This window comes from Megalobrama amblycephala, linkage group LG14 (genome assembly GCF_018812025.1).
Source record: "Megalobrama amblycephala isolate DHTTF-2021 linkage group LG14, ASM1881202v1, whole genome shotgun sequence".
Classification (NCBI taxonomy): Eukaryota; Metazoa; Chordata; class Actinopteri; order Cypriniformes; family Xenocyprididae; genus Megalobrama; species Megalobrama amblycephala.
The window spans coordinates 46,662,924-46,735,012 of NC_063057.1; the positions used below are offsets into that span (position 1 = coordinate 46,662,924).

The 72,089-nt window shown below is 38.0% G+C and overlaps 3 protein-coding genes and 1 long non-coding RNA gene across 6 annotated transcripts; 2 read left to right on the forward strand and 2 right to left on the reverse strand.

Annotated features, from left to right (window-relative positions):
* Nucleotides 1-14,425: 14,425 nt before the first annotated feature.
* Nucleotides 14,426-48,980, forward strand: LOC125245935. 3 transcript variants are annotated; one of them, XR_007179625.1, is made up of 9 exons: nucleotides 14,426-15,363; nucleotides 16,038-16,278; nucleotides 16,669-16,796; nucleotides 46,868-47,198; nucleotides 47,533-47,682; nucleotides 47,869-47,971; nucleotides 48,262-48,513; nucleotides 48,623-48,794; nucleotides 48,908-48,980. It is a non-coding gene; the product is annotated as an uncharacterized LOC125245935 (long non-coding RNA). The 3 variants fall into 3 exon arrangements; XR_007179624.1 differs by having other exon boundaries at nucleotides 14,430-15,363; nucleotides 16,138-16,278; XR_007179626.1 differs by having other exon boundaries at nucleotides 14,430-15,363; nucleotides 16,138-16,278; nucleotides 48,623-48,775.
* On the reverse strand, nucleotides 17,114-18,345 carry LOC125245931 (gastrula zinc finger protein XlCGF7.1-like). Its single transcript, XM_048156758.1, has one exon. The coding sequence runs from the start codon at nucleotides 17,893-17,895 to the stop codon at nucleotides 17,458-17,460; it is 438 nt and encodes a 145-aa protein (XP_048012715.1). The 5' UTR covers nucleotides 17,896-18,345; the 3' UTR covers nucleotides 17,114-17,457.
* A 9,117-nt stretch (nucleotides 48,981-58,097) lies between the features above and the next one.
* On the reverse strand, nucleotides 58,098-62,788 carry LOC125245864 (gastrula zinc finger protein XlCGF8.2DB-like). Its single transcript, XM_048156674.1, has 2 exons — nucleotides 62,643-62,788; nucleotides 58,098-59,188 (listed from the first exon to the last, which is right to left on the reverse strand). Exons 1-2 carry the CDS (start codon nucleotides 62,725-62,727, stop codon nucleotides 58,275-58,277), a joined length of 999 nt encoding a protein of 332 aa, XP_048012631.1. The 5' UTR covers nucleotides 62,728-62,788; the 3' UTR covers nucleotides 58,098-58,274.
* Nucleotides 62,789-67,140: 4,352 nt separating this feature from the next.
* LOC125245810 (gastrula zinc finger protein XlCGF26.1-like) lies at nucleotides 67,141-71,101 on the forward strand. Its single transcript, XM_048156578.1, has 2 exons — nucleotides 67,141-67,198; nucleotides 69,111-71,101. The coding sequence occupies exon 2, from the start codon at nucleotides 69,116-69,118 to the stop codon at nucleotides 70,679-70,681; it is 1,566 nt and encodes a 521-aa protein (XP_048012535.1). The 5' UTR covers nucleotides 67,141-67,198; nucleotides 69,111-69,115; the 3' UTR covers nucleotides 70,682-71,101.
* The last annotated feature ends 988 nt before the right edge of the window (nucleotides 71,102-72,089 follow it).

Here is a 72,089-nt window from a genome sequence, read left to right on the forward strand (position 1 = left end):
TCTATCTAGACCTTACATGGGAGTAGCACCACAGCCATGCATATTTGAGGGCTTGGGAGTATAATAATATATAACAGTATAATATAATACTATAAAAATTATTAAAATATACTGTTAATTTACTTTTGCACTACACTATAAAATGTTTTAAATTGAGCCAATGTCCTATTGGTCACATACTTTCATGTTATCAATATTTACAGGAATTTCAAATACTTGAATTTTTGGAATGGAAGTGAAGCAAGCTGTCACAGAGACGAACTCCGTGATTCCCTCCTCTGGCCATCAGAGGGCACCTTCACCAGAATACTGACACACAGACACAAACACATACACTACATTTCCCATCAGCCCCGTACTTTGGCACTGATCACCACACCCAGCTGCAGCTCATTATCTGGACTATTTAAGCTGCTCTCAGCCTTGCACTCATTGTGAGGTCTTGTATTACTACGGTTTGCATTTCTGAGCGTACTTTATTGTGTTTGCCTACCTGTTGTTGACCCTGTTTGATCCCTGTTCACGATTCTCCGCTGCCTGCCCTTTGGACTCTTTGCTTTGTATCTGACCTGTGATTGATATCTGCCTGCGCTGACCCACCGCCTGTATTACAACCACGATTCTGTCTGTTCTCTCTGCTGTGCCCGTCTACTGTTGTTTGACCATTGCCTGTCTAACTACGAACACTGTTTAATAAAGCCTGCTTATGGATCCCACTTTGTGTGACGACTTGTTACAGAAGACCTCAACACTACTAGATCCAGCGGCTTTTTCTTATCTGTGTGCAACGATGTCAGCCCAGGCCAGCCAACTCGCTGCCCATCAACACCAGCTCAACCGACTCACCTCCCTCACGAAGAACTGGTGAAGGCGCTTCAAAATCTCCATACAACCACTCCCACAGCGTCTCCAACACCTGTTGCATCCGCCATTACCCACGCGGCAGAAACGACACCGCAAGTTAACCCCCGACTATCGCTTCCTGAGAGATTTTACGGCTATCCAACGAAATGTAAGGGGTTTATTCTACAATGCTCACTCTTTGTCAACCAACAACCCACGTTATATTCCACTGAGGCTGGGAAGATCGCTTTCGTCTGTTCATTATTCACCGGTAAAGCATTGGAGTGGATTACTGCTGTATGGAGAGAAGATGGCTCCGCCTTCCCCTCTTTCGAGTCCTTCATGTGGAGATTCCGCGAGGTTTTCGACCATCCCAGCGAGGGTAAAGGGGCAGGCGACCGTTTGCTTGAGCTCACCCAGGGGAGAAGAACGGCCGCAGAGTATGCCCTCACATTCCGCACACTTGATGCTCAGAAGACATGGGTGAGTGACACACTGAAAGTACTGTTTCGGAGGGGTTTGTCCCAGGAATTACAAGCTGAACTGGCCTGTCGTGATGAGGGAAGGGATCTAGACCAATTCAATGAGCTTGCCATACAGATTGATAACCTCATTAGATCTAGAAAACCCAGCCACCAAAGTACTGCTCGCACTCCCTCATACGCTGTTTCAGATGAGACTGAACCCATGCAAGTCGATTCATACCACCGACGGCTTGCTCAGCGTCTCTGTCTATACTGTGGACAGCCCGGTCACCTGAGAAATTTTTGCCCATCACGTCCCAGTCCTGAGAATCAAAGACCGGTGAGTGTCATTACTCAGACTAGAAGTTGAGTTGTCTCTTTTGGTCTTCTTGCTTCCCTTTCTGTACTTTTTTCTTTTCTGCTAGTACATGGTCCTCATCAGAAGAATCTGTGATCACTGTGCAGGTAAACCACTGCTCACTGACGACTGCTAGAGAATGCGGTGCTTAGCGTCATTGATAGTGCATTTGCCTCACGCGCAAACAGCAATAGGGCCGGGGTTCAAGACCAACTTGGAGCAGGGTGGTTAGGAATGGAGTGTGAGTTTTGGAAGCGAAGCAATGAAAAGAGGGGTGGGTTTGTTTGGGTTGATTTCAAATATCAACAATGTCCAACAGCATAGTTCAAATTCTACTTACAGCACCTTTAATATTTTGCAAATTCTTCAAGGTGTATGTAAACATTTGACCAACAACATCTGTAGTTATTTCATATAAAATGCCACTGTTTTGTTTATTTTTTTTTAGATACTTAGCAACAGGAGATTCATACAAAACAATTTACCTGAACTATCTTCTTGGAAAATTCACTGTAGCCACAATAATCCTGGAGGTGTGTGACATAATTTGGAAAAAAACTGTAGCCTCAGTACATGTCCATTCCAAATACAGATGATTGGATGAATATTACACATGGATTTCAGGAGAAGTGGCAGTTCCCAAACTGAATTGGAGCTCTGGATGGTGAGCTCCTGAACGCTTGCAAAAGGAGGAAGTGGCGCGGCAGCACTTTCCACACGTTTTTATACTAAGACTTTCTTCCTGAAGAAAACACTGCACTTGTTATTAAAGAAAGAAAAAAAGTAAAAAATAATAATGCTATTAACCAGTATGTTTTCTAATTAAACCAGTTTAAGCCCCGCTTAAAACTACTTACCTCAAGCTCCATTTGCAAAGTTGGCATGCTAAGTTGGCCTCTATTCCCTAGCCATGACCATGTCCATATTCTCATCCTCCTCTTTTTTTCAGCGCACATAAAAACCACAATCGCCAAAATGCAATTCATCTTGATCTATTTGTTTACCACTAGTGCACACTGATGTTTTATTCTTCTAAACTTGTGAGATGTCATCATCATACAGTCTACATAGATTTAAAGGTGCCCTAGAACCCTTTTTCACAAGATGTAATATAAGTCTAAGGTGTCCCCTGAATGTGTCTGTGAAGTTTTCAGCTCAAAATTCCCCATAGAGTTTTTATTATTATAGGCATAATTAAAAATGCGCCGATTCTGTGCGTGTCCCCTTTAAATGCTTGTGTTCCCCACCCTCTCCGAGCTCGCGACTGCCTTAAACAGCATAAACAAAGTTCACACAGCTAATATAACCCTCAAAATGGATCTTTACAAAGTGTTTGTCTTACAGCATATCAGATCATGTAAGTATGGTATTTATTTGGATGTTTACATTTGATTCTTAATGAGTTTGATAGTATGCTGCAGCTAAAGGGGCTAAAGCTAACATTACACACTGTTGGAGAGATTTATAAAGAATGAAGATGCATGATCATGGATCATGTCAGTTATTATTGCTCCATCTGCCATTTTTCGCTATTATCCTTGCTTGCTTATTTGCATAAAGTCTGTTGATTCGGCTGTGCTGCTCCAGACGTTAATACTGGCTTGTCTAATGCCTTGAACATGGGTTGGCATATGCAAAACTTGGGGGTGTACATATTAATGATCCTGACTGTTGCGACACTGTCAGTCTTATGTTGAGATTCGCCTGTTCTTCAGTGGTCTTTTGCACAAATCAAATTTACATAAGAAGGAGGAAACAATGGTGTTTGAGACTCACTGTATGTCATTTTCATGTACAGAACTATAATTATTTAACTATGCCAAGGTAAATTCAATTTTCAATTCTAGGGCACCTTTAATAGAAGTTACAAGTTTATTAGAGCCATGTTGTACAGTGTGATTTGTAATGATCTTATAGGATCACTGCAATGCACAGTCTGTAGCAGGCATAATTCAATTACCACATAACACTCATTATTGGAGTCAGGTGGTAATTACTCTGCAGGGAGGGAGAGAGAGAGAGAGAGAGAAAAAGCAAGAGATAGAGCACAGTTGGGCACCATAACAAACCCTTTACAGCTCTGGGGTCTCATTTATAAAGCGTGCGTATACGCACAAAACGGGGCTGGAAACCTGCATACGCCAGTTCCCAAGCGAAGGTTGTGATCTATAAAAACAAACTTGACGGGAGAATGTGCGCACCTTTAAGTGTAGCAGGGATATGTTGTTACACCAGATTATAAATCATTTTTGTTATTTTTTTATATATATATTATTTGTTTTTATTAATTGTTTTGGTGCATTTTATTTTGAAAATGTTGCGTGCTTTTATTAAATGTGGTGTGTACGTCGGCTGACGTCATACGTAATTAAGGCGTTCAAAACGCAGCGCAATCGGAAGTTCGTCCTCTTTGCTTCAATGCCATCAGAGAGGAGAGGTACGATTTTCATGAGCTCCGTTCATTAACTGTTAAAATGTGTTATAAGTGTTCATGTCATGTTTATATGCTCAAATACAAGAAAGTAGTCTGTGTAATGTTATATTTGTCCATTAGTTCGTGTTATCAACTTGTTAAATGTAGTTTATTTGAGTGCTCTTTACTGGTGAATAGTGCATTGCGTGAGATGGCGGCAAAGTGTGTGCGTCGCGTGTGTGAAGGATATGTTAGCGGCTATGCGGCTAACATTTCAATTAAGGAATATTTATATATAGATAAATAGAAATTGATAAATAATAGATTGATATGTTTAATTAAAAAGACGTGTATGTATAATTATATTTTGTAAACTAAATATATATTTTAGACTTAATATATTTTGTATTTTGTACACCTTAGGAGATATATTTTATATATATTGTATATTGCATTCATTGTGTGTTATGTGGTTAACTACCTGGGGTACTTAACATGTAATTTGTGGTTAACAGGCAAAATAAGAGCAGATGCAGGTAACAGTGCCTGTCTGTTTGTGCGTTTCACCACACAGGTATGTTAAATGGTATACAAGAAACACTGTAATGCTGTTTTGAATTATTGGTATATAAGAATGATATGTTTGTGAATTTATTATTATATTATATGACTTATATTATTAATATTTTTATTACTCATACTATTATTATATGTTATATTATTATATATATTATGTGTATGTTTGTTGTAAAGTGTGTGTATGTTACTCTTTGCTTCAATGCCATCAGAGAGGAGAGGCAAAATAAGAGCAGATGCAGATAACAGTGCCTGTCTGTTTGTGTGTTTCACCACACAGGCACTACAATTAAATCCTCATCAGTTAAAAACCAGCTTTGTGTGGACAATTCTTTTATTTAACATCCATAAAACACAACGCAGAGGAACAACCGCTACAAAACTGGTGCCGTGACCCGTCGACTGGTTGATCGTTGTCGACCGCCGGGATTGCTGACGTGGTGTGTGACTACCGATGAGGGGGGCTGGAGGTGCTTCTGTCATCTGTTGCTGTTTCTTCGGTGGAGTTCGGACGTCTGACGGATTGAACTGTGTCTAGGAGGAGACTGCTGACGTACTGTGTTGCAGAAATTCAACGCTGAAGACGCAGGTGTGCGAAGTACAGACTGTTGAACTGGTGATTTGTGTCTAAGGTGGATCGAGTGAGCAGCGTGCTGGATCATCGTGGAGTGTCGCCACTAACTTGTTTTGACTGAACTGTGTAAATGAAGGTACTTTGCAGCACCAATTGACTTTTTTTTTGACAGGAGGACTTTGAAAGAAAAAAAGTGAACTGCACCTTTTATATATATATTTTTTTTTTTCCCTTCACTTTTCTGAATTTAAACCGTTTCTTTTACATTGATTTATTTTGTTTTATTAATATTTTTGTGTTTTGAGACAGTACTCTGATGCGTGAGCAGAATGGCTGCTAAACGAAGTGATTTGGGGTGGGACAACACGTTTACAGCTGGTAGAGGGCGTGGCAGTCTTTTGAATACGCCTGACAGAGCAAAGCTGTTTGAAGATCCTGAGTACTGTAGTACAGGTCGGGGTAGAGCAATTGGTCTTTCCCCCGATGACAGAGTCCAAATGTGTGGTAGTCCAATCGCTGCAGCCAGTAACTATGAATTCGCTCCTCAAGAGTCAGAAATATCTGGTCAAATGAGTAACCTCATAAAACAAATTGGTATTGAGATTGGGCAATCAATTAGAGAGAGTATGATGAGGCCTGACTTTTCTAATCATCCATCTGCAGGGAAGTTCCGAGAAGGTGTCAGTGGTCATGTGACTGACCCCTCTAATACTACTGTCATTGACGCGTCAAAAATGAACTTGATCCTGAAAGCTGAGGTGTCCGCACCACCACACTTTCGAGGAGACGGTTCGGACAAATGCTCAGTCATGGAATGGGAAGACATGATGAAAGGTGTATTTGAACAAACTTGAGGAGACAGAGTCTGAACTGGTTGATGAGATAATGAACAGAGTTATGGGGCGGGCCAGAGATGTAATGAGAGTATGGCTGCGCAATGGTTCTACAACTCCAACTGTTGATTCTGTATTTTCTGTTTTGAAGCAGCACTTCGGGGACCAGAGCAGTTCAGGTATTCCATTAGCTGACTTCTATTCTGTGAGACCATATCCCAGAGAGAGCGCTTGGGATTTTTGGATAAGACTAAACAAGGCAGCGGATGTTGCAGAGCAAAGTTTAAGATGGGAAGGCAGATCTCTGGATAACAGGAGTAAAGAGGTGGCTGTTATGTTCATTCGTAACTGCCCTGACAAAGAGTTAGCCTTCGTTTTCAAGAGTAAGCCTGTACAGTCATGGAATGCATCTGAGGTGCAGGAGCAGCTTGACAAGTTGTTAAGGGAACGCAAGTTGACGAATCACACTGTCAAACAATTCACCACGGTTGTCTCAGAGCCAGACGTGGATGTGCCTGTCTCTTCGTCTAAGTCTGAACAGGGTGGGGGCGTAGCTGACGAGAATGCATTGGACAAAGTCTTGTCTTTGCTTGAAAAAGCGTTAGTGTGCAACAGTCAGTCTGTGCGAGGCCCCTGGCCTAAACGAACGGGCAATAAGATTCGAGAATGCAGAGTGTGTCAAAGCAGTGAGCACAGCACGACTGCTCATTGTAAAATGTATAATTTGTGTTTCAAGTGTTTTGCGGCTGGACATGCGAGCTACAACTGCGACAGTCATAGAGTAACGTCCAGAGTGGGCTCCGGTCAGCATGACAAAGTTGCGTCTCAGGGAAACTAGACAGCTCCCTTCGGGCAGAGGGCGAAGTGGGGCTGTGTAGTTCCTCTGAGAATGATTTTGAGTCTGTTTATTCCTTCTTCTGTGAGAGTGTTGGCAAAACAAAAACAGTCATTTTCCAGAACGGCATGCAAGTTGATCAAAGTGACAGTTTATTTTATACAAGTGTGTTACTACAGGACAAAGTTGAGCTTCGGGGGATGTTGGACAGTGGCTCCATGGCGACCACTCTGAGTGCGGAAGTTCTTCCTCAACTTGGAGACGCTGGGGTGCTGGACCAGGATATCCTGAGCTCTTCAGATATTGTCTTGGTGGGTTGTGGTGGCAAACAAACTACTCCAGATGGTGTGTGCAATCTGAAACTTGAAGTGTACGGGGTCAGTTTCATTGTCCCAGTTCTGATTGTAAGGGGTCAAAAGGACCCGATCATACTTGGCACAAATGTCTTGAAACCTCTAATAAGTCAGATGAAGCATACAGACCAATTTTGGAAAGTGGTAAAGAGACCTGACTCGATTGTGCAATCCGAAAATGGCCAATTTTTACGCATGCTTTCTTGTATCGAGAGATGGAGGGGTGATTCGATTCCTGACAAGGTGGGTACTCTGAGACTGAGGTCAGCTGTGGCACTCCAGCCAAGGAGCGAACATCTTGTTTGGGGTAGTTTGCCTCCAGGGTCAGTACTGTCAGTAGGGAGCACAGTAGTCATTGAGCCCAGTACTTCACGTTGTGCGCACCGGAATGTGCTGATTGGGAGGGTTGTTTCACCTTTGTGGGGCGATGGCTGGCTTCCAGTAAAGATGATCAACCCGACCAATGCAGAAATTGTGTTGAGAAAAAAATGCGAAGGTGGCCGATGTGTATCCTTGCGTCGCTTTGGAGGACCTTGATCAAACCACTGACAGAGTGCTTAGTCAAAATGTAGGTGCGGTAAGTTCTGACAAGTCATGTGGTAGTCTTACTGTGGGTGGCTCTACATCTGGAGCAAGTTTGATAGGTGACGGCAGGTTGGATGACCTGGGGCTGAGCGACTTGAATGTCGGGGATTGTGAAGTGTCTCCTTTTGGAAGAACAAGTTGGTAGATCTCATTGAAAAATATGAGTGTGTGTTTTCCAGGCACAGTTTGGACTGTGGTGAAGCGAAAGGTTTTTGTCATCGTATCAGAGTTACCGACGATAGGCCCTTTCGTCTTCCATACCGGCGTCTTTCTCCTGCTCATTACTTGAAGTTAAAAGAGACTTTAGATGAAATGGAGGACAAGGAGATCATTAGGAAGTCGAGCAGTGAGTATGCGTCACCATTGGTTTTAGTGTGGAAGAAAAATGGTGATTTAAGGATATGCACTGATTTTCGATGGTTGAACGCACGCACGGTGAAGGATGCTCATCCTCTTCCTCACCAATCGGATGTTCTTGCAGCGCTAGGTGGGAACGCATACTTTTCTACTATGGATCTGACTTCCGGGTACTATAACGTTCCATTGCACGAAGATGACAAGAAGTTCACTGCGTTCTGTTCGCCAATGGGGCTCCATGAATACAATCGTTTGCCCCAGGGACTCTGTAACAGCCCAGCAACATTTATGAGAATGATGTTGACTGTGTTTGGTGACCAGAATTTCTTGAGCCTTCTTTGTTATTTAGATGATTTGTTAGTTTTCGGAAAGACTGAAGAGGAGAGCTTGGAAAGGCTGGAGATGGTGTTCCGGCGTCTAAAAGACCACAACTTGAAATTGTCTCCTTCAAAATGTAGGTTCTTGAGGAAGTCTGTAAAATTTCTGGGTCATATTGTGTCTGAAGAGGGGGTGGCCAGTGATCCAGCGAAAATTGATGCCATTGTGAATATATCGGAGAAGGATTTGATGGAGAGTGATTGTGTTACGCCATCAGCGAGTAAAATCAGATCCTTTTTAGGTATGGTGGTGTACTACCAGCATTTCATAGAAAATTGTTCTATGCTGGCTAAACCCTTGTTTCAGCTGTTGACAGGTCAGAAAAGACCTAGAGTGGGGAGGGGTGTGAAACGACTGAGAAGGAGACGTACACTTTCGCCAACAGATTGGACTGATGACTGCAGAGCAGCTCTGGAGAGTTTGAAGTCTGCCTTGGTGAGTCAGGTTTTGCTTGCGCACCCAGATTTTTCGAAGCCGTTTCTGTTGTCTGTGGATGCCTCCACTAGTGGGCTCGGGGCCGTTTTGTCGCAGGTTCAGGAGGGATGTGCTGTGGCAAGGCCTATTGCCTTTGCGTCAAAGTCTTTGAAACATGCACAGTCGAAGTACCCAGCGCACAGACTTGAGTTTTTGTCGATGAAGTGGGCTATTTGTGATAAGTTCAGTCACTGGCTGCGGGGACACAGATTTACTGTGTGGACTGATAATAACCCACTCAAGTACATCCTCACAAAGCCCAAGCTGGATGCATGTGAACAACGGTGGGTAGCGAAGCTGGCGCCTTACGATTTTGATATCCAGTATATCCCCGGTCCGAAAATATAGTGGCAGATGCATTAAGCAGGGAACCATTTGCGACTTCGAGAATTTTGCACAGATTGACACGGACAAATTATGATGTTTTGCTGCATGAGGCAGAGGCTGTTGCTGTCGAACAGGTGCAGGACATGTTCCATCTTTCGTGTGAACGTGAAGATGGTGAAGTGGTAGATGGGCTGTCAGAGCCTGCGAATGTAGGTGGAGATGTATATGTAGGGTGCACTTCCCTTACTGGCAAAGTGTCTCGCCAAGATTTGTCAGCTGTTCTTCATTCTCACTGTGACTGGGAGCATGGTGCAGCCATTAGAAGCATGTCGTATGTTCAGCATTTAGAGAGTTTGGTAGACGTAGAGCAGAGTGAGCTCCGCAGCCTAACTCATGATGAATTGCTGGAAAAGCAGAGTCAGGATCCTGCAATTGATAGAGTGAAGTTCTTTGTAGAGAGGGGCAGACGTCCATCTCGCAGAGAAAAAGTGTTCGAGTCTAAAAGAACTGTGAAAATACTACGCCAATGGGGTAAACTTGTCTTAAGGTTGGGTGTCTTATACCGAGTGTCTAAGAATCCGGTTTCTAAGAAGAATACTTACCAGTTTGTAGTGCCAGCAGCTCTTCGATGTACTGTTCTGAAGGGAGTGCATGATAACGCTGGTCATCAGGGTCAGCATCGCACGCTCTGGTTGGCTAGGCAGCGGTTCTTCTGGGAGTCTATGGAGGAAGACATAAAGACATACGTCAATGAGTGTCAGAGGTGTATTTTGAGTAAGAGGCCTGAACCAGAGGCAAGGGCTCCACTCGTATCAATTCACACGAGTGCCCCTCTTGAAAGGGTTTGTATTGACTTTTGGTCAGCGGAGGATTCCAACAACAGAACGGTTGATGTGTTAGTGGTCACTGATCATTTCACAAAGCTCGCTTGTGCTTATGTGTGCCCAAATCAGACTGCGGAAGCTGTTGCGCGTGTCCTGTGGAACAAATTCTTCTGTATCTATGGGTTTCCACAGCGAATACATTCCGACAGGGGTGCAAACTTTGAGAGCTCCCTTATGGTCGAGTTGTTGAGATTGTCGGGTGTGAGTAAATCGCACACGACCCCATATCATCCTATGGGTAATGGACAAACTGAGAGATTTAACCGTACCCTGGGTGATATGATCCGCTTCGCTGCCTCCGAGATCTAAAGTTAAGTGGCCACAGATGCTGAACACTCTTACCTTCGCGTACAATTGTACGAGACATGAGACCACTGGGTTTCCACCGTTTTTCTTGATGTTCGGCCGAACACCAAGATTACCAGTGGACATCCTGTTCGAAAATGTCATGCTGAATAATGAGACCGTTAATGTTCACAAGTATGTACAGTCTCTTGAGAAAGACTTGCGAGAAGCAATGTTAATCACACAAGAACATGCTAAAAGACAGCAAGCCAAACAAGCAGAGTATTATGATCGAAAGGGTAAAGGTCATTCTCTTGAGTTGGGTGACAGAGTACTCCTTGCGAATAAGGGTGAACGAGGGAAAAAGAAGTTAGCCGACCGATGGGAAAAAGTCGTGTATGTTGTTGTGGGAAAAAGGGGTGCACTGAACACTTACCAGATAAGAAATCCTGGGACAGGTCGTACCAAGACCGTACATCGTAATCTGTTGATGCCTGTCAATTTCCTGCCGGTGCCATCTTGGAATGATGGTAGTGATGGTGTTGATGATGTCGAGGATTCCACTGTCTGTGTGTCATGTGATGAAGATGATCAAACTCGGAGTGACGATCGAACCTCTCGCTGGGTTGCAGATCTTGATGCTGCCACAGATGTGACACAAATAGAGTCTGTGGAGTGCACTAATGCTGATGAGAGTGAGGCTATTGGTGACACAGTTGTGAAATGTGACTCTGAGATGTCTGGAGCACCTGTGTGTAACGCAAAGTCGGACGACTTGCCCAACTCTATTTTATCTGTATGTTCATTGGTGTCTGATGATTCTTCTGTATCAGCAGTTCTAAGTGATGGCTGTGTTTCTGAAGTTGATGAGTGTACTTCAACTGTTGCAGAAATTCCTATGACATTGTCCAGTGTGCAAGATCAGGGGAATGAAAGAGTCTCTGGTCTACAAGATGGCTTTAGGTCAAGATTTGGGAGATTGATTAAGCCAGTTAACAGACTGATACAGTCAATGTCAACTCAGAGAGTGTATGAAATTCATGAAATTTGAACTGTTCAATTGAGAACAACAAATAGGTTTGTTAAAGAGTTAAAAGACTTTCATTTTTTTTTTTCTGCTTGTTTTTGTTAAATACATGTTCTGCGAGTGTAACGAGTACGTTTACATTAACGGGAACATTGTTGGTGTCATGTGTAGAACTATGTACAAGGCATGGTTTTCTATGGGTTATTTGGGGATTAGCTACCCCTGGGTTTCCTTAATCTCGAAAGAGATAGTTCACAACTGAACGAATCTAATGTGATTTCAGAAAATGTGACATCCTTCGCAAGACTTTGTATGTAATGCATAATCTGGTGTAAAACAGTGGGGGTGGATGTAGCAGGGATATGTTGTTACACCAGATTATACATCATTTTTGTTATTTTTTTATATATATATTATTTGTTTTTATTAATTGTTTTGGTGCATTTTATTTTGAAAATGTTGCGTGCTTTTATTAAATGTGGTGTGTACGTCGGCTGACGTCATACGTAATTAAGGCGTTCAAAACGCAGCGCAATCGGAAGTTCGTCCTCTTTGCTTCAATGCCATCAGAGAGGAGAGGTACGATTTTCATGAGCTCCGTTCATTAACTGTTAAAATGTGTTATAAGTGTTCATGTCATGTTTATATGCTCAAATACAAGAAAGTATCTGTGTAATGTTATATTTGTCCATTAGTTCGTGTTATCAACTTGTTAAATGTAGTTTATTTGAGTGCTCTTTACTGGTGAATAGTGCATTGCGTGAGATGGCGGCAAAGTGTGTGCGTCGCGTGTGTGAAGGATATGTTAGCGGCTATGCGGCTAACATTTCAATTAAGGAATATTTATATATAGATAAATAGAAATTGATAAATAATAGATTGATATGTTTAATTAAAAAGACGTGTATGTATAATTATATTTTGTAAACTAAATATATATTTTAGACTTAATATATTTTGTATTTTGTACACCTTAGGAGATATATTTTATATATATTGTATATTGCATTCATTGTGTGTTATGTGGTTAACTACCTGGGGTACTTAACATGTAATTTGTGGTTAACAGGCAAAATAAGAGCAGATGCAGATAACAGTGCCTGTCTGTTTGTGCGTTTCACCACACAGGTATGTTAAATGGTATACAAGAAACACTGTAATGCTGTTTTGAATTATTGGTATATAAGAATGATATGTTTGTGAATTTATTATTATATTATATGACTTATATTATTAATATTTTATTACTCATACTATTATTATATGTTATATTATTATATATATTATGTGTATGTTTGTTGTAAAGTGTGTGTATGTTACTCTTTGCTTCAATGCCATCAGAGAGGAGAGGCAAAATAAGAGCAGATGCAGATAACAGTGCCTGTCTGTTTGTGTGTTTCACCACACAGGCACTACAATTAAATCCTCATCAGTTAAAAACCAGCTTTGTGTGGACAATTCTTTTATTTAACATCCATAAAACACAACGCAGAGGAACAACCGCTACATAAGCAAACTTTGAGCCGTGCGTACGCACATTCTGGAGACAGAAGTTATATGAATTGAGATAGTAGATGTGCTACTTTCGATCACTTTTCCAGTGACACGCTGTTTTAATGACAGCGAGGAGCGCTAGGAGCACAATAATTCCTCTTTAAACTAAACTGCAGATGTTATGACAAAATATTTTTTCGAGATTGACGATCAGTGATGCACACTTAACTTCGATATTATGGAAGACACTGCTGGATTCGGTGGTCGAACGGTCCGTTGTCCAGTTTGAATAGGTCCAATGATATCTTACTGTACAGCCACACAGGCAGGAGGTGTTGATGTCGTGTAGGATCTTCAAACAAATTACCATTTGAAGGATATAATTTGAGGAAAACGGTAAGATTTTGCATGTTTTCTTTTTAAAATCCTTTGTCAGTGACGCGCCGAATCAGACAACCCATATGGAAAAGTTTTGTTAAAAACATATGTGATTCTTATATGTTCCAACAGAATATTATAAGGGACATATATGCTGCAAAAACCGCATATACAAATTGCATAATATTTATGTATTTTCAATCCTATATGTCATATATGTCCCACATATAACTAAAGTCTTACAGATTTTCATGATGTAAAAACATAGGAAAATAATGCAAATTTAAGGCCTATGAATGTCCACCATATCTCTTAAGATGTATATAAAACATAGTGCATCAGTAAGGCTGTACTTTACTCATGTCCTCGCTCTTATCTTGTCCTAAGTGGAGCCCTACATATATTAATTACAAAATTAACATTTTAATTACAAAACTAATTAATTAGATTAACATTTTAACGTGGGATGACACTTGGTGACGTTAGTTGCATTAGCTCTGTGAACACAAAAATCACGGACATGATTCAGATATGTTAAAGGGTCAGGAGAAAAAGTCACACTTGGCTCCTTTGCGGTTAAAAATGACTGCCATAGGAAATTAATGGGAAATACGAAAACATACAAAAACTCTGAGAATGTTTTGGTGGTACAAACTACAATTTTTTTTTTTTTTTTTTTAATTAACCAATTAGTAATGTACAAACAACATGGCATTATTAACACACTGTTGCATTACAAATTACAGAACAGGTGCATGAGAGAATACAATAACATAAGCAAAATATATAAAAATAAATAATAATTAAATAACATCTAAATAACATAAAGGGGGCTAGGGTTTTTCTATTAAATCATATTCTTCTATAATGGAGAAAAGCTTTATTGCATTTTTATTTTTCATCACTTGGAGGGCTTTTATATATGAAAAAAAATTATAATTAATATAATTATAAATATATAAAATTTTCCTAGCATAAGAATGTTGTTAATCAGGAAGTCATCTTTGTTACTGTTCATTATAAGTCCATAAGTGATGTCCTTTAGAGTGAGGTTTCCAAGGTGAGGCACCTTTGGATAAAGCCAGTCATGAATATCAGACCATAAATCCTCCACATACATACAATGAAAAAATAGATGATCTGTGGTTTCTATATCATCACAGAATATACATTTATTAGAATCAAACCCAAACCTAAGTCGTAGGAATTCACTGGATGGATATATCCCATTTAAAATTTGAAAAGGTACAAACTACAAATAAACCACTGTGCAGAAAAAAGTGCACAACAATGAAGGGGTCACGCTCTAAAATATCAAGAGTGCAAAACAGACACATTACACTAGTGTGACTATAAAACAGAGCAAGTTTTTACAAATGGGAAATAATCAAGAAAATCAAGAATTCAGCCGCTCTGCAGGAATATGCACTATGCAAAAAACAGCAAGAAGTTTACACACGCACACAAATGAACTGGTGTGGCTGTAACAATTATGGTAACATTGAGCTTTTAAAGACTTTAAAAAGAGGTTGAAATCAGATCTGATTCTGGCCCAGATTAATTGATGTGTAACCCGGGTAACCTAAGAAAAGGAAAACAAATTCTAGAAGAAAAAGAGATTCATCCAATCCCTGATTCGTGCTGCAATGAGAGACACCCCTAAGAGCCAATAGTAGCGGCGCATTCATAAGTCCCGCCCACTGGTCTCGCCGGCGCTGCTTTCAGCGTGAGCAGATGAGAGCGAGTCAGAGCAGATCAGCACAGACGGACCAGACAGTTTCTCCAGAAAATCCATTGATCTAACTGGAAATGTGAGTGAGTGCACTGAAAGTGGAGCTTTTGAAGTCGACGCGTCAGCCTGAAGTGATGTCGTCGGAGACAGAGAAGAGAGAGAGACGGAGCGGATCCCAGAGTGTTGAAGCACTGTGAGTAATCTTCCTTGTGTGAATAAAGATATGATTCTATTCTGCTTTAGGGAGTGAAATTCCAGATATTAATAATGTAAATGACATGTTGAAGTTTCTAAAATGATTAATTTCTGAGCCGTTTTGAGTAGGCCGCGTGCACACAGCGCGAGCTGAACTGATTAGCACATGGGCTAAAGCTAACACGAGTAAATGTGATAATTATGTCATGAAATGAGATAAAGAATATATTAGTGTCGGTGTGTTTAATAACTGCCTATTAATGTTTAATTTGATTGTGTCAATTTGAGATATTCATATGATTTATGGAAATGTCTGAATCAAAAGTTAATTGTTGTGTTTTGCAAGGCCTTACTTTCTTTCCATGGGTGTGAACGTGATAATTATAGTTTATTCTGGTCAATAAACCGAAATATAACTTTCACTTTACAACTTTTAGCAATTTATAACTAAACCATCACTGATTAAACATAGTTACTAGCTTCTTATTGTTCAGTTTATTTAATTGAAGTACCTTACTACACTAAAAATATGGTTTAAATAATGGCTAATATGCCCTTACTAGCCTATTTAAGTTGATCATTAATTACTAGTGTGTATGTGTGTAACATGCATAATTGTGGACCCTTAAAATAAAGTATTAACATATCTCCTTTGCCTTCATTCCCCTTCAGGTACAGTCATTTATGTTCATCTGTTTACATTTATTGAGGTAAGAAGACAAATATCTAAGAAAATGAATGCGTATCATTTCCATCTCTTGTTTCTTGACAGACCGAAAGGAAAAGGGCAGTGATTCCCATACCACAGAAAAATTAATTACTGTTGATGAGTATCAAGCACAACCTCGACAGAGACTCAGAAGAGGCTGAAAAAATGGAGGAAAACGAAAAATTGAGAAATAATGACAAAAAAGTAAGAAAAATGCACATACTAGTTATTTTACTGTTGTGGTGAATCAGCAGCCAGCTATCAAACTGTTTGGTGGATTACTTTAGTAGTTTTTACTGTCTTTGCACTTCAAACTTTAAATTTTTTGCAGAACTGCTATTGCTTCAATATTATTATTCAACTTGCTATGTAAAGTTAAGACAAAGAATTTAATAATTATTGGTAATTAATTGCATTATCAAGTATATGACAAGAAACCTGAAAGTTTTCCAACCTCTAACATCTGGCATGATGGCTTTGTAAAACGCATCATTAACATTAAATTCATCAGCTTAGATGACCATATGTACACATAGTAAATAGGTGTAAGAGATTGCTTTAGCATGTTTTATTTTGCTATATTTTTGTTGCTAGAGCTACCAAATCTGTTAAATGAAGTGAAGATGGCCCTGAAGTCTCTGTTTGTCAGCATCAGTCACATAACTTGGAAGATGGGACAGGATTTGCCACAGAGTAATTACAGAGCCCTTCCAGCAGAACAGGTAGTGTACTAGTTTATCTAGTCAATGAAGTGCTGAAACCCTGTTGTTGTTGTTGTTGTTATTACTATATTCAATGTGATCCAGTTGGAGTTAAGTTTAGGTTAAAGGATTTGTTCAGTTTCAAATGAAAATTAGCCCAAGCTTTACTTGCCCTCAAGCTGTCCTAGGTGTATATGACTTTCTTTTTTCTGATGAACACAATCTGAGAAATATTAATAAATATTCTGATGCATCCAAGCTTTATAATGGCAGTGAACGGGATCAATGAATATAAGGCTGAAGAAAGTGCCTCCATCCATCATAAACGTACTCCACACAGCTCCAGGGAGCTTAATAAAGGCCTTCTGAATCGAAGCAATGCATTTGTGTTAAAAATTTAACAATATTGAACAAGTTATGCAGTAAAATATTTAGCTTCCGACAGACCGCAATCCATATTCAAGTTGCGAAGTAAATTGGAATCACGTCAGTTACAGTTTTTTCCGTAAGTTTATTAGGGAAGGTGTAGGACATAGTGTAAGCTTTGTGAACTGCAAGAGTTTTACACTTTCTTCGTAACTTGAATATGGATGGCGGTCTGGTGGAAGCTAGATATTTTACTTCATAACTTGTTTAAATATGAATATATTTTTTACACAAATGCATGTGTAAAAGGACTTTATCAAAGGTGAGTTCTTATGTGGCGATGAAGCGTTCTTTTAAGCATAAAACTCTTTCCACATTGAGGACAGATGTAAGGCTTCTCACCAGTGTGAATTCTCATGTGAGTCTTAAGACTTTCTTTTCGTGAGAAGCTTTTCCCACACAGTTTACAGGTGTAAGGGCTTTCTCTAGTGTGAGTTCTCATGTGTGCATTAAGGGTTCCTTTATGCGTAAAACTCTTTCCACACTGATCACATGTGTAAGGCTTCTCTCCAGTGTGAATTCTCATGTGAGTCTTACAACTTTGTTTTCGTGAGAAGCTCTTCCCACATAGTTTGCAGGTGAAAGGGCTCTCTCCAGTATGACTTCTCACATGTGTATTAAGGGTTCCTTTATGTGTAAAACTCTTTCCACACTGACCACATGTGTATGGCTTCTCTCCAGTGTGAATTCTCATGTGAATCTTAAAAACTTATTTTTCTTGAGAAGCTCTTTCCGCACAGTTTGCAGGTGTAAGGACTCTCTCCAGTGTGGCTTCTCATATGGGTTTTAAGGGTTCCTTTATGTGTAAAATTTTTTCCACACTGTTGGCAGCTGAAAGGCTTCTCTCCAGTGTGAACTCTCTTGTGGACATTAAGGTTCCTTTTTGGGTGAAACGTTTTCCACACTGTTGACAGGAGAAATAACTTCTAGTTCCTTTCCTTTGAGTTTTTTTTTTGTGAGGAAGTCTTTTCAGTCTGTGAGCAACTAAAAGATTTTTCTCTAGTTATTAAATTGTTTCTCACACTGATTTTTCTCTTGCATTTCATTATGTTCTTTACTCTCTTTTTTCAGTGCCATCAGGTCTAGAGAAAAAAGATACAAATAAAAGTTAACCCCAGTTTAATAGCAACAAAGTAACAGACATCAAAACATGTACACATTTAAAGCACCAAAACCAACATAAAGCATCAAATCTAACATGTATGCTAGAAATGTATCAAATCATTCTGCTCTAGACGCATGTTAAAACGGATGTTAATCATGAAGTCCACTGGAAAATACATTATTGCTGTGGAAATTTTAAAATAATTTGTCTATAAACGATGAAACAACATTAGAGCACAGTGCAAAATATTCCTTCTAGCTGTGAAGATGCGATCTTTATTGAAGAAGTGTGCTGAATTAGCTAGGAATGTCCTGTATTTTGTAGAAATTAACAGAAGTCCCCCCAACAACACCCACACCTGGTTTACTATCAAAGCTAGTTAGTGTATCTCAAATTATACACTTAACAAATGATTTGATGATCATGATTTGAGCTCTAAGGAAAAAAGTGCAATGTATAATTTGTTTGATTGTTAATACTTGTAAAGAGCAGTTAGAAAAAGTATGGGCGAGGGAGACATTTAAAAAAAATTAACATTTGATAACTCAGAAATCAAGAATAAGTATGTTACTCTTTCCCCACCACTGACATGATTTTCTGTCATTTATGACACAATGCTTCCCTGCCAGTGACGGAATTTTCCGGCAATCCATGTTTTCACTGTCATATGGTAGGGGGTGCTATTACACATAGTACAGAATCCAAATCCAAAAACAAGTGAAGAAGCAGAAGAAACAAGGAATCATCAAACATTCATCAAACATTCAACAATATAAAACAAAACTGCCTAACATTACTGAATGAAATGTCAAACCCATTAAGAGGTACAGAACTGTGCAAACTCTGGGGGTGTTGATGGATGTGAACTGCTCCATCTATGTTTCAATTATCATTCTGAATCAGATCCGGACATAGTCTTTGACAAAAACACAATTTACTCAGCTTTTTGTTCAAAATTATGAATTATAAAAACTCAATTATGAAACTTGCCACATGCAATTGTTTATAAAAGAAGAATACATAAAGCTAGATTTTTTTGTTGTTGTTGTTTAAAAGCAGAGGCTCTGTTCTTTCAATTGATATATTGTATGTTAATATTCATACAACAACAACAACAAAAATTCTGGGGGGTGCATGAATTTGTGAAAATTATCAAAAGCTGCTGGGAACTTGATGGGGAATCAGTTAAAAATACAGATAATTTAATCAGAGTATACTTGATTTTTTCCTCTTTTTATCATAAAATCCTCCTTAAGCAGAAAAATAAAACTAGAACGCCTACCACAACACTTTAATTTGCATTGCTTTGTTTCTCAGAGGAAGCGTTCAAGTTACTTGACCAAAGAAGACACTAGCAAGCCTAACATGAATGAGCAGGTTAGCACATCTGATCCTGGACAAGGGTCATTGCATCCTCCATTCAAACAAGCAAATCTTGAACTTGAACACAGCACATTCCAGAGTACAGTTAACAAAATAATACTTGAAATTGAAATTTATGATGTTCAACCACTCATTGGTTGAGTAGCCTTCATTCAAAAAACACGTGGTGGGAATCAGTGAAGACAAAATAGTCATGTGAAGAAAGACATAAGTCCAGCAGTTTGCAGTTATGAAATATTGCTTGAGAATGTAACAAATGTCTGCATGACAGAACATAACAGACATTTCTTTGTGATGACATGCCACTGGATTGAGGAGGAAACTATGGAGAAGAAGTCTGCACCATTGGCCAACAATACTTTTGATGTCCTTGCTGAAAAATCTGATTTACATGCAAACTTACAATGTAGGCCTGAAACAACACGTCGAAATACATTGATTTGTGCATTGCACTGTTTACATTTATCCCTAGTCACGTTTTGCACAAAACAAGCTTTTTATGAGTGTGACAAATGCATTTGTAGTGAGATTTGTGTTCAAGGGAGGAGGAGGAGGTGGGAATTGGTGAATGTTTAACAAATTTTAATTATAAAATAAACAAAACAAACATAAAAGCCCCTAACAGACAACTGCCACACACATAAACAAAACATAGCATAAATCCAGGCCTGGTCCTCTCCTCTCTCCTTCTTCACTGTTGTCGCTCCTTCTTTTATGCTTCCAAAGCTCCTCCGTGAGATACAAGGCCGGTGTGGCACTGAAAGATTCTATGTTTAAAGTGCTGGTCTCAGCATTGAAGGAATGTTGACAGAAGGTCTTTTGTCCTCTGTTGAAGCTGTATTCTATACTATAAAATCTATTTGTCTTTATGTACTGGAACAACTTTCATGTAAGGTATGAGGTCCCTGGACCTAATGGGGAGACAGGGAATGGTCCCTGCTTTTTGTATTGCAAGTGTGGAAGGGGGTCTTCTTGGATCCCTGAAAGGCATGGGTACTTGGCCGGAAGTTGACCATATTTAGACTTGTTTTTCTATATGTATCACATTCCTATACCATGAGCTGATATGATGTACTCTCTCTCTCACTCTCTCTCTCTCTCTCTCTCTCTCTCTCTCATTGGTTAAATCCATACTACACCCCTTGTACTCTTTCTATATAATCTCAGACCCAGCTAAATAAAGATGAGACTTTTTTAATCTCCCTCAGCTGAGTGATTGTTCATTGAATTGTTAATTAAGAGGACTGGGATGAGGCACGCTTCGGGACTAAGTTCCTAACAGGCACACAGGTGACACTCATTATCAGTTATGCCACTTGCTTCATTCTCATGGTCTGGTTCCCAAAACGCACTGCCATCCAGTTCTCCAACAGTTGAGGTAAACTCCTCCGTGAAACCTGGCAGCAGCACTGGATAGCCCTCGGTGGATAGGCTTGACACTCCTCCGCCGCCTGGTGGATGGCAGCGGTTCCTCTGGGTTTGGGCAGCCTGCGGGTGTCCCCCCATTCCCCGCCCCTTCCCCTTTTTTTCATTTACTAAAAAACAAAAACAAATAAATTCTATACTTTTTAAGCACAAATGCTTATCTTGCACTGCTCTGCAATGCGCCACACATTACATAACCACATTGGAAAGGTCACACGTGGTTTCTTAGGGCGATTGGGCGACGCACCACCAAAGTGCGAAAGGGAGGGATTTTTTTCTTCAATATTCAACCACAGTGTTATGCTAACTCTCACTGTTCTATACTGTTTGTTCGGAATCTGGATATAGTCCAATCAGCATCAAAGTCACATTGGAGTACCGCCCCTTTTTGGGCGATTTCACTTTGGCCGAGAATCGCCCAGAGTGCTCTCATAGACTTATATACAAAAATGTTTTATTTTTTTCAAACTGCAGGCACTGCAATGCAATCTCCATTAGTTCTGGGAGGGCTAGCACTAACTAGCCTGACTACGTCAGACTTTCTACTTCCGCTCAATTTCATTTCGCTTCTGTACTCAGTCTGATACAGCGTCAGAGCTTTGTGTTTGCCACCGGTCTGGAAACAGCCGGGCCAATCAACGAACAGAGGGCGGGCTGAGAGCCGTGACGTAGATGCTAAGCGCCGAGTTTTACATTGTAGGTTAGAGAAATCGAAAACCGAAACGACCGCGGAAATGGGAAACGAGACACGGGATGCAAACTTCGGGATGCATTAACTTCGCATAATCTGCAAAAGTCGTTTACAGCCATGTTCACTCCGGTATTTCGCTCACATCATCATGTGTTTACAACAGGTTTACAGTGGAAGTTCAATCATAGATTTGAGTTCGATGCATGATGTCTGTGCTTCGATGCGGCTGTACAGGCGGATAACATACGTCATAACTAAACGTATCTGATTGGCTTACGGGTAACCAATGATTTTAAACTTCAGACAAGCGTCCCCTAGCGAGAGAGAAAACACTTCTCTATTATGCCATTCCAGACTCTGTCTACGAAGCAAAGTGAAGTAGCAGAGTCTGGTATTACCAGGCTAAGCACTAACATGCTTTCATCATCATACATAACCATCACTTGTGCAGCAATTGGTGGAACAAACATAACTCTATTAATAGTCTTTAAGATGAAGTGACATTCAATAATATTTGAAAACAATTTTGCATTTTAACAAGAAAAAATAAAAAATACTTTAATATCTTTATTAAATGTGATTTAAAAAAGAGAGACCATGGGACATCTCACGAGTTGAGTCCTGTTGAACTTGAACAATTGTCATGATGAATGCAATCAATTCTATCGTATCATTAAAAGAAATACCATTCAGTCATCATAGCAGTCAGGATAAATTGACAATAAAAGAATTTGGACCACCAAGACCAAATTTAAAAAATAAAACAATTATCTACAAAAAACGGGAAAACATATAATAGGGTATTCGAGGAACTAGTATGAGCGGAAAAAATGGCTAGCAGGTTGCGAAATAGCTAATGCTATATTCTGCTACCCCTGCATTTTGTTCCATCCCGAGAGTTGTACGGACATCGCATGGACAACTACAGGTGGCATCGACATGCACCATCACTCGGAGAAGGTGAAAAAGCATGAAACAGCGAAGATGTATATGGACAGTTGCCTAAAATTGGCAGGTTTCGGGACAGTCAACATTGCCACACAGTTGGACGACAGCTACTGGATAGCTGTACGTCGTCACAATGATGAGGTTAGTAGGTTATGCCCTTTCCTATTTTTTAATATAATTTCCAGTGGAGTTATGAAATTTAACACAAGCTCTTTTAATGCTTTTCAAACCCACTGACAGATATAAAGGATGACCAATAGCATTGATTTATGAAAAAAAAAGGCAAAATATGGAGATACAAGGTTTCTGCCCAATATATTGTCGCTGTCAGGTGGAAACCTTGTATCTCCATATTTATATTATAATACATTTATTTTATAACTAAAATAAATTTATTTTGTCAGATCTGCGACAATCCTGGTCCACACCAAAGAAACGTTCTCCTTCACCGACCACCTTGTGAGTGCCACGCTGCTACAAGGAGAGATGTTTGAACAGCATTGCCATACATTCCCTTGTTGAGGCTCTGAACATCACTGTCAGGGCATATCCCATGTTGAATAAGGCGAAGCTGAAGACTAAACTGTCTCTCGTTTATGAGAGTCCAGAATTCAAGGGCTGCTGCTGCAGTGCACTGGCACTGTACCAGGTTTTGCTGAAGTACAACCTCCAGGATACTTTTTCTGAGACTGTGGCTATGTTGAACATCTTCATAACCACTCCCATGACAACTGCTGAAGCTGAAAGGTGTTTCTCAACCTTAAAGAGAACCAGGACATTCCTGTGAAATGTAATGGGACAGGAACGTCTGAATGCACTGGCCATGCTTTCCATGATGAGGGAACTAGTCAGGAACATGCCTACTTTCAATAAGAGAGTAATTGATCACTTTGCTGCTTTGAAAGAGAGACAAGCAACATTTCAATATAAGTGAGCAGTGTAAATAGTGAGTAATGTGAAATAAGCAGCGTAATTCAAGTAAGCAGTGTAATATAAGAGTAATGAGATCTAAGCAGTGTGATATATGTGAGTAGTGTAAATAGTGAGTTATGTGATTTCAATAATTTCTTATTAAACTGAAATTGGAGTAAAAAGTTTTTGGAAATCCACATCCTGGCTAGTCTTTGTTTGAATGGATTTTGGCTTGCTGCTGAATTGGTAACACATATAGAAATATGTCTATAAATATATACATCCTTAACTAGCTGTTATTTTATCCATTGAATGGGTGACCTTATCCTTATCAATCATCCAAACATTTGGCAGGAGCTGCCACTGTGTCGAACGATTTTGAAGTTGGAGGAAAAAATGTGATGGAGTTTTTCTTCCTACCATGGTACTTCCGCCTACGTCACGCATGACCTTTCCAATGTGATTATGTAATGCGTGGCACATTGCAGAGCAAGTGCAAGACAAGCATTTTTGTTTAAAAAGTATATAATTTTATTTTTTTAGAAAACGACCGATCGTTTTGCTAGATAAGACCCTTCTTCCTCGGCTGGGATTGTGTAGAGCCCTTTGAAGCTGCAATAAAACTGGACCAAAAAAATTTGGACCTTCAAACCGTTGTACCCTGTTGAAGTCCACTATATGGAGAAAAAACCTTGATTTCTCTTCGACTGAAGAAAGAAAGACAAACACTGGATGACATGGGGATGAGTAAATTATCAGGACATTTTAATTATGAAGTGAACTAATCCTTTAAACAATCTGAAGCCAAAAATAATGCATCCATTCATTTAAAAAAATAAAGTAATCCATATGACACGAGGGGTTAATAAAGGTCTTCTGAAGTGAAGTGATGCATTTTTGTAAACTTTTTTAAACTTTATAAATTCAAACCATATGCATACTGCTACCTATGCTCTTTGTTTAGGTATGTTAAAATGTTAGTATGATAATATTTTGCTTGTAAACTTAATTGTTTTTGACCCTCTGAATTTTGAGGTTCTGAATATTGTGATTCTGAATAATTGTGATTTTTGTGAATCACACAAAAACATGAAAATACAAAAACACTACATTTGTTTCTCAAATTAAGCATCTATAGATGACTCTCACTTGGGTAAAGTTGGTTTTATATTCGCACATTCGGACTTCTGATAAATTCAGACTTTCCAATAAATGTGCAATAAATTAATGTTTTCGAATTTTAAGCAGTGACATGATATTGACAACCAACGATTGTCAACTTACAACATTTTTCACAGTCGATCAAAATAGGCAAGTATTGTTTTAATGGCATATTTACTTGTGAATGTCCACTGAATGTCCAATGTAGTGTGATTAACAAGGCTATTGAATACGGATGTCCGAATGTGCGAATATAAAACCAACTTTACCCAAGTATGACTCTCCCACTGCCAGTCAATCTTATTTCCTCTTAACTTCGAGGAATAAACGGCACACAGATGTTTCGTGTTTACAAGTGGATTGATAGAGTGAGTGCTTCTGAGGGTGAAAATGAAAAATCATTAATAGACAATAACTTTTAAGATCACTCACATTTCATGCTTTGCTTCATACAAAATAATTTTTTGTATACTGTTGCATATTTATGTGATAGAAATGAATGGTTTTCACTGTTTTCAGTCAAGAAATAGATAATGGGTTAAATGTTACACAAAATAATAACTACTTTTGTATAATTTTCTCCTAATTTAATGTTGTGCATTAGTGACATGTCACACTTGCTTCAGCTTCTCAGCTGCCACTTGAAGGCAGCATTAGTATTTGTCTGGTCATGTGATCTCAACATGCCTGTCCACACAAGACGACATGCTTCATGTTAAATAAAACTGCTTTAATTAAGAATAACTTTTAAGATCACTCACATTTCATGCTTTGCTTCATACAAAATAATTTTTTGTATACTGTTGCATATTTATGTGATAGAAATGAATGGTTTTCACTGTTTTCAGTCAAGAAATAGATAATGGGTTAAATGTTACACAAAATAATAACTACTTTTGTATAATTTTCTCCTAATTTAATGTTGTGCATTAGTGACATGTCACACTTGCTTCAGCTTCTCAGCTGCACTTGAAGGCAGCATTAGTATTTGTCTGGTCATGTGATCTCAACATGCCTGTCCACACAAGACGACATGCTTCATGTTAAATAAAACTGCTTTAATTAAGCCATTGTGATATTCTTCAAAAATATCATTAATTTCTGTAGAGCTCAACACTTTAAATGACAGAGAATGGAAACCAACCTGTTTGTTCCTCAGTATCTTCTTGTTTCACGCTGAATAATTCTTCAATCTTCATGTCTTCACTCTCCTCTTTTATAAACGCCATCTTTATATGTACATCATGTGGATCTCAGTTGCTTCACCACAAGTTCTTCTGTGTGTTTGGGAGCTCTGTCATGTTTAAAATGAGATTTATTAACAGCTAAAAATAAATCCAAACTAAATCTCTGGGTGTGTCTTAATCAGCTCCCTAGGTCAGTAGTCAGCGCACTAGCAAGGAAGTCATTCAGAAAGATCAGACCATTTAAGGCTCTCAAAACTAGCACTACAAATTCATAGAAGAACAAATCATAGACACTTACAGATACTTTGGCATTTATGAATTATAGTTGGTATTATTAATTTGTATATCAGATTTAATAGATTACACATTCATGAACATTTGCTTTTGGTTTGTAAACTTAATTATAAAGTGTTGTGTTTGTGTTATCGTTGCATTTCCACAGTTTTGACCAGCAGGTGTAGTCAGCTTGCAGTGATTCGTGCGCTTCATTTTGGTAAGAAATTGATTCAATTGACTCGGAGTTTATAAAAGCTCCACTTCTCCCATCATTACTTGCCAGTGCCTGAAGTCGAGTTTACGATATGCTGATTTACGATATAGGGAGCGAAATAAAACTCACCTTTTCAAGTGCAGATTTATTCACAAACAGAATAGCTTTCATTGATGTTAGATGAAGCATTGCAATGTTACATTCAATAATAAATCATTTTATATTACTTGTAAAAGTAGGACATTAATTTAAGTGTTTATATCGATTTAAACTCCTTAAATGTTTTAAAACACAAACCTTTCTTCAGTCAACTCACAACAGACGCATGAATTCGTTGCCGCCTTATGACATCACGACGCCAGACCAAAATAACAGTCCTACTTACACGTTGCTTCAAAATCACAAATGTGCATACAAATTTCCAAACATGTAAACAAAACAATAAAACAGATAAAATAGAATTCAAAGTTGATGGTGAAATACATATTTAATACACATCCAATCGAAATATTAAGAACTATTAATGAAAGAATGTGAGATTCTATGAAAAGCAATTGTTTGGGTGCACAAACGATTTATACAAGCTACGTATTAAAATACTAATCGTTTTTAAAAGAGTTAACACATACATGTGTCAGTAAAGAAGCACATTCATTTGAGTCTTAAAATACATAAAAAATAGATAATAAAATGTCTAAAAATTATGGTCTTGCAAGAATCAGTAGAAGATAAGTAAGGGAAGTAAAAATGCTGGGCTTATTCTTTATAAATTTAACTGTCATTACTGGTTTAAAAACAAACAAACAAACAAAAAAAAAAAAAAAAAAACGTTATTTAAAGTTTGCAGGGTCCTTGCTGATTCCAAAACAATTTTTTCCTGTAAACGTTTTTTGGCAAAGCCAGTATTGTATTGTGACTTGTTCTCATAACAGTTGCTTGTGTAACAGAGTTGGAATTGTACTTTGTTAAAAGTATCATATTTTCTTATTGTATTGTGAATTTTATCATTTTGAGAACACATTTTGCAGTCATTTTTATTCATTTTCTGTTTCAATCATAAACCTGCACATCGCCCCTTTTTGTACCTCCTTTGTTCCCGTAGTTCGCGTTCCCCCTTCCCCCCTCACAATGCTGCTGTGTATTGATGAGGGTAGGTTGTACAGAGAGTTGCTCCTGAGAATATTTCAATTTCTCTTGTTGTAATGCAAATGTTTTTCATCTCACGAAAACTATGTTATATTATTATGGTATTTTTGATTGGTTTTTATCGCTAAGTCAAGTTGTGGCAATTTTATGGAGTTTAACATAAGTGCTGAACGCACATTACAAGTCGCCATTTTGTATTTGTGTTACTTTTATTTTTCACTGAAAACCTTGTTATTTTTGTATATATAGGGGTCAGATGTGCACTGCAGTCTGAAGACAATATATATGTGTTTAATTGTCTTCTTCAGGTACGTCTATTGTCCATCATGCTGTTTTCATATTTACTAGCTAAACGCACATTTTCATTTGTCCACCGGGTGGCTCTGGTGTATTTCTTTTTTTTTTTTACATATACATTCTTGTATGTAGTTTGAAGTTATAAGTGAAAAATGTGTTCATTTTGTTGCAACTGGAAAAAAAAGTGTTTTCCTGTAAATTTTAATGTATCCTTAGCATGTAAATGTGGATAAATTGTAAAATTTGTGAAATGCCCTTACATGCATATTCATGAAAATAATTAATTCCCCCACACAATGCTGCTGTGTATTGATGAGGGGGTCAGATGTGCACTGCAGTCTGAAGACAATATATATGTGTTTAATTGTCTTCTTCAGGATCAAATAAAATAGTGGAAAGCAGCTCTTGGTGTCGTCTTGGTGTTCAAGAAGAAGAAGAAGACTCGTTACACTGGTGCCGTGACTCCTTGGATTTTCAGATCAGCTTGATGCCGGTCGCCGTGGATACTGTGCTGCTGTTCTAGTCTACACTTCAAGATCAAAGTGGGGTCAGAGAAAAAAAAAAAAAGGCAATACAAAAACATAGTTATTTGGTGTATATTGCTGAAAATGTTATGACGTTTAGTTGAACGCTTTTAAATTCAGTTGGTAATATTCTTTTGTTTTTCAAAATGATTTATTGTTTTGTTTTATTAAGGTCTTAGAATTAATATACACAACGCAAGTACAGTTTCACACAAAAACCATAAATAAAAAAAAACAAACAAAAAAAAAAAAAAAAACAATGGATACCTATTCAGATCATCAATTACCAAAAGGAAGGGGAACTTGGTTAAATTGTGTTGTTGACAGTAGGGATGTGAGACATTCTAAGCCCATAGCTGATGATGACACAGATACAGGTTTGGGTCATAGCCCGAGTTGTACACCTGTTAGTGGGTTTAAGAGGGAATATCTTCGCACCTCCACACCAGCTACTGATGTTGACGCTATGCACCATCTCACAGACATGGTAGGACGGTTAGGAGCTCAGATTGGTGAATCCATTGTTGAAAAGCTAATGTCAGCTGGTGTAGTGAACATAGCTGGTGACCGTCAGTCTACTCCCACTACCCAAACTACTCACAGTGAACCTACCAGATATGACTCATCTCATGTGACAGTCCATGTTAAATCAGACGGTGAATTCCCGACATTTAAAGGTGATAGCACTGACAAACATTCAGTCCAGGACTGGATTGATTTGACTAAGACTCATCTCAGAAAACATGTGATTCCTGTGAATGACCAGGCAGAGGAAATTATGAGCCATTTGCTGGGCAGAGCCAGAGATGTAGTCAAGATTGCCTTGCGTAGTGATCCAGCGATTGATCTTAAAGAGACACCTGATAAAATCTATGATGTTCTCCTACATTATTTCAGTGAAGCTTCCTCGTGTCTCCCACTCGCCGACTTTTATGCTACACTGCCCAAACACAAAGAAAATCCAGTTGACTACTGGATAAGACTGAATAAGGCGGCTGACTTGGCTCTTGAGGGTCTACGCAGACAGGGGAAGAAAACGGAGAACATAAATAATGAAGTCGCACTCATGTTTGTCAAGCATTGCCCTGATCCTGAGCTCTCTTGCACCCTAAAGTGTAAGCCGATTCATGAATGGACCTCGCGAGATGTCCAACTGAGGATTGATGATTATCAGAGAGAGCTAAGAGATAGTGGCAGAGCCATTGGGACTGCACAGCTTAAAAACCACGTCATTTCAGTGACTCCTAAGCAGCCCAATGTTCCTCCAGTGAATGTGGCAGTGCCTTCCCAAGTTCACACTCAGAATCCCTCTCTCCAAGCCCAGTACTCAGTGTGCCCTTCCAATTGCCCTCTTCCTATCTGTGTTCCTACTCAGGGTGAGCCCATTCACAGTCTGAGCCACCCTTCTGCACCAGCTGTGGCACAAAATCTCCAGTCACAATCAGATGAGAGACTTCTGACCCGTATGGTTGACATCTTTCAGGACATGATGGATAAATTGCAACAGCGTAACACCCGCCATCTATCTGGCGGTGGCAGATTTCGACGCACCCCTCGTGAAAGACACCCCAATCAGGCAGTTTGTAAGGTCTGTAATGACGCAAGCCACAACACCATTTCTCACTGCATGTCTGAAAGGTTGTGTTTTGCCTGTTTTAGAGCGGGTCACACCAGACTAAATTGTCCTATCAGTAGCTCCTCTCCATCCCAGTCTGGGGGAAACTAGATGACCTGTATTTGGAGGGAGGCAGTACAGGTCTCAACAATTACTCCCACACTGATGACACTTCTGATGCTGAATCAGTTTACATATCTGCAAGAGACTCATCCCATGATTCTGAAATTGTTTATCAAAATATTCACAGAGTCTGCAGTAGTGAGAGCCTTTTCTACACACCTGTGTTACTGGGTGGGACGATGAAAATTGGTGGCATGTTGGACACTGGCTCTATGGCTTGCAGTATGAGTGAAGAGGCCGAGATGAAAATGAAAGAGGCTGGAGTAATAAATGACCTGCACAAGGTTGATGTGAATGTGGTCCTCGTTGGATGTGGTGGGCTTTACGTTAAACCCAAGTATGCTTTTGATGTGGAGATGGAGGTGTATGGCTGTAAGATTGTAGTTCCCACGCTCGTTGTCCAGGGCCAGCGGGATGAACTAATATTGGGAACCAATGTTATAAAACATATCCTGAATCAGTCTAAGCTGTGTGAGTCTTACTGGAGAACAGTGTCAAGTCCTTGCCCAGAAAAGGATCATGAGATGGAACAGTTCTTGTCTATGCTATCAGGTCTCAAGCCCTGGAAGGGAGATGAAGCTCCTCAGAAGGTCGGTACTGTCAGGTGCAACTCTGCTGTCTGCCTTCAGTCTGGCCGTGAATACCTTATTTGGGGGAAACTACCTAAAAATACGGTCATTTCTCCAGGCAGCACTGTGATGACAGAGCCAACATCATCCCGCTCAGCTCCCAGAGGTATTATGGTGTCTAGAGTAGTGACTCCATTGTGGGGAGACAAGTGGGTCCCACTAAAAGTCGTCAATGGTTCTGACAGGCCTGTGTTGTTGAGACGTAATGCAAAGTTGGCAGATGTTTACTCCTGCATGGCGATTGAGGATATGGACATAACTGAGTTTCCAGAGGGTCCTTGGGCAAGCTTTTCACATTCGCTGATGCCTCAACCTCTCGCTGGTATGAAGTCCACCGAAGAAAAGCTCAGGTCAGTTGGTCTAAGTAACATTGACATTGAGTCATGCGAGGTGTCTGAGGTATATAAGGGGAAGATGACTGACCTTGTTTTGCAGTATGAGGATATATTTTCACGTCATCATCTCGACTGTGGAGAGGCAGAGGGTTTTGTACACCGCATTCATCTTTCAGATAAAAGACCGTTCAGACTACCTTATAGGAGAGTGCCCCCTGGACATTATCTGAAACTGCGCCAGGTGTTAAGTGAGATGGAGGAAAAAGAAATCATCAGGAAATCAACCAGCGAATATGCATCACCTCTCGTTCTTGTGTGGAAGAAGAATGGGGATCTCCGTATATGTACGGATTTTCGCTGGCTAAATAAAAGGACTCTGAAGGATGCTCACCCTCTTCCCCATCAGGCAGACTGCCTAGCTGCGTTAGGAGGCAACAGTCTATTCAGCACAATGGATTTAACGTCTGGATTTTACAATATGTCACTTCATGAGGAAGACAGGAAGTACTCAGCTTTTACAACTCCAATGGGCCTTTATGAGTACAACCGTCTCCCTCAGGGCCTATGTAATAGTCCAGGGAGTTTCATGCGGATGATGATGAGCATTTTTGGAGACCAGAACTATCTGAGTTTGCTGTGCTATTTAGATGACTTGTTGGTGTTCGCCCCAGATGAGGAGAGTGCCTTGTTACGCCTGAAGATGGTGTTTGAGAGATTGCGTAGCCACAATCTGAAGTTGGCTCCAAAAAAATGTTTCTTCCTCAGAAGGTCAGTGAGGTTTCTTGGCCACATAGTTGATGAAAAGGGTGTTTCAACAGACCACAGTAAAGTCGAGAACATCACTAATTTGACCAGTACTGACCTCATGGATCCTGATGGTGTGACCCCATCACAGAAGAGGATTAGGTCCTTTCTTGGGATGATAAATTATTATCAGCACTTTGTGCCTGGATACTCTGCCATGGCCAAGCCACTCTTTGACCTGTTGAAGGGTGGGAAGAGAAAAAGGACAGGTCAGAAAGACAGGACAACGGGCAGAAAGTTGTGTGCAGCAGACTGGACACCACAACAGGAACAGGCCTTTGACCACCTTAAGGCTTCGCTGGTCAACTCTATGATTCTGGCCCATCCCGACTTCACTCGTCCCTTTATGTTGTCAACGGATGCATCCTTGGAAGGCATAGGTGCTGTCCTGTCCCAATTACAGGATGGAGACACGCGAGCCAGACCGATTGCGTTTGCCAGCAAGTCACTAAATCAAGCCCAGAGGAACTACCCAGCTCACCGCTTGGAGTTTCTGGCTTTGAAATGGTCAATTTGTGACAAGTTCAGTCACTGGCTCAAAGGTCACAAATTCACAGTCTGGACTGACAACAACCCGTTGACTCATATACTTACAAAGCCGAAGCTGGATTGTTGTGAGCAACGCTGGGTTGCCAAGTTGGCAAGTTACGACTTTGACATCAAGTATATCTCAGGACGGCAGAACATTGTAGCCGATGCCTTGAGCCGTGTGCCTTTTGTCAAGGAGAGTGTTGGCCAAAGACTTCTTACTGAGCCCTATGCAAACCTTCTGAGTGATGTTAAAGATGTGTCATGTGATTCTGTTAAAAATGCCTTCAGGTCATCCAGTGGTCAAGTGAAACTCGTCACAGTGAGTAATGATGTTCAGCCCGCATGTGACTCACCTCATGTATGGGCTCAGTCTATTGGAACGGACGACGTGTCTGCGGTACTGCAATCACATATGGTTTGGGAAGCTGGTCCCAGGGTCCGTGCAGTTCAAACATTGCAGCTCCTCCCTCAGTTGATACCACCTGGAATTAACACCTTGCCTGCATACACCGAAAAAGACCTTCGTGACAAGCAGCTGGATGATAGAACTCTCTCTCGTGTCCTGTATTATGTTGAGAGACAATGGAGGCCTTCTAGGAGAACAAGAGCTAAGGAGTCTGTCTCTGTCACGAGATACCTGAAACACTGGGACAAACTCGCTGTGAGCAATGGTGTCCTGTACAGAGTTTCAAAGGACCCTAAGACTAGAGCAAAACGTTCCCAATATGTTGTTCCTGACTCTCTCAAAGGTGAAGCCCTGAAAGGAGTTCACGATGAAGCCGGTCATCAGGCCCAGTCCAGGACCCTTAGTTTAGTTAGGGAGAGGTTCTTTTGGACAAACATTGACAGAGATGTGAGAGACTATGTTCGCCATTGCCAGCGATGCATTGTCAGTAAGACAGCTGAACCTGAAGGGAGAGCTCCTCTGGAAAGCATAACAACCACTAGACCACTGGAGCTCGTTTGTATTGATTTTTGGTCAGCTGAAAACTCCTGTAACAAGTCCATGGATGTCCTAGTAATAACGGACCACTTTACGAGAATGGCTCAGGCATTTCCCTGTAAAGATCAGACAGCCAAGCAGGTAGCAAAAGTTCTCTGGGACAAATATTTTGTGTCTTTGGATTCCCGGAAAGGATCCACAGTGATCAAGGGACTAATTTTGAGAGTCGGCTGATAAGTGAGCTTCTCAAGATCTCGGGTGTCAGGAAATCACACACTACCCCCTATCATCCGATGGGGAACGGTAGTGTGGAACGATTTAATAGAACCTTAGGCTGCATGATCCGCGCACTGTCTCCTGAAGCTAAGGTTGACTGGCCACGACGTTTACAAACATTGACATTCATGTACAACTGCACAACCCATGAGACAACGGGCTACCCACCCTTTTACCTCATGTTCGGCCGTGTTCCCCGCCTGCCTGTTGATGTCTTGTTTCGTACTGTCCTGCATGATTCTAATGTGACGAGCTATGACAAGTATGTGGCGTCTCTCGCCGACGACCTAAAGGAAGCATTGGTAATCGCTCAGGAACATGCTGTGAAGGAGCAGAGAAGACATGCTCGACTGTACAACAGGAAAGTGAAGGGATCCAGTATTGAAGTCGGGGATAGAGTGCTTTTGGCCAACAAGACAGAGAGAGGTAAAAAGAAACTCGCTGATAAGTGGGAATCGACCATTTACACGGTTGTGGACATGAACGCTGATACACACACGTACAGGATCTGTGACACAGCCACTGGCCGGGAGAAAGTGGTTCATAGGAACTTGCTCATGCTTGTTAACTTCCTTCCTGTGGACAATGAAATCGATATGTCTGACTTACCTCCATCAATGTCTGCCGCTGAATCTTCACCTCCAGGTACTGCTGATGCGGGCGATGTATCTGAAACTCTTCTTGAGAGAGAGAGTGGGACTGGATGTAGATCTGGTAAAAACTATGATGTTGACAGTCTACACAACTCACCTGCATGCTCGAGAGATGATGTGAGCCTCATGCTTGATGCAGAGCTTGTGGATTCTGAGAGGAGAACCATAGAATGGATTACACAGTTTTCTACACCAAGTTTGTCTCAAGTGGATGTCAATGATGTAGCGAGCGAGACCTCTAGACTGCAAGAGGTTTTTACCTCACCTGGCAGCATCATGATTGAACAGTCTGTGACCTGTGACTCTGTAACCATGACTGATATTGCTGTTGACATAAGACAATCAGAAGTCACACCTGAGAATATAACACAAACACGCAATGCACCTCACACTCTACACACTGCTGATCAGGCCTCACTTCAGCTCAGTAATTTTTCCAATGCACAACCACAGGTCAGGTCTAGATTTGGTCGACTAGTCAAGCCTGTTAATAGACTTATACAATCTATGTCAAGACAGGATGTTGTTCAGGATAATTTCAGTGTTAAATCTGTTTGCAAGTCTATTTTTCAGTCTCTTGTTGAGTGAATTCCAGATCTGTGGCCCCAGTTTTTTTTTTTTTTTTTTTTTTTTTTTTGTGGAGGGGTGCATGACTGCATTGTGTAATTAAATAGAATGTTTTGTTCTCTTTCATGAGTTTATTCTACACTGAAAATTTGGGTCTTGTGGGGTGTACAAGGCACCCTGTTTTCCAGTAGCTGGATTGGGAGATAGCGCTGCTCTCATACCACTTCATTCTTATGGAATACTGTAGATGTTGGATTTGTGTTAATGACCCTTTCATTGTAAATGTAATTGGTGAAGTTGTGTTCAATATGTACTATGTAGATGTAGCTCAAATTTGATAAAATTCAGTGCAGGTGAATGTAACAGAGTTGGAATTGTACTTTGTTAAAAGTGTCATATTTTCTTATTGTATTGTGAATTTTATCATTTTGAGAACACATTTTGCAGTCATTTTTATTCATTTTCTGTTTCAATCATAAACCTGCACATCGCCCCTTTTTGTACCTCCTTTGTTCCCGTAGTTCGCGTTCCCCCTTCCCCCCTCACAATGCTGCTGTGTATTGATGAGGGTAGGTTGTACAGAGAGTTGCTCCTGAGAATATTTCAATTTCTCTTGTTGTAATGCAAATGTTTTTCATCTCACGAAAACTATGTTATATTATTATGGTATTTTTGATTGGTTTTTATCGCTAAGTCAAGTTGTGGCAATTTTATGGAGTTTAACATAAGTGCTGAACGCACATTACAAGTCGCCATTTTGTATTTGTGTTACTTTTATTTTTCACTGAAAACCTTGTTATTTTTGTATATATAGGGGTCAGATGTGCACTGCAGTCTGAAGACAATATATATGTGTTTAATTGTCTTCTTCAGGTACGTCTATTGTCCATCATGCTGTTTTCATATTTACTAGCTAAACGCACATTTTCATTTGTCCACCGGGTGGCTCTGGTGTATTTCTTTTTTTTTTTTTTACATATACATTCTTGTATGTAGTTTGAAGTTATAAGTGAAAAATGTGTTCATTTTGTTGCAACTGGAAAAAAAAGTGTTTTCCTGTAAATTTTAATGTATCCTTAGCATGTAAATGTGGATAAATTGTAAAATTTGTGAAATGCCCTTACATGCATATTCATGAAAATAATTAATTCCCCCACACAATGCTGCTGTGTATTGATGAGGGGGTCAGATGTGCACTGCAGTCTGAAGACAATATATATGTGTTTAATTGTCTTCTTCAGGATCAAATAAAATAGTGGAAAGCAGCTCTTGGTGTCGTCTTGGTGTTCAAGAAGAAGAAGAAGACTCGTTACACTTGTCAAATGCACAGTACAAACATGCAAGTCAGTACTGATGTGACTACGACGTTTACTCACATTTTCTGTCCTGCGTGGCAAAATATGATGAAAGTTGCATTTTAAACCCGATTTTAAACATGACGTGGTCACAATGAGTGATGCGATATTATGCAAATAAATAGTGGCAGAAAAATAGAGAACTTTATTAAATCTGCTCTCTCTGCATCATCTTGAGAGCTTTTAGTATGTTTTACAAATGTCTCTGGATTAATTAACTAGCTCAAGTTTAGTCAAAGCCCAAAACATTCTACTCTGTGAGACTGTTCAAATGATATATGACACATGCCTATCTGAGCTGTATGATGTTTTGACATATTGCAGCAGTACATCATTGTTATGAGCCGGAGCCATTTATTCATTTGTTCCATTCTGTTGTCATGTGTATATCTTGTGTATCTCTTCTGTGTGTGTGTGTACCTGTGCATGTTTGTGTTACGGATGGGTGGTGTCTTGTGATAATCTGCTGGAGGCTGCAGTTGGTTTTCCTCATCTGATCCAGATATAAGGACCGCCCCAAACACTCAACTTCCGCCATCATTGTGCCATCGTGTCTTTGATTGTGTACCTCTTTGCCATTACTTCATATGTGTCGTACCAGAGAGACTGATTGTGATTATTTGGAGTTTGTGTTTTTGATTGTGATTCTGGAGGACCTTTGATAATTCTTGTTTACTTGACCCACGCCTTTTTTACTATGAATCTGGATTCTGATTTTGCATTGTTTGCTATATATTTATCTCCTGTAAATGTTCTTGAATATATTTTTTGCCAAATTAAGAGATGTAGAGGGTTTCTATTTATCAGCAAATAACTCAGCTCTACTTAGTTAATCAAATTGGCTACATTCATTGTGAAGTTCCGACTCTAAGCTTTCAAATGACACCTATTTTGTGTTGATCAAGGCAATAGATTTGAAAAATATTACTCATTTTTCGTAGCTAGGTAGCGCCCACCGGCAGAACACTGTTTAAGAGGGACTACTCAGCACTCTTTAAGAGTTGATCAAAATAGTTTCTAAACTTTAAGTGATACCTATTTTGCGTTATTACATTTAGTGGTAGCTTTGTCATTAATTTTTTCGTGGGGGGGGGGGGGGGGGGTGTACTTTTGTAAAAGGTTTTTCTTGAAAAGTGTGCTTACAGTATCTTTATTCATAGTAAATGCAAATTTTTTTTTATTGTTCTCTAATGCATTGGAACTCATATTTGAGTGTCTCTTAAGTGTCCAAATGCTTAAAAAAAATACACTGTACACATAACATTTACCCCTGCAGACTATGTGGAAGCTGTTTTTATTTTCTCCGTTTGGACATCAGTCAATGTTTTGGCAGGAGTTTCACTGGGCAGCTAAGAAAGCTCTTTGATAGTTGAGATAACTTACTGAAGGCTTTGTGTGGCCAGCACCACCTCCTCTATCTTATCGTAGACATCTTGTAGACTTGATGTCTCATCAGCTTTTCATCTTGAACTGAAGTAATTTTTAAATAGATTAGTATAGACTTGTGCAGTTGAGAAATGTTCTCGAATGATTGATTCTGTACCTTCTCTTCCTCTTGCTGCCCTTGAAACTGTGTGAAATTATTCTTTGCAATGGCAAAAAAATTTGCAGGCATTCTGCTTCCAGTAGAGGGAACCTGGGTACATGGGGATGACATGACCCAAAGATTGCCATTTAATTCTTGATGTTTTAAACCGCTTAAAAATACAAACACAAATTGTAATATGTACCTTTAGTTCCTTCAGAATCAAGGATCTCATTACCCTGGGCATCTGTGAGAATTACAGGATCATAACTGCCAAGAACATCTTGAACCTTCCCAACAGTGCCATGTACTGTAGCCTCACATTCTATGAAACGGACCACCACCATCCTGCTCGGCCTCAGTTTGCTGTTTACTAGATCAGCTATGTAAATGTTTCTGAAGTATTAAGAAAAGGATAAATATAGAAAAGTGTCTAAGAAATTCCAAACTATTAAATCAGATTACAATATTTTATACATCAATAGTGAAACAAATAACCCTGTATAACTTGCAGTGATAAACAAAAAATGATCAATTACTCTGTATAAACTGTTATAAGTTTAAGTAAAAACACTGAATATCCAGTGACCAGTGAGTATTATAGATCCTGGAGGATAATAGGCTACCCCTTATAACTGTGTCATTGTTATAAAAAAGGAACATGGCTCTTTATCATAACTTTATTGAGAATCTCCCTAACCCACATAAATACAATAATTATACACCTCTGAAATGAGCGAATCATGGAGGATCTCAGAGGTGGTGCGATAGTCGCTGCAGATGAACCAGCAGCAGCAGAGGATGAAGTAGTGTGGGTAAAGAGAAATGCTGAATGACTGCTGATGGGGGTGTTCCAGATGAGAGAAGCCCTTTCTCCACTTCATCCCCATGGACCTCAATGTCCATGTGCAGTGATGTCTAGGGTGCTGAAGTAACCAGACTGTGTCGGGAGAATTGCTATATTCGAATCATCTGTCAAGTACAGAGTCTGCAATTAAACCTTAAAGGAACACTCCATTTTTTTTGAAAATAGGCTAATTTTTCAACTCCCCTACAGTTAAACAGTTGAGTTTTACCGTTTTCGAATCCATTCAGCTGATCTCCGGGTCTGGCGGTACCACTTTTAGCATAGCTTAGCATAGTTCATTGAATCTGATTAGACCATTAGCATCTCACTCAAAAATAACCAGAGCTTCGATATTTTTCCTTCGATATTTTGACTCTTCTGTAGTTACATCGTGTACTAAGTAAGACCTACGGAAAATGAAAAGTTGCGATTTTCTAGGCCGATATGGCTAGGAACTGTACTCTGATTCTGGCGTAATAATCAAGGAACTTTGCTGTCATACCATGAGTGCAGCAGGCGCAATGATATTACGCAGTGCCTGAAAATAGGCTTCCGTCAACATAACCAATGTGACCACCTGCTTGTACAGGGAGCGTGCCTTGCAACCATGGAGACATTTGTGAGAGACGCTGTGTAGTATCATTGCAGAAAATAAATACAGATAGGACACTAAAAGTGATATGCTAAAATTTTGTTTATGTTTTGTTAATTCAGTTACAAGAATGTGGACAAATAAAACTTCCTAAAGACCCACGTCTTTGTTCTCTTCACTTTAGATAAAGTATCAGGGCTAAATTGGAGAGAACAAATACATGGTTCTTTGGGAAGTTTTATTCGTCCACATTCATCACAACTTCCAATTCTTTTCTCCTCTGATCGCTAGTAAAGCAGTGAAGACTTGCATCTCTTCTCTTGCGGCCAACCGACTGAAAATTGACCCTTTGCCAGGAGTTTGACTTGACAGGCGATCTAACCAATCATAATACCGAATCCACCATTTTGTCCGACAAAGCAGTCAGGGGCGTTAGCAGGTTAATGTAAGTGGACTTGAACTTGAAAAATGGTGTGTACTGACATCTTTCCGTGATTGAAACAACATTCCTTCTGATGTTCATTCATGTTTTTGATGTTATAAATTAATTAGTAGGAAGAGATGATTGGTTCATGAGCTGTTTGAACTGAGGTGCTACAGCTATCTGTCACGACACATTAAAGAGCCACAAAACGGTATTTATTGTTTAAATTTCTTTAAAAATGACAACATTTGTAAATTTGAGACTTTGTTTCATATCAAAAGTAACCTGCTCTGTCTTGTCTGTCGACGAGTTGTCAGTGTCCTCTTTGCTCCGCAATGTATTTTTCACTGCATGAGAACATGATGTGTGGCAAGAGATCGGCATGGCTTGTCAGACATAGCAAAAGTAACTGAAGGGGGCGGGTCTCTGCAAACGGTCAATTGGCATCATATATTATATTCCGAGGTGTGTTGAGGTAAAAATAGCAGCAGGGCAGCGTCAGTTGCAACCATTTGACGTCATGACGTAGAATGCACTGTGCACATAAGCAAAATAGCACCCCCCACCCCATTGTCCAAATATGGATTTTTTTTAAATAACGTAAATCTTTCAGGGGTTTTCTACTACATATTTCAGTAAGAGCCATAATTTACGTTATATTAAGCCATACAAGTCTTAATACTAGGGGTTCCCCTTAAAGGTGAAAGCAGAATAACATTTATTTCAACAATGCAGTAACAAAATAACATATTTTCTATAAAATGTAACAACTTATTACAAATTTTGTATAAAATCCCACCTCCCCTGCCCAAAAAATAAATTATTAAATTAATAATAATAATAGTAATAGTAATAAATAAACAAATAACTGCAAGGTGGTCCACCAGAAATTCTTCTGTGTGGTTTCCCCTGAGCCTCCAGACATTCTCCTTCTAGGTTCTCCAGGCCCTCTCAATGTGTTGGGTATGAGCTCCTGTCTGGACATCAACAAATGCCACACTGTGGTTCACTGTATAATGCCTGTAACCAAACATGTCTGTAAGCCCTCACTCATCACTGATGATGATGAACCCTCTCTTGGCATGGTGAGCAATAAGTCGAATCAGTTCCCTTCTGGTCCTCCTTTCAACTAAGTGGAGAACTGGTTTTGCAGATTTGTGTCCTTGGTATTTCCCCCCAGCATGCCAAACACCCACTTCCTCCTTTTCCATCCACCATCCATTCTGCCTCGCCCATACTGAAAAAGAAAAAAAAAATGTCCAAAGAAAGAAAGGATTTTTAAACAGATTTGAAATTAATTTAAATAGATCATGATTAAAACCCTGTGTAATTATGGTGGATAGTTTAACACTTAAATAATAATAGTTATGTAACAGTAAATGTTATTATATTACTTGTAATAATAATTATTATTCTTGCCTTTCTTTTATGTTGAAAGTGACTCTCATCTATAAAAATGAACTGTCTTCTGCCCCCTATTTGTTGTCCTCTTCTTCTCCTCAATCTGTCCATTGCCACCACGTATATGCCTCTTGCACTTTTTTGGCCATCTTTGACAAGTTTGCAGAGCTCCCTGCTATGTCATTTGTTAAACTAACCTATACAGGAACTTTATCCATTTGAAGAGGGAGACTTTGGAATAACTAAATATTGAGTTGTGCCTAACTGACTTCTTTATTGTTCTTCCTCTGTGACCGCTTTGCTGGCACCTCCTGGGAGATAAATGAAAAGACATAGGCGAAAAAGGCAAATAGATTTTAACATATAAATTCAAATACAATATTGAATGTTTGATCTAAAGTGGTCAAAGTTCATTGGAACAAGTATTGTACTTTTGATGTGGAGACACTTTTATCTGAGCTATTTTAATGCTACTTCATAATTTAGAAAAAACATTTTTAAAATACTTTTACTACATAACAAACATTTATCTGACATGTATAACTAGTTATGAAAATTAAGCTTTTACAAAAATATAAAAATGTGAGCATGTAATATATAATGGATAATATAAAAGGCCAAAAAAAAAAAAAACTGAATGCATTAATATGCATTATATAGTACAAGGGCATTCAGATTACAGATGTCAAAATTCCACCACCCCACCTTACCTACCATTCAAAATTGTCAATGCAATAGTTTTGCTTCAAATTCATTTTATGACCACAGGAATTACATTTAATCGTCCTTTTAAGTATTTTTTTCTTTTGAAGCCATTTTATAAAGTTTCACATTTTTCTTTCCCTTGATGAGCTCGCTCAACTTTCTGGCTAAATTTGGCATCTTTTTAACACCTTGTAAGTGTAGGTCTCCCACCCAAAAAGACTTTTTAGAACACAAAGTTTTTAGGTACAAAAATCCGTTGTGTGCTTTCTTGGCCGTTTTTCTGAGGCTTTTTTAAATATTGTTCATATCGAAATAAGAATTATATCGTATTTACAGAAATTAAGATATATATTGAGATATAAATTTTGTCCATATCGTCCAGTCCTGTTATAAATATGCATATACACTATATTGCCAAAGGTTTTGGGACGCCTGCCTTTATGTGCACATGAACTTTAATGACATCCCATTCTAATTCTGTAGGGTTTAATATGGAGTTGGCCAACACTTTGCAGCTATAACAGCTTCATCTCTACTAGAAACTTTACACTTTACACACAGGCAAGTACCGTTCTCCTGGAAACTGCCAAATCCAGACTCATCCACCAGACAGAGAAGCATGATTGGTCACAAACAACACATTTTCCGAATAGATTTGAATTGACTGCAACTACCCAGGGGCGTCGCTATACTGCAAACATTCAAATAGCAATCATGTTATGTTTTTTTTCTATCAGATGTTTAGAATCAAACTACCAATGCCAGATTCAAGAATTAATCATTCTTGGTCAAATGGCTTTTATAAACTGTCCATGATTCAGTTTTGGGGGCCATGACAGAAGTTTGATGCTGACATGTGAGAACAAGCAACAGCCACCAGCATTTTTCCATCATCTTCTTAATCTCCTCACGTAAATGATTACATTTCAATGGCTTACATTTCTTACCCACTGCAGAAACCACCACATGTTCACCAATGCCGTCAAAATTATTAATTTTTCTGTTTTTGTTGATCACAAAGTACAAAGTAGATAAGGAAAACTAGGATGACAGGTGTATTCAGAGCGCTGCCATTACTGTTTACAATGCGTGGAATGGTGCGCTGTTATTGGTTGAGCGGATATATCGCATTCTGCAGAGAAGGGAGACTGGCGTTTGTCGTGGTTTGGAAAAATAGGGAGAAAACATGACAGAATAACACGGCGGATACAGTGGCGGTTCTAGACCCTTTTTAACTGGGGGGCCAAGCTGGGGCCAGTTGTACTGTTAGAGGGGCCAGTTAAATTTAGACCTTATTGTTGTCATATCATTTTCTGTACTGCACTGCAGGCATTAACAGGCAAAATACCATATTTATAATCATTCAACAATGTATTTGCATTTCAATTTTATTTTTTACATTTGCATTACATATTCAGTATCAGTCACATTAACTGTATTCTATGATTTTTGTGTTTCTTTTTTGCAAAAAGATCAGCAAATTCATCTAGATTTAAGGCCTTTGCCCTCCTTGACTCAGTACTTAGAACACCTAAATTGCTTAATCTGTCATCTGACATTGTGGACCTGAGATTTCACCAGCTTTAGTGCAGAAAACCTCAATTCACAAGAAGCAGTACTAATAGGGATTGAAACAGCTATCTTGCATAGTTTAAAAAGCTCAAAGAAAACTTCTTTATAAGGTTCAATGAATAATGCCAGCTCTACTACACTGGAGGGTTTCTGCATGCCACTCTTTCTAAAATTCTTCACTTGAACAGCTGACATTTTCAACACACATTTCACAAACAAACCCATGAAACACAACACAAGAAGACTATTACCAGCTAATACAATAAACATAGCTAGTAGCCTGTAACTTTACCTTTACTCCGTCTTTTCAGCTTTTGGGTTGCTGTTTGAATTGACACACTGTTCAAAGATGGAGCATCACATTGACAGGCCACATCTCTTGTAAGGGGCTGTATAAAAGAAATTGCATTGCAGTATGATATGGGCACAAGGCCAAAATAGATGATTGTGCAGGACTGCCAATTTTTGAGTTCAACTTGGAGAATTACGATTCAATTCATAAGCTTGAGATTTATATTCCTCTTGATATCAATATCGTTTCATTTGGATATACAGTATACAGTTTTTCTCAAGGGGAAAAAAAAATCTCATATTTTTGCAAACTGTACAGGGAAATTTGTCAGGTGGTACATTATTATTAAATGTCAAAATTAACAACTGAATTGTATACAATTAGGTCAGTTTTTTATAATAATTGAGCGATTACATAAGACATGATTTAATAAGTTATGGTGTATTTTTCAATATACCCTCTGTAAAGAGTAAGAGATGATAGGTATTACAAATGTTGGTCTTGATTTAAGTGGTGATGTTGGTTGTTGGCGTGCACGCCAAAATAATTTTTTGATTATGGATAATATGACATCAAGTTATGTTGGCAGCCCTGTTTGATGTTCAGTGTCTGAAGTGCTTGTTTGTCGCTAGTTCCACTTACCGTCAAACTTTGTGAGTTACCAACGGTGTAGAGATGGGACAGCCGTATCTGTTAAAGACAAATATTTAACAAACCCCATTTCGTGCTGTGTCCAGTTTGTGAAGCATCCACGTGTAAAGTGCTTCGAACACAAACGTGACCACTCTGAAATCCCTCCTTCCTCGAAATGCAAAAACTCAAGCCATCGGGACCACAACGAGGGAATTTTGGGGAATGGGAAAAGTGTTTCGGGAGAGCCACAACCTAAAACACACCTCCTAGCCATCTCAGTATGTTGTTCGTCTCTTTCACGCGCTATCTGTCAGTTGGATGGGCGTGATTAAGGATCTTAAGCCGAAACCCAAGCCGTCAAACTGACGTCATCAGAGAAGGGACGCCGTTGCAGAGGGGAGAAGCATTTTCAGATTTTGATTAAATATATTACAAAGCCAAACAATTTTTTTGTATGGATTGACTTGCACGGATGAATTGTTCACCCCAAAACTAGCAATTTGCACTAACAAAATGAATGTCAATTTTGATTTCATGTGTACTTTAAACTGCCATAACTTTAAAAGACAACATCTCAGTTTGCATTGAACTTTCAGCGCTGTAACTTTGCAGATACTGTTTATGCTCAAGCAGCAACTTGAGACTTCTGAAAAAGAGACTGCTGTCTCTTTAAGACATAATACACGGATCAGTACACTGATACTAAATACATGCGTTCCTTCTCGTGTATAAGTTCACTTAAGACATAACCGACTATGCTTGCTAGGATACTCCCGAAGACGGGCATGTTGACATAATTAATAAAGAATAGTAGGTGGTTTGAGAGAGTGGAAAACACAATTTGTGTTTTTAATTGATTCATTTTTCTGCCCTTGTCCATACTGAAAGCCTATCACCCCCTTCTTTGCCAAAAAGATGCAAGAACATGACTCAAAAAACATAAACATAAAAACAGTATTGCTTCCTTGGTGAGTGGATCATTCCATTATTTTGTAAGGAAAATATTCAGACCTATATTTCAGAAGCTTACATCAGTTGTCCATAGTCATCAAAGTTTCAAATTACAATTAAACATTGATGTTCTTCCCATTTTAAAAAGTTTAGGTGTACATTTCTAGACAATTTTAGGAGTGATCCAGGCTTATAGCAGAAAACCTGTGCTCAAAGCCTGTCATTGTTAGAATATCTGGATCTAATATCAGATCTAGAAGGATCTGGTCTGGGACGCTCCTGCGAGGGCTTTTATTAATGATATTACCTTACACAATGGATACAGTGGCTGTGATAAATGTGTACAGTCAGGCATTCACACTGTATTATTTAATTATATGTGTATTATTTAAACACACTAAACTTATAGGAGATCACTGGAAAATAACAAGTAGAAAAAAGATCACAACCCCACATACATCAACGAGAACTAACAAGAGACTGAACTAAACAAGGGATATACCGTATATATACACAGGACTAAACGAGTTAACGAGGGACAGGTAGACATGATAGGTTGCTATGGGCACAGATGAGAACACTAGAAAACTAGGTCAACTAAGGCAAACAGGAAGTAAACACAGGAACTGGAAACACATGAAACTAATCCAGAACAGAACAAACCAAACAAGCATTTTGGGGGACTCTATGGTCAGGGTTTTTTAAGTTTACAATATGGTCTGACTAATCTTAATGATGATGTGAAGGTGCATGCATGGCCACTTATATTTAATAACAAGGCTTCCTTTTGAAAACTATTTAATGATAGGAATAGTTAGAAAACCACTGCAGCAAGTTATACACACTATTTCAAAACTTGATACAAGTTTAAAAGATGAAATTTGAAAATACAAAAAAAAAAAAATAAAAAAAATAAAAAAAATAAATGCTGCACTCAGATGGACCTGTTCCACAAGGTTTTACAGGAATGGTCTCCCAATTTAAGGAACTGGCAATAGATGAGTTTGTCATCAACACATCAGAGAGTGACAGATGTATCAAGATGATTTTCTATAAAAAAGCAGTCCAAACACTATTATTGCCATTTCTTCTTGCCCATCGTCTGCCATGTTTGTTAACTCTAAAGTCATGTTTGACCGTGTTCAGAATCAGGAATCTGTTTGTGTGTGGTGTGCTGTCTTGATCACATCACATCACTTGACACACTATAGGAACAAAACAGTTAAATCTATAATTTTCTAACATTTTGAAAATCTGATAAGATTTAGAAAATCTTTTAGTGTGGGCCAGCCTTAAGGTACACTGTGCAGAAGTGCATCCAGTTGCCTTTGGAGGTTGGTTTTGTTGTCATTCCCCTACTTAATGCAGAAGAAGTCTTAAATTGCAGTTTTAGCATGGCGTTGTGGTAGTCATTAAGACTGAGATATTTTAGATAGACCAAAATTTTTATCTTGAGGAAAATTATTGTTAATTTATGTGCAGATCATCATCATATTTAGACAATGGTGACAGTGTCCAGACTGCCATCTTTTTCTCTGTAGGTGCATATACTCATATTTGTACTATTATTATCTTGGGCTTGGAACTTGTTAATAAAGACTTGCGTGCACTCTTTCTTTTATAGGCCATGTTTTACATTGTAGAGTTTCTGGAAACCCAAGAGGTTGGAGTGGTACCAGCACTTGTGGGTTGAAGATGAAATCTGTCAGTGGCCAACTCACTACAAACCTGATGAATTAGTAAAAGCCATATGAAATGAGGAGCAGCCTGGGCACAAATGAGATGCATATTGTGTTGGAATTTTATAAAAAGCAGGTATGTACATAATTTTTTATTTTTATAGCAACCTACAAAACTGCTTGTCTAAAACTTCCTCAAGTGGAAACCCACACTGACCTTCAAACAGCAGAGGAAGATGACGAGGATGCCAATCCAAAGAAAAAGTGGAAAAGGCTGTAAGTATTAAAGTGCCATTCTTATTGCTATTGTTTTAGATGTTAAATATTATGGAAAAATCTAATGTCAACATCTGTGAATTTGTTAAGGTTCTCAAATATAATCTATGAGTTCTCAGGAATTGAGATTAATATATCTTAAAGTCAATTCTGAGAATTGTTTCTAAACACATTATAATTGTGCTGAAACATTACAAAGATGTAGTACAAACTATGTAGTACTGAATTGTGGAGTTAGAACATTAAAATTCGGTGGCACAAATTGGCTTACAAATATAAACACTATGCATAAGGAACTCTTATTTCTATCCTTATTTGCATATATAATTTCCAGGTCCTCAAGCTACGGTAGCCACAAGAGGTATTGCTGTGGGCAACAACACATCCAAGGTTCTTTCGCTCTGCTCAGTTTCAACGTGGCAAATCCTGATGACTCCACCTACCTCCCCAGCATATCTGAATTGTTTGACACCACCAGTGAACAGTAAGTTAACTTTATTTGTTATAGATCTTTGTTAATCAGACATAATAGGAACAATGTGTTCCTCAACATTATTTGAACTGATGCTAATATGTTGATGCGATTGTCGAGTTATTTTACTATGAAGGTGAGAAATTAGAAATAATAAACTTTGTAACAAGTCGTTTTTGTGGTTTTCTTTGTCAATAGAGCACCAAACAAGACACCGCAGGACAGAGTGAAATACTTGATATATGAGGAGTGCCTACTTGAGCTTTTTAAAATCTGTCCCACCTGCTCAAGAGTCAGCAAGGTAGTCAAATTTGTAAAAGGAACATTTCTTTGTGACCCAGAAGTGCCTCCACCAGAGTTGTTCATACACCAGACAGTGGAAAAAGTCAACCACTTCTGGGCAGCTTTCCAGCAGGGAATCTGCATCTATCAGCCGCTGTCTACTACACAAGCTCTTTTTTTCAACTAGACAAACAAGTTTTGTAAAAATGACGTAATTTATAATAGTTTATAAAAGCATCACAGTGCTACAGTGGAATGTAATACATGCTATGAACAGTTACAGAGGTACTTTCTGATTTTACATTACAGGTGCTCAATGTAATGCATGCGAGAACCTTCAGCAGAATGACACATCGAAATCATGTGCATAAATACATTCTGCCTTTCGTGCTGTATAAATGGCGATCACACCAGACCAACCTGCTTGATGGACGATAACAGAACGAAACTGTATCTCTTGGTGGTGATATGAGAGCTGACAGTTCAGGCCATTGTGCAAAATATGGCTCATACTCCATGGATCTCAGCATAATCAAAATTGTTCATATCCAGCTCATACAGGTAAATAGATTATAAAAACAAAGTAGACAGTATTTGCCAGGGAAACTCTGAGTAATTCATTACATTTCTAACTTTAGAAATCTGTACTTACATCTGTTCTGATCCACAGAGTAATGAAGTGGGAAGCAGTGTCCGTATGGAAAAGGAAGGGCTTATCCAGAGTCTGGAATTTTGAAAAATCTGGTGTCAAAATAGCTTCCCTGGTGACAGACTGACACACCCGGGTTTAAAAGTTTGCCTGGGAACAGACCACTTTTATGATGTATGGCATTTATGTAAAAGTAGGATCATTTTAAAAATGTAGTTTATTGATTATTTGTAGCACAGCTAATCCTGTGCAACATTAACACTCACTGTAGAACAGTTGTATTACATCTTTTTAAACTCTTTTCAGCACTCACCAAGAAAGCAGACACCATCTCCAAGGAGAAGAAATGCAACAAGATCAAAATGTTGCAAAAGAGCATTAAAAAAAAAAAAAAAAAAAAAAAAATCACCTCTACTGGTCAGCATCCAGTTCATCCATTGGAGAGGAAACAGTGGCAAAATGGACATCTTTTCTCAACCACATCCAGAATGTGCATGACCATGCAAATCCACTCTTCTCCAAGTGCCTCCACCCTCCTTCCGCTGACAAAAACATGTGGCTGAAGCCTGGAATGCCACTTGTAATATTCTCTCAGCTGCTATGCACTCATCATCTTTTATGTATTGATTATTCCTGTCCCCCTCTAGCAATAAAGGCCAACTACAAGATGGAGAAGGTGATAATGAACAAGTGTGTTCTTGGTGGGCTGGGCGATATATCGTGATTGTCATGCGCATTTCGTAGTTCAGCTGAATCCTTTCGAAGGCGATACCTGTGATAAACATATTGCTGATTGTCAGTGAACTACGGCTTGATTAAATGGCTCCATTTGAAAGCAGGTGATGGCGATCGAGGTATGGGAACCGGCTTTACTGACGAAATGCGCGTGATCGCATCTATATCGCAGTTCGGTGATGTGAAAAAGCACCTTTCTAAAAACATCTGTGGGGGTGATTCTATGGTGTGATTCTGCAGTTCGCACCAAAAACGTGGCCTTCTCATACTTAGGAATGCTCTGCGGGTAAATTGTATAGTAATCATATTGTCAATATTGTGTAGTAACAGCCTTTTACCAACAGCCAAGCCACACTGTCTACATGAGCAGTGTGTGTGCGTAGTGGAAACTTTTCATTTTGGCGTCCATGTTAACAGATTAGAGCAGCCACACAGGTAGAGTGAGAGGGGCAGTATGGCCATGGTCTAACTATGTTGGAGTAATCACATACAAATCTTTCTCAATTCTGACTTTTCCTGGCCGCTTTGCATTTCAATGAAAATTCTGGCCGTACCCAAGCGAGGACTGCATCAGGAGAATTGCAATTCCAAATTAAGTTTTCCAAGGCCAAAAGAGAGGAGAACATGTTTTGTCCATGGTGAAGACCAAATATACTAATGATTAGTTAATTCTCAATTGTCTTTTGGTATCTCAATGTCAATGTCGACCATGTTAGGCCATTAGTAACTACAGGTGGAAAGATATATATAATTAAACATCCTCTGGTTTGTATCAGAGAAGGATTTGGTGTACTTATACACTGTTTCTAACAAATAAACTAGAAAATAAAAGATAAACTAAACCAGTTGCATAATATTACATTGAAATGACACCAGTTTATACTTCAGAATTAACTTAAATTCAGTGCATTATGGTGGGGTAAGTTAAAACACTGGCTTCAAAATCCTTTGCCCCACAGCATTTGGCTCACTTTGCCCCATAGCTGCCATTTTAGGAAAAGCCAGCTAACTTACCAATTCAGAATAATATTTAGCTAAATTACTTGCATGGTTTTATATGTTGCTAAATCACCAATATGCATCATAAATAATTTTAGACCTGGACAAATTTACTTTGATGAAACAGCCATTACATCTGTTATGTTAAAATTTTACTTTGACAAGCCATTAACAGTTTTTAAAGTAAATAAGTGACTTCCACTCCTCCCATGTGCTTCTTTTCACAGTCTGACAGAAATGGTGGGTGGTTCTAAAATATATGGTCACATGACAATAAAATGGTAGGGTTGCAAAGATACAGGGGGTGGGTCAACTTACCCACTGGCTCATCTTACCCCACTCTCCCCTACAGAAATATCACCTACACAGCATGGCCATGAAATGCTCATCTAATATTATAACTGAAACAATCTAATAAAATAATGCTTACAACATGAGTTAGAACTAAGAGACTACTGTATTAATGTCAAATTACGTACATACATGCAGGAATTTATATCGATTTACTATGTTTCATCAAGTCTCAACATGTGACTAGTCTTTCAAATATATTTCTATACTAAAAGGTCAAATATTCGCTTAATGTTGAAATCTGACTGATTTAAATAGCCTACTTTTTGCTTCTCTATCAGCACAATACAGACAAAGATGATAAAAGATTTTTGAACTTACCAATATTCCATGACGTCAATGGCTAACTGATGAGGCCACGTGGATTTCCTGTCATCAGCGCATGTGCAAAAGTAGTAGTTGACTGGGTGTGTCTCATACGTCCTGAAAAGTGAAGCTGTGGGCTCTTTGATCGCCCCCTGGTGGCTGGATGCAGTACAGGTCATAAACCCCACCCTCTCAATGCAGTCGAATGAAACTTCAGTGAAAACTTAAAAATAAATTCTGCTTGAAATAAAACTTTCTGAAAGATGGTTTTGGTCATTTAAGGTAGTTGTTATCACGCTGATTTATATTCAATTGTTCATTTTTGTGATAATTTAGATTTTAGCTAGCAATTTGATGCTATAAAAACGGGGCGTGTCATCATGATTCGCAGTTGATTGACAGCTTGTCTGAGGACTGTCGGAGCTTCGAGGGGAGATTGAAGATGTATAATTAACTATTAATTTTCGATTTCTTTGTTATTTAACACCAACAAAATGAGTTGTTCAGCAGTAAACTGTACTAACCGACCTACAGGATCTGACGGATCACTGAACTTTTTTCTGTAACATTAAATGTGGGCGATATAAGCTAATTAATAAATGTTATTAGTTAAGATAACACACCTAATGTTAACCATGTCGGGAAAAAGCAGGTGATCGTTATCTGGCAGTTACTTATTATTTTTATGGGTATAAAATAATAATTAGCAGGACAAAACTAATGATAGCCTACTCTAATTACAGCAATCGACCTCCTGTAAGGTTAGTTGAACTTGATTTAAAATGGCAGGACCGTTTCTGACGATTTAGAGTTGTTTCTAGTGGCATATTATACTGAATTTTCAGTAGATAAACTCAATTTACTGAATTTACTGTTTCAAAAATATTATTGCTCTGGACAACAGAATAGCCTATTATTTTATAGGTAGAATTTTAAATTGTGTATAATTTTTTATAGTCTATTTAAAATACATGAATGATGACGCAGCCATCTGGGCGGAAGTTTGATACCGCGACTCCGCCTCCGGGCTCCACTGACGAATTCCTTCTGCGCATGCCCAGGCTCCAAACTTTTTTTTTTTTTTTTTGACGTATTGCGTAACGTGTCAGCGCCCATTCGTCGGCCTATTTTGGCTTCAGTTCATTACAATGGAAGGAAGCGGCGGTGTCGCGTCGTCCATCTTTTTTACAGTCTATGTAGTTGACTCAAATCATTCTTTTTCGTTATTTCGCCAGAAATGAATTGAGCTCGTTTAAAGTTGTGGATCATTCAGACTGATTTGAAATAACTGTGTACATCCCTTAAACTGATTAGTATTATTTGTTTCAAAATACTCTATTTATTTTTATCAAACATCACCCAGACTTCATTGAGTGCAGTGGGGACCACAGTGTACATACAAAGCCAGTGGCTGCATCTCCCTTATCCTGGCCTGTGCTCCCTTTCTGTTGGCTGACATGTTCGCTGCTCCATCATATGTTTGTCCACGCAGACCAGACAGCGGAAGATTATAATAGATTATAATAATGGAATATTGGAGGAGAGGCAACATGTGAATTGAGCTAATGATTTCCCTAATTATGCTGTTTGCAAATAGATTTAAAATTTCATTCTGGATTTTGGGGGATGTGTAATCATGTTTTCTTGTTGACAGCCATTTCTCTAACCAGGGTCATCTTCACATCGTACTTTCAGTAACTGGTTTAACTTAACCTCTTCAGCTGTATGGCCCCTAAGAGCAGCTCCCTGGCATGCCAAGAGCTGTACAGAGCCCACAATTTTCATGAGACACCGTCTTGATTCCTGTTGCTGTGCAGCTTTGGCTGAAGATAACTGGACATCTACTGGTTTTGTTTTTTGGCAGTGGGTAGTGATGGCAACTTTGTGTGCAATGCTTTGGACATGTTCTGCAAATTTTTGAGTTGCCTTTTTCCAGTTTCAGAAACCAGTTTTGACAAATGTTGGTTCTGCATTCTTGGCCAAATTAGATTTTTCATGCCCAAAAGCTTGAGCACAGAAATAAAATATAGGATTCCATTGACTCCTGGACTGTAGTGAAGCCAAGGAAAATCATGGTACCACTTTTCTTGGAACTATAGCGTTTTGTTGGTGAGCTGCTGCACAGCTCTTGGGTTCAGATGCCTCGGATGCACGCATCGACACATGGCAGGCTCTCTGTGTCCTGCTCGGTCCTGCTCCTCTGTGGCGATGATGGCATGTGGTTAAAAAATCATAACAAATGTATTTGAAAGTGGGCGGGGACACAAACAGGATTTTGAAAAGTGGTGAGACATGTCCCCCTTGTCCCCTGTGGAATGCCATTTGCTGACGTGACGCAAGTGAGATAGTCACTTTTTTTTGTTTTGTTTTTTTATTTACAGTTTTTAGAGAAGTGCATGCCATGACTAATGAAGTCATTGTATTTAATGGTGCAATATGTAATATTTTTGAGGTAAAATATCCAAAATCCACTAGGCCAGTGTTTTATATATTTTGTTCACTTGAGTACTTACAATATCCCAAATGTTTCCAACTATTTGTAAATCGTGAGAAAAACTGCAATTTTAACCAGGCTCTGTGACATGTGAGGAGTCGCCTGTCAATTGCGTCAAACCCGTTACCCTCGGTTTCCGGTTTTATTTTGTAGAAACCATGGAAACGCCAAAGACGCTTTAATATATTACATCATATATCGACTGTTTTGATATATTTATAGACAGAAAACTATTTGTTGTTATATAGCTCAACACATTGAGTCTTATTGTTTAAAATCTATTTTTCTTGATATTTTGCGAATACCATGCTTTACCATGCCTCAGAGAAAAACACTATTTTGTCAAGTAGCTAACATAGCATAATCAGATGCAGCTTTATTTTTAGTAACAGTAATACAGCATTTTCTCAATCATACAATACATTTTAAAATTAATTGGATGCCATTTATCAACACAAGCCATCCAGCTTAATATATTCTAAAATCGATCTATCTTACTGCAGTGTGTCTCAAACAAGTGGCCGCCGAACGAATGCACAGAGTAACGTTATAACATAATTTTCAAAATACTCATATGTATCTAATATAATAAACAGAGCTGCGTTACCTCATACTCATGACCGGAATAGTAGAAGCCACGACGTCGACTGTGGCATAATAAATGTTCAGCTGCTCGTGAGGTGCGTGTTGCGCAATCGCTCCAGCGGCCTCGTTCAACTCCCACAACACTCGGTCCTGCTCTGCTTCATACTACAATAACGTTAATAATCGCATCCATGAACATGATTTCTTCCTGAGTCCAGTCCCTATTCTTTTGCACCATCCGTTGAGGTGGAGACCACATATCCCAAGATTCTGCGCTTAAACTTGGCGTCATCAAGCTACGCCTTTGTTTTGAATAGGCTTCTAGCGACCTCTAGTGGACAGAATTATTACATACTGCACCTTTAATACAGTATTTCATGAGTATGTAAAATACAATGCAGTGTAAGTCTTTTTACTCCATTTAGAAGTATATTAAACTATTTGTATGTTCTGTATTTTATTTATTATTTATATATCTATTGAGGATGTTAGTGATGTCCATTTCTTGATCAAATCTTTCTTTTGAGCTGATTTGTAGGGAATCGATTGAGCCGGTTAACAAAATCAAAATCAAATGTGAACACTGCATAATATATAATTAATTCTAAAGTGAAGGTCACTAGTAATGACTGAAGTATTACCAAATCCTTCAGAAGGAATTACTAATCATTTGGATCAGAATCCTAAAGTGAAAAACATGATAACTCTCTCGTAACTACTGGAGTCATTGTAAACTTTTGAGGTTTTTGTAAAGTATTGGATAGTAATAACTCAAGAGTTACTACATCCTTCTAAAGGAACTACTAATTATTTGGATCAGTATTCTAAAGTGAAGATCATGGTAACCCACTTAGTAATTACTTAAGTGTTACCAAATACAGCAGAAGGAATTACTGTACAAAACCCTCAAAAGTTTACAATGACTTCAGTAGTTACTAGAGAGTTATCATGTTTCTCACTTTAGAATACTGATCATTTATCAGTATTCGTTTGTCAGATGAACTCCAACAGTAGTTATATTCAAGACCAGATTGACAACACATTTACCTATGCACTCTTTCAAAAATAAATAAATGCAGTAAAATAGTCATAATTCCACTAAGGTTTGTCCTTTTATTTATAATTTTCATTTGCATTGTGCCATTTCACAACAAGACAGAAATGTATCTAATATTTTGATTCCAAGGTATTAAACTGAATCAAATACATGAGTGTTGCCTCCAAACAGTTGAAATTAGAGTCAGTCTTCCACAACTGCTCAATATTGGAAGCTATAGCAAAGGAGATGGTCCAGCATTCATATGTGCATGATAGAACAAAAACATTTGAGCAAAAAATCAGATTTGCTCCTACATTCATCTGTGGCGTGAACGTAGCCTTGATCTTTTCTGATGACATTTTAAATTGCTGAGCCATTTAAACCTCTTTCCACACAAGGAACACATATAGGATGTCACAACTGCATGACTTTTTAGGTGTATTTGTACGTGTGATTGAAAAAGAAACCTTTTATTACGCTGATCACAATTAAATGACCTTCCTTCAGAGTGAATGCGCAGGTGGTTTTTGAAATTGCTCCTTTCTCTAAATCTCTTACCATACTCAGAACACTGCAATTTCTTTCCAGAATGAATTTGTGAATGACGTTTCAGATCTTTTTGATATGTGAAACTCTTCTTGCACTGAAGACATGTAAAAGGCTTATCTCCAGTGTGAACTCTCATGTGAACTTCAAGGTTTCCTTTTAAATGTGAAACTCTTTCCACACTGAGGGCAGATGAAAGGCTTCTCACCAGTATGAATTCTCATGTGACTCTTAAGGTTACCTTTAAATCTGCACCTCTTTCCACAGTGCTTGCAGATGAAAGGCTGCTCTCCAGTGTGAATTATTACATGCCTCTTAAGGTTTTTTCTGTCTGGGAAACTCTTTCCACATTGATGGCATTTAACCCTCAGGTGCTCCACATTCAGGAATCACACTGGTGTTCTTCGCGGTCAAAAGTGACCGGAGCCCTAAAATTTAATTTTTTTATCCCTCAGCAAAACCAATGTAATTTATTTTTGTTCAATAATATTTTTACTTTTTTATTTTGTATTTTGAGAGAATTTCATGATATTAATTTATATTTATGCAATAATTATGATCAATTTTTCCCATTGAAAATAATACAAAAAAATTTTTTCCTAATATTTTTTCACTATTTTTTTAATACTGCTCTACTTTAGTTTACACCAGTGTCTTGGCTTTTTTAATTATTTTTTTTTTTTACATTTTTTTAGCGCCCCCTGCTGGCAGCATATAGTAATTATGTGCATTGATGCCCTGTGAACACTAGATGCTGTACTGAAAGAAATGTGAATCCCAAGTGAGTCCCTGGACATATTTTCCTCATTTTTGTAGGTTAAGGATATGAATATATATTAAGACAATCTCAAAGACTATTTCTTATCAAGTTTTAGATATATTTTTGTAAGAAATATTGAATCAAAGTGTTAGTGTTTGATTTATGATTACAGTCAAACCTAAACATTGTGTTAGAAAGAGAACACAAAGAAGCATTTTGTTACCCATTTTTTTATTTAGAATTCATAAAAAAATGCCACGTGCAAAAAATAAAATAAAACATTCTCAGAACCATGCAAAGGAACAAGCCTGTATTTCTATTTGCACATTTCATGTGTGTCTGTGTATAGTGGGTATGATGTGTGTAAGTGTGTGTGTGTGCGCTTGTGTGTGAGTGGGTGTGTCTAAATCACACTCTTGATGTTTTAAAGTGTCATCTCTTTACAGCTGTGTACTTTTTTTCAGAATTGTGGCCGATTTGTAGATTGTACACACCAAAATTCTTTGAATTTTTGTGTTTTTGGCAATTTCCTATTGATTTCCTATGGTCGGTCATTTTTTACGACCACTTAGACTTTTCCAATCATGCCCTTATTTTTTTTTTCTGTGTTCGCACACCAATTGACATAAAAGTCACCAAGTTTCAACCCATTTTGAAGAAGCTACAGTTTTTTAAATATTCAAATTAAGATTTTTTTATTATTTTATATTGTACCAAAGGAATATCATGTGTGTGTGTGTGTGTGTGTGTGTGTGTGTGTGTGTGCATGAGAGTGGGTGTGTTTATTCCACTCTTGATGTTTTAGAGTGTCACTTCTTCAATGCTGTGGGCTTTTCCTGCATTATAACTGAATTATTGAATAGATTTCACATATTATTAAAACTTTTCTCTGTGTTACAGACAGTGGTCTATAGGGGGTGTGTGTGTGTGTAAGTGTGTGTGTGTGCGCTTGTGTGTGAGTGGGTGTGTCTAAATCACACTTTTGATGTTTTAGAGTGTCACTTCTTCAATTCTGTGAGCTTTTCCTGCATTATAACTGAATTATTGAATAGATTTCACATATTATTAAAACTTTTCTCTGTGTTACAGACAGTGGTCTATAGGGGTGTGTGTGTGTGTAAGTGTGTGTGTGTGCGCTTGTGTGTGAGTGGGTGTGTCTAAATCACACTTTTGATGTTTTAGAGTGTCACTTCTTCAATTCTGTGAGCTTTTCCTGCATTATAACTGAATTATTGAATAGATTTCACATATTATTAAAACTTTTCTCTGTGTTACAGACAGTGGTCTATAGGGTGTGTGTGTGTGTGTAAGTGTGTGTGTGTGCGCTTGTGTGTGAGTGGGTGTGTCTAAATCACACTTTTGATGTTTTAGAGTGTCACTTCTTCAATTCTGTGAGCTTTTCCTGCATTATAACTGAATTATTGAATAGATTTCACATATTATTAAAACTTTTCTCTGTGTTACAGACAGTGGTCTATAGGGGGTGTGTGTGTGTAAATGTGTGTGTGTGCGCTTGTGTGTGAGTGGGTGTGTCTAAATCACACTCTTGATGTTCTAGAGTGTCACCCCTTTACTGCTGTGTACTTTTTTCAGAATCGTGGCCGATTTGTAGATTGTACAGACAAAAATTCATGAAATTTTTTTTTTTTTGTAAATTTCCCATTCATTCTCTATGGGCCGGTCATTTTTGACCGAAGAACACCAGTGTTACTATTTTTTTCACGACCACTTAGCATGCTCGAATCATGTCGTCAATTTTTTTGTGTGTTCACACCCCAAATGCCACAAAAGTCCCCAAGTTTCGTAACGTTCCGATGAAGCAGTGATTTTTAATAATTCAAAACGCAAAATTCTTCGGTCAGAAATGACCGAAGAGCACCTGAACCCTCAGGTGGTAATTAAGAGATTCTTTACGCGTGAAAGATTTTCCACACCGAACGCATTTGAATGGTTTCTCACCGGTGTGAATTCTCATGTGAGTTTTAAGATTTCCTTTTTGTGAGAAGCTATTCCCGCAAAGTTTGCACGTGTATGGGTTCTCTCCAGTGTGACTTCTCATATGGGCATTAAAGGTTGCTTTATATTTGAAACTCTTTCCGCACTGATCACATGTGTAAGGCTTCTCTCCAGTGTGAAGTCTGATGTGAGTCTTAAGACTTTCTTTAAATCTGAAACTCCTTCCACACTCATGACATATAAAACAGTTCTCTCTTGAATGAACTCTCATGTGGCTCTCAAGGTTATTCTTGCGTCTGAATCTCTTTCCACACTGATCACATGTGAACGGCTTTACTCCAGTGTGACTGTACATGTGATACGTAAGGTTTACTTTTGCTGAAAAGCTTTTTCCACACAGTTTGCAGGTGTAAGGTTTCTCTCCAGTATGAATTCTCATGTGCCTGGTAAGGGTTGATTTTTGAGCAAAACTTCTTCCACACTGTTGGCAGGTGAAAGGCTTCTCTCCAGTGTGAACTCTCATGTGGCTTTTAAGGGGTGCATTTTTAGGGAAATCTTTTCCACAGTATTGGCAGGTATAAGGCTCTCCATTGTGAATTCTCATATGGACTTTAAAGTCTTCATGTTGATTGAAATTCTTTTCACACTTAAAGCATGTGAAACAACTGTTGGATTCAGTCGTCTGAGCTCTTTTTTGTGAGGAAGTTTTTTCAGTCAGAGAGGAATTTTCGGCAGTCATGAAATCATTATGTTTCTCATACTGATCTTTTTCTTTGTTTATATTCAGTACTTCACTCTCTTTCAGTAGCATCAGGTCTAAGGCAAAAAGAGACAAAAACCTCAGTTTAAATGGTACAAAGCAACAGATGTTAAAAAAATTAGACATATAAAGCATTGAAACCAACAACATGGATATGTATTTACTGTAATCACAAATATGTTTAATTCAATATTTTCTTAGTTTTCGGGATGCGTTCTGGAGGAAGTGTTCAAGCTGATGACTCCTTACCAAAACCACAGTTTGGCTTAGGAGAACTGTTTCATTACAGACCTCTCAAATCTACCATTTATGCCTAAAATATAGAAAAATTGTCCTCTCAACTGTTTATGTTTGCAGTAAAACATTATTTGTCAAGAATTTCAGTCAGGATTTAAGCCCCATCTCAGCACAGGAACTGCTTATTAAAGTTACAAATTACCTGCTTTTGGCATTTGTCAAATCTACATCATTCTTCTCTTGCTATTAGATCTTTCGACAACATATATCATGACATTGTCTTGTATAGCTTGAGAATTATGTTGCCATTTGTGGACAAGATTTAGCTTGCATGGTTCAGGTCCTATCTGACCGCTACCACATTATTTCTGTAAATAAAGAGATGTTTCATCAAACACAAGTAGTGCCACATGGTTCAGTATTAGGTCCTTTTCTCCTTCCTCTGAGGGACATTATCATTAGATTTTACTGTTATGCCGATGATATATTTCCTCTTTTTATATTTCCTCACAACCTAACAAAACTGCACAACTCCAAATTAGCAGAGTAATAATGATTTTAATGCACTCAACGTTCTGTTACATTTGACAGTGCTTTCCAAATGCCAAAAGGTGGATATTGTCAAACGTCTGCAAAGAAACCATCAGCCACAAAGAGATGCACTAAACCTACAGAAAACCAATGTCACCATGTTAAAGTCTTGTCATCTGAAAATGTGACAAAATCCTGCTTTTGGATTTAGCTGTGAAGTTCCAGTTCAAAATGTAGAGGATTTTGCCTCCAAACTCTATGCAAATTTCATGCATAAATATAGTGGGATTTTCTGCATCTATGGTTTAATATATATATACTGATGCTCCAGAAGGAAACATGATGCATTAAGAGCAGGGGGTGAAAACTTTTTGAATTTGAAGATCAAGGAATATTGTACCTAATTTGTCATCTAGCAAACATTTAAGTGTCTTCTGTTGCTTCCGAATGGCAGTACTAAATAAAAAAAAAAAAAAAAAAAGATATTTAAACAAAATAAGAAAAAATTGGATATCTTTATCTTGTTCAAAAGTTTTCACCCCTGACTCTTAATGCATTGTGTTTCCTTATGGAGCATCAGTGAATGTTTGAACCTTTTTTTAATAGTGTGTTTGAGTCCTCAGTGTGAAAAGACGGATCTCAAAATCATACAGTCACTGCTGGAAAGGGTTCAAATATGCAAAAGATGGTGGAAAACTGAAGAATTTTCAGTACGTGGAGGATTTTTCTGAAAAATACTGGGCAGTTTAACTGCTCAGGACAAACAAGGGACTCATGAACAACCATCACAAAACAAAACAAAAAAAGTTGTGGATCATCCAGGTAACCACACACAGTATTAAGAATCAAGGGTTCACAAACCTTAGAGTGGGTTGTTTTTATAAATTCAATTTTTTTTTTTTTTTTGTCTTGTGGATCATAATAAACATTTTTTATGTAAAATATAGGTAACACTTTATTTTAGGGTTTTAACTAGTTGCTTATTAGCATGCATATTAATAGAATATTGGCTATTTATTAGTACTTATTAAGCACATATTAATGCCTTATTCTGCATGACCTTATTCTACATTCTTAATCCTACCCAATACCTAAACTTAACAACTACTTAACTAACTATTAATAAGCAGTAAATTAAGAGTTTATTGAGGGAAAAGTAGTAGTTGATATTTTATATATGTTTGCTATACTAAAATGTTACTAAAATATCTTACTTAGGACAGTAAATAAAAAAATAACATGCATATTGTATGATACCTCTTATTTTGTTAAAATTATTTACATTTTCACAGATTCTGCAAGGGGTTCACAAACTTAAGCAACACTGTATATAGGCATAACATAGCTGTTGACATAGCCATAACATAACAACTCCATGATCAGGCAAAACACCGGCAATAGTAAGGATTATGAATGAGTCAGGAAAAAAATAGCAAGTAGACATTTTAATTGTTTATTAATAAACTGGTGTTTTCTGCTGCAAAGATGAAGTTGATGATGCTGCCTTGCCATCTCTGCAGTATAGGAGAGAGAAATGCATTTTCTATTTGAATTGGTTTGTTTAAAAGTAGAGATTTCAAGCTTTCTATAGATATGTTTCTCATGTCTGTGAGGCAAGTAGCCTATATGCTGAGTTTCGGTTCATTTTCATGACGTGCTTCAGTTCAGGGAGACCGAGACAGCAGAAAGCGCATCCTGTTTGTTTTCTTTATTTTACAAAGGCACAATATGTTCTTGTTATTGTGAGTTTACACATATAAAAGAAGCATTTTGACATAGCATTTTAAGCTGTTTCCGCTGTTAACTTTAGAGCGAGCAGCAGCAAAGTTGCTACTACTTACATGTTTCAAATGATAAGTCATATTTGAGGTTGATGGATGATAGGCGAATGTTTGAATTTCCTGCCCAACATACTGTAGTTACCACAAGGACCCCCCTCAAATAACGATCTGTCTATCACAAACCACGTGACTTTGCCACAAGGTTTTTTTTCTCGGACTAACCGACTTGGTCAACAAAGCCTCTTCTAGTCGACTAACGATTTGTTGACTATTAGGGGCAGCCCTACAGATTATTATTTTGTAAATAAAGTGGTCGCAAACAAAGCACTCGCGTCAATTCATAAAATTGAGGTTAAAGGTAGGGTAGGCAACTGGGGGATTGTTACACAATGTAACTACAGAAGAGTCAAGTTTTAAATAGGAAAAATATCGAAACTCTTTGGTCAATTTTTTTTGAGCAAGATGCTATTGGTCTCATCAGATTCAATGAACTATGCTAAGCTATGCTAAAAGTGTTACCGCCAGACCTGGAGATTGGCTGAATGGATTCGAAAACGGTAAAACTCAACTGTTTAACTCTAGGGGAGTTGGAAAATGAGCCTATTTTCAAAAAAAAAGTGGAGTGTTCCTTTAATGGCTTGAATGGTCAGTTGATATTGTGTTTAATATTAAATGAAAAAAATAGCTCTTAGGCTACTGCTGTAATATTCAGATTTTCTGCATGACCTGTCATAATAATGATGACCAACTTGGTGGTAGGATATTCACAGGTGCAACTGAAGGCAGCATTAGCGTTAGTACGTGATCTCAACATATCTGTCCACACGAGGCGACTCGCCCAACGTTAAATAAAACCACTTCAATTAGGCCCTTCATACAACATTATTCAAAAATATAATTTCTGTAGAGGCATTTCAGTAAGGATCAAATGACTGAGTTCAGTTTTGAGAATGAAACCAACCTGTTTGTTCAGCAGTATCTTCTTGTTTCACTCTGAAAACTTCTTCAATATTCACATCTTCAATCTCCTCTTTAATAAACGCCATATTTATAAAAGTATGTAACGTGGATCTCAGTTGCTTCACCAGGAGTTTTTCTGTGTGCTTGGACACTGTGTATAAAATGGGACAAAAAAGATCAAATAATAAATCCAAACCAAATCTCTGGGTGCGTCTCAATCAGCTCCCTAATTCAGTATTCAGCGCACTGGTAATGGAGTGAATCAGAGAGATGATGGTCATAAATAGCCTGATTAGCCCTCTCCAAAAACACTTAAAAAGATTCCACTTTCAGAAAACCATTTGCAGTTAGTTTGTAAAAGTTGTCATTACTTGTCGGAAGTTCACAGTTTTGACCTGAAGGTGATTAAAGCACTTCAAGTGAATAATTTTGTAATCAATCACTGAAAGTATGAAAATATTAAATGCAACAATATAATATGTAATTAATGCAGAGTTCACCATTCTTCACTGTTATTGTGAAAACGATTAAATTCCTAACGCTTTGTATTGAGTTCTTCTTTAGTTTAATGGCGGGCTGGTGTCATGAGAACATGCCGCCACCTACTGTTCAATTTAATTAATTGTATTCTATGCCTTTCTCTTAATCCCTAAAAAAACAACAACAACAACAAAAACGCTGGTGTTCAGCTCCTCCAGCTTCCACCCTGAATCCCTCTAAATCCAACTTTCAATACAATACCAGTATAGTACAATAACTTATATTGAAAAACAGATGTGTATTTAAATCCTATCTCTATTAACCTATTCCTAATAGATATTTCAACACCCTATCTTTATGTTCACTATTGTTTAAATACTGTATTATTTCCCTTTTTTCTGTGTGTATACCTTGTGCAATTAAATATTATATGCTCTATGATTTCTTTTTTCTCTACAATATTTGCATAAATCATTACCAAGAATTGGTATTAATGCCAATTAAGAGTTCAATCCTGTATGATCAAGTTTTGCATTGAGTTAAATATTTAAAATGCTTAAAAACAAACCTTTCATCTGTCAAATGAGTGTAGCGCAACGCAGCATTATGACGTCATCTCACAAAACCAAAATGAAAGTCATGTTCCGTTTTTACAAGCTAAAACAACAAAAGTGCAGAGATGGGCACAAATACATTAAAAAAGTATCTTGTTACAAATTACAAATACTTTCTCATCAAATGTATTTTAAATTATAAGTAATTTGATAACAAAAAAATGCATGCAAAATAATCTGTAACACTATCTGCCAGACGTCAGATGCCAAAAGCAAACAACAGACAGTGCTAATTGTTAAAGTGCCGATAGTTCATGTCTTGTCCTTCAAAATACTGTAATAGTAAACATACATAGCTAAAAGTGAGACTAAGTGTATTGTGATTTTGCATTATTATTCTGCTTGTTAATGTATTATGCAGTAACTTACAATATTGCTCTGAGTGTGTGACAGTGATTCATGTGCATGCATGTCAGTCAGCATGGCATTACACATTGAATTCATAGAGAATTAGAGCTTTATTCAGTCAATTTTAAATTGTGATTTGTATTTAAGTTATTTGATTTGTGATCAGTGTTTGACTGATATTTGTTATAATTGCCTTAAAATATGTGTTCATTACTCCAAATGTTGCATTAAAACACGCGCACGCACGCACACACACACACACACACACACACACACACACACACACACACACACACACACACAGGGCAGCACTGCGCAACTTTTCATTTCTGACAATGGCTTGTCTGGAGAAGAAACAAACAGCCATTCAGATTTTTTATTTGCTATGATGGTAAACAGCACCAAATACAAGAGAACAGAGAAAGAGTCCAGTTTCTTCCTCTGCTATTCACTGTTGCATAGCAAAATAGTATGTTTTTGAGCATTAAATCTGTAACAGCAACTTTGGGCATGTATACAAACATTTACATGATCAGTTTAATTGCCTCTTTTGTATATTATTAGTAAAACGTCTATTTTGTATATTGTTAAACTCTGTCTGCCAATTAAAAATTGTAATTATTTTAATGATTTCTTTGTCCTTTTGACATTAGACTGTATGTTTAGGGCTCAAAATGATTAGCCTCAGAGGAAAAGGTTTTTTCTTCATTCCCTAAAAGCAATGTGTTAAGATAAAAGCAACATAAATCCCAATGCTAGATACATTTCTTAAATTAGAAACCCTACAAGCTAAGATATTTTACAAATCTACAGGTATTGCTCAGGTATTTACACATTATACAGATATTATATTGACAAACCTAGTTATATGACACAATTTCCAACCCCTGGTATAAATGGCTTGACAGTTTTGCATTTTACATCATTGGATGTAGGCCTACATGTATTTAAACATGCGTTTCATCAAGAATTAAAATATGACTACACGCTGACATATGTTGTATTATTTTTGTGTTTTCTGTATGTAAAGTTTTATGCGCTAATTTTAGCGCATGAAGAGGACTTTTATTTTGGTCTTGCGATATATCACGTCATAAGGCTGCGCCGCGCGCCTGCGTCTGTGATTCGTCGGAAGAAAGGTTTGTGCTTTTAAGCCTTTAAAATGTTTAAATAATCGAAACATAACTTTTAGACAAAATTATAGTTTTTTTCTAGATTACTGTTCAATTATTTATTACGGAATGTACTTGTGTAATGCCTTATCTAACATCAGTGAACATGTTTGTGTGCAAAGTGCGTGCCACACGAGTATGTATGTATGTATATGTATGTATGAATTAAATATTACGGTAATTGGTAACACTTTACAATATGGTTCATTAGTTAAACATTAGTTAATGTATTAACTAACATTAACTAATACATTTGTTACTGTATTTACTAATTATTTAACGTTAGTAAATGAAAATACAGTTGTTCATTTTTTGTTCATGTTAGTTCACAGTGCATTAACTAATGTTAAATGTATTAGTAAATGTTGAAATTAACATTAACAAAGATTAATAAATACTGTGTAAATGTAGTACATTATTACTACTAATGTAGTTAACTAATGAACCTTATTGTAAAGTGTTACCAGTATTATTTTATAATTTTATCTGTCTAATAATGTCTAAGTAACATAGAAATATATATATATATGTTTTGTATATTTAAATATATATATATATATATTTACAATAGTCTAAATATAATAATTATCTGTCTACCAAGCTCTGATAATGTATGGAATGTTTTATTAATAGATATTAAAAGATTAACCAAATTAAATAAACAATAGGCCTATACATTCATTATCAGTACAGTCCACCATGAGCAAATGAAAATGCTTTAATGCTTTAATGGGCGTACTTGTGCTCCACATGCTTATTAAAAAAGCGTGCAGTGTTTACGCATTCTATATGCAGAAAATAATGAACATCACAAGCATAGATAAATATAATAGAAAAATTAAGTATTATAGTATGTTTTAATAAAGCTAAAATGTTTTTAAAAGCTATAAAAGGCTAGACTATTCAATGTTTGATTCCTATTTAAATTATTAAAAGAGTTTCCTTTCTATTGTCTATCCGGTCAATGTTTATAGGGATTTTAAAAAGTAATTAGTAATGAGTTGAGTTACTTTATTGAGTAATTGAATTATTTTTTAGTATTTTAAATAAAACATTGATTATGTAATTACTTTTTTGAAGTAACTCACCCCACACTGAGTGTAACACAGTTCGTATGTACGGGAAGAAGTAGGCAGGAACCGGCAAACGTTCAAACAGATTTAATGTATAAACAAATACAAAACAAAAGTAAATGCCGGCAGACGTGCGTGAGGGACACACAAACATAATAAAACATAACATAAAATCCAAGCCTGGTGCTTCACTGTCGTCGCTTCTCCTTTTATGCTTCCGGAGCTCCTCCGTGAGAGACACGAGACCGGTGCAATGCGCAGCTGACACTAGTTATCACTCGCGTCACCGGCCTCTGGCCGTTCCCTCACGGCTCTCGCCCCACTCTGCTCATCACAAATAGCAGTTCACTTCTGTGATTTAGTATGATTGCATTCATATCAGCAGCAAACCGTACTGGAGTTCGCATTAACCGTACCCCAGACCACCCTTTTTTTGTGGACTTGGGTACAGTTCTCAGGTGCACACCCATATTCGTAAAAAAGCATAATACACGCAATGTGTTGGAGCACTACATACAAGACTATTTTTATATGGTTTAGAAATAGTCACGTTTAGGATAAACAAATACATTTAAAAAATATAATTTTGCTATTTAAGATCACTCTGACTCCCTTGCTAGTGCACTGACTACTGAACTAGGGAGCTGATTGAGACACACTCAGAGATTTAGTTTGGATTTAATTTTCTTTCTGATAATTACTCTCATCTTAAACATGACAAATTGTCTAACCACACAGAAAAACTCCTGGTGAAGCAGCTGAGCTCCATGTGACACTATTTTAAAGATGGCGGTTATTAAAGAGGAATTGAAGAAATTAAGATTGAAGAAGTTTTCAGCGTGAAACAAGAAGATACCGAGGAACAAACAGGTTGGTTTCATTGTCAAAGCTGAACTCTGTCATTTGATCCTTTTTAAAATGCCTTTACAGTAATGAACGATATCTTTGAAGCATATCATCCGAGTGTCAAACTGGGGTACACTGAGTGACAAAAGGGGGTGAGTGAACTAAATACTGAAATGTACCGTCAATTTAATTATACAGCACTCTTAAATAACATTCATCTGAGAAGAATATATAATAATTAGGGCTGGGAAGTGATTAAAATGTTTAATCTAATTAATTACATGATTAATTACATGGCAGTTAATTAATCTAATATTGTCAATCTAAGTAATCACACATTTATTGTACATCAAATTCAACTGAGAAATTATCCCCAAAAGATAATTTAAAGTCATCATTGTGTAAAGCATCAAATAGACGTTACAGAAAGTAGATTCAGAAAGAAATAATTTATTTGATTCAACATAACAATGCATCACAAAAGCGCATGCACAATAGCGCTGTATGGGCATACTTGTTAACTATAGCCTATCATGAACTATAGGCTATATAGCCGCTGAGCACCAGCGGAAAAATGTGAGATATCCTCCATTCATTTTAAACTATAAAAAATGACTGCAGCTTTCAGATGTGACGTTCTTGTCATTTTTATAGTTGCCATTAACGATCTGTCCCTCATGGACTGCGTGACTTTGCCACTTCCTGTAGAGTTTTTTCAAATTGTATTTTTTGGCAAGTAGCCTATTTAATGTCTATTTAAAGGGTTAGTTCACTCAAAAATGAAAATTCTGTAATTAATTAGGCTACTCACCCTCATGTCGTTTCACACCCGTAAGACCTTTGTTCATTTTCGGAACACAAATTAAGAAAGTTTTGATGAAATCCGAGAGCTGTCTGACTCCTGAATTTTGTTTAAATTTTAAGTTTTTGAAGACTCTACAAGGTGTAAACCACAATTGTATATTGATTAACCTTTATTCAAAATGGAAATTCTTGTGTCACTTCTTAACCTTTACAGATAAGGAAATAACCATAAAATGTAAGCTTTGCAGTGGAGAAAACATGTCTTAAAAGCATTCAACAACACAACGCATGTCAAAACCCTTGATACAGCAAGCACTCGTTAAACTGTATTCTTATGAGTTAGTTTGATTTTAATGCTTGAGTTTTGTGCTTAATATGATGTATTCACATGTTTTAAACAACTTGGGTTATTTACTGCTGTAAAGTGACATGTTCTCCATGCACTGCATGCAGACATGATTAAGTGATAAACAGATTTGTTAGTGATTATTTTTCATTATCAATTATTTATTTTTTGATAATTTTATCAATTAGTCAATGTAGCCCTAATATAAACACTGAACTGACTTGTAGAGTTGTGCTGTTCTTTGTTATGTTTTGTTTTTTCTGATAAGGGGTTTAAAGGGTTAGTTCACCCAAAAATGAAAATAATGTCATTTATTACTCACCCTCATGCCGTTCTACACCTGTAAGACCTTTGTTCATCTTCGGAACACAAATTAAGATATTGTTGATGAAATCCGATGGCTCAGTGAGACCTCTATTGAGAGCAAAGACACTGAAAAACTCCAGGTACCATAAAGGTACTAAAAACATATTTCAAACAGTTCATGTGAGTACAGTGGCTCTATCTTAATATTATAAAGCGACAAGAATACTTTTTGTGTGCCAAAAAAACAAAAACAAAATAACGACTTTTCAACAAAATCTAGTGATGGGCCGATTTCAAATCACTAAAGAAAACAGAGTTAACAATATTGATGAGAGGTTTTGAGAATACAAATCTTTTAGTAGTTTCGTTTGTATAGGATTGCAAATACGTGTTGGTTTTGATGCTTTAAACATCTTAAATGTGTGTTGCTGTGGGACATTACACTGAGAAGAACTTATATTTTGTCTCTTTTTGCCTTAGACCTGATGCCGCTAAAAGAGGAGAGTGGAGTATTGAATGAAATTGAAGAGAAAGGACAATATGAAAAACATCATGGTTTCATAAGTGGAGAAAAATCCTTTAGTTGCTCACAGACTGTAAAGAATTCCTCACAAAATAGAGCTAAGAAGATGGAAACTAAAAGTTATTTCTCCTGCTTTCAATGTGGGAAGAGTTTCAGTCAACATGGTGACCTTAAGGTCCACATGGGAATTCACAATGGAGTGAGCCCTTTCACCTGCCAACAGTGTGGACAAAGTTTCACTGAAAGAGGAAGTCTTAAAAGGCACATGAGAATTCACACTGGAGAGAAGCCTTACACTTGCCATCTGTGTGGAAGAAGTTTCACTCAAAAGGGATCCCTTAACAGGCACATGAAAATTCACTCTGAAGAGAAGCCTTACACCTGCAAACTGTGTGGAAACAGCTTTAAAACAGAACTAAACCTTAGTTGTCACATGAAAATTCATACTGGAGAGAGGCCATTCACATGTGATCAGTGTGGAAAGAGTTTCAGATGTAAAACAACCCTTAATGGCCACATGAGAATTCACACAAGAGAGGACTGTTTTATATGTCAGCAGTGTGGAAAGAGTTTCCCAGATAAGCAATGCCTTAACAGGCACGTAAAAAGAATTCACACTGAAGAGAAGCCTTTCAAATGTGACCAGTGTGAAAGAAGTTTCCAGTTCAACAAATGCCTTAAGACTCACATGAGAATTCACACTGGAGAGAAGCCTTTCAAATGCTCTCAGTGCGGAGAGAGTTTCACATATAAAGTGACCCTTGATTCCCACATGAGAATTCACACTGGAGAGAGCCCTCACACATGCAAACTGTGTAAAAAGACCTTTTCACACAATGGAAACCTAAAGACTCACATGAGAATCCATGCTGGAGAGAAGCCATTCATATGTGTTCAGTGTGGAAAATGTTTCACACGTAAAATATCCCTCGATTACCACATGAAGATTCACTCAAGAGTGAACTGTTTTGTGTGTAATCAGTGTGGAAGGAGTTTCCCAAACAGTAAAAACCTTAGGATGCATGTATTCACCCATGTTGGCAAAAACCCTCTCATGTGCCATCACTGTGGAAAGAATTTCACACATAAAGGAAATCTTAAGGCTCACATGAGAGTTCACACTGGAGAAAAGCCTTTTACATGTCCTCACTGTGGAAACAGTTTTAGACATAATGTAAGCCTCCAAACTCACATGAGAATTCACACTGGAGAGAAGCCTTTCATGTGCCATCACTGTGGAAAGAGTTTCCGACATAACATAAGCCTCAAAACTCACATGAGATTTCACATCGAAGAGAGGCTTTACAGATGTCTTCAGTGTAAAATAAATTTCACACATCAGAGATTCTTGAAACGCCATTTGCAAACTCATGCGAATGTAAGACCATATTTGTGTTCCATGTGTGGAAAGAGTTTTAAATGGCTTGGCCATTTAAAATGGCACCAGAAAACACGCACCTGTGTAAAGCCTGGAACACACCAAGCCGACAGTTGGCCGTCGGACAATTTTTGTGCGTCAGCCGACTAAGTTTCCTCGATGTGTTCTGCACCGTCGGCTGAAGTTGGTCCCCGTCTGCTTTTTTTCACCATTGGCGAGAGAGAGAACTCCGATTGGCTGTTCAGTATAGCAAACCAGTCAGTTCACGAGAATACAAGCAAAAGTTACGAAAGCAAGCAAATAAGTCATGATGGCACAGATAGAAAATTGTTCTAATTTTACGTCATCTTACCTGAGCACTTGAATGCACAAATATTTTCATAATAACATGAGTGGAGTGGAATAAAGAACGTGATCAGCATGATTGATATTCAGAACAGTAAGCAAGTGCTAATTTGTTTATGGTTTGTATACATACAGTCTTAGTTTCACTTTCCCTTTTTGAATGATGAACATAGACAAATATATGAAGAGTTTGGTTCCAAAACGCTATAAATCCATTTTGATTAATTTGAGTAAAAAGGTGTTTTCTTTACCAAGAAAGCGGCAAGATGAAAACCACTTTTTTCTGTTTCAAACTTTAACATAGCATCTTTTGGTTATAAAAACATCAAAAATTCAAATCTAGATTTCAAAGGTTTATAATAAAAATTATTTTTCCCCCAAAATGCAATAAATCCATGACATGTTTTTTTTTTTTTTTTTTTTCAAAATGCAATTAATCCTTCAATATAAAAGTTATTTTTCAAATTGAAAATACACAGCAAAGTAAGTTGATTCACATATATGACAGCCTCTGAACTTTGTCAATCCTAATCTTATATACAGGCATTTGACTAAAAATACATTGTCGCTCCCAAAATGAATTCAACGGGTCATCTTGTTAATGTTATAAATTAATTATGTCTCTGTTTGTCATTACCGATTAAAGAGTTTCTGGCACCACCACGCGGTTAAAATAAACACATTTGCCGAGTACATTGGTATTAAAAACGGCTTTTAAAAACTGTTCGTGATTCAGTTTTGGGGACCGTGACAGAAGTTTGATGCTGTTGTGGAACAAGCAACAGCCGGCATTTTTCCTCCTCCTGACTCGAGTGCCTCATCTTCTTAATCTCCTCACATAAATGATTACATTTCGATGACTTATGTCTTTTCCCCACCACAGGAACCACCACAAGTTCATCAATGCCATCAAAATTATTCATTTTTCTGTTTTTGTTGATCACAAACTAAGGAAAACTACGATGCCGGGTATATTCAGAGCGCCGCCATTACGGTTTACAGTGCGTGGTATGGTGCGCTGTGATTGGTTGAGGGGATATATCGCATTCTGCAGAGAAGGGAGACTGGCGTTTGTCGCGTTTTGGAAAGAAAGGAAGAAAACATGACAGAATAACACAACGGATATCGCATTTTGTGCAAAATTAATAAATTACTTTCAATACCGACAAGATACAATACTGATTTTGGTGGAAACAAAAAAAATTCATAAAAA

Coding starts and splice junctions, on each gene's coding strand:
- LOC125245931 (XM_048156758.1), bottom strand. CDS start 17,895: ATGAGAATTCACACTGGAGAGAAGCCATACACATGTGGTCAGTGTGGA.
- LOC125245864 (XM_048156674.1), bottom strand. CDS start 62,727: ATGGCGTTTATTAAAGAGGAGATTGAAGATGTGAATATTGAAGAAGTT. Junction 59,189..62,642: donor AGATACTGCTGAACAAACAG/GTTGGTTTCATT, acceptor TTTTTGCCTTAG/ACCTGATGCTACTGAAAGAG.
- LOC125245810 (XM_048156578.1), top strand. CDS start 69,116: ATGCCGCTAAAAGAGGAGAGTGGAGTATTGAATGAAATTGAAGAGAAA.